This window comes from Protopterus annectens, chromosome 8.part0 (genome assembly GCF_019279795.1).
Source record: "Protopterus annectens isolate FY-2018-M chromosome 8.part0, PAN1.0, whole genome shotgun sequence".
Taxonomy (NCBI): domain Eukaryota; kingdom Metazoa; phylum Chordata; order Ceratodontiformes; family Protopteridae; genus Protopterus; species Protopterus annectens.
This window is the reverse complement of record NC_056741.1, coordinates 101835991-101908079: the sequence shown is the minus strand read 5'-3', so window position 1 is coordinate 101908079 and position 72089 is coordinate 101835991. Positions and strand designations below refer to the sequence as shown.

The window sequence follows — 72089 nt, the reverse complement described above, 5'->3', positions numbered from 1 at the left end:
TTATCTGGTTTGTTGGGATTGAGGAGGGTAGACATGCATTTCCAAAATTTTTGAGGGTTTGTTTTGTTGTTGTTTTGGATTATGGAGAAGTAATTTTGTCTATCGGAGATGATAAGTTGTTTTACTTTGTTTCTGAGTGTTTTGTATTTGTTATAGGCTAGGGGAGTCCTATGTTTCTGATATGATGACCATGCCTTATCTCTAAGGTGCATAGTTACTAGTGTGTTTTTTGTTAGCCAAGGGGCAGTTTTGTTTTTTATTCGTTTTGTTTTATGGGGGCTTGTTGCTCTAAGAGGTTTAGAAAAATTGAGTTAAAGTGGGTGACAGTTTGTTCCAGGGGTAGAGTTTTTAGGGTGTACCAGTTGATTGCTTTTAGAGAGTTGGAAAAGGTTGTGGGGTTAAAGTTTTTTTGGCAGTGAGTAGTAATAAAATTGTGAGTAAGATGTAGGGGTGAAGTTAGTTGGTGTGTGAATGTGGGCAAGTGGTCACTAAGGGAATCAGGCAGGGTGCCACTATGTGAGAAGAAATGAGGGTGGGAGACTAATATCCAGTCTAGGATACTATCACTGGTGAGGTTTTTTGAGGGCCGAGTTATGGAGATGATCAGTTGAGAAAAGTTGTAAAGATTAATGTTAAGTGGATTTGTGGGAGACTGTATTGCAGACCAATTAATATTCATGTCACCCATAAGTATAGTTTCATTGTTCATGTTATTGGAAAGCCAGGAGAGGATATCTTCTAGTGTATAAATATTGTTGCCTGGGGGGATGTAGAGGGAGGCTATGCATATGTGTTTGTGTTTATTTTCTTGAAGCAGAGCCAGGAGTAGTTCTGCATTATTGAATTGGGGAGTTGGTTTGTTGTAAGGGGTAACTGTTAAGGAGGATAGGTATAGAAGGGCTACTCCACCTCCTTTTTGTTTGTTCTATTTTTTCTGATTATAGAGTAGTTGGGTGGAATTATTTCTGAATCTTTTATATGAGGTTTTAACCAAGTTTCAGAGATGGACAAAATGTCTGGTTTGTTATATGTAAGCCAGGCATGCAGATTAGGGATTTTGTTAACTATACTTTGGGCGTTTAAGGAGGTGAGTAGTATGGATTTATCCATTGGCGGGGATGAGGATGGGCCTGGGTTGGGGTGTATGTCTCCTAATAATAGAATAGAAGTCAGATATAGCATTAGGTTGGGGAGGTACTTTGTTTGCTTAGAGACGGGGTTGAGTTTAGCTAGATTTAAGGTAGTTGTTGTAGGGTTCGGATAGTTGTGAGGAGTAATAAGTTTATAAGAGAAGAAAATATGGTGTTTTATGGGGTATAAGCATGGAGAGATTGGGAAGTGTGAATGTAAGACAGGTAGGTTAAGATGGTTAGTAGTATGAATGGATGGAGTGTGGTTATAGTTAGCTGGCAGGGTCAGGTAGTAGATATAGGATATGTTGAGGAACAGTACTAGATACAGAAGGATATGGATTTTTGAAAGCATAGGATATTGAGGGAAGGTATGCTGTGGGTGGCTAGTTCACTAGGTATGTGAGTTATACATTTTGGGAGGAGACAGAGAGGGGAGGTATGGAAGAGTATTGGTGAAAAGAGGGGAGGAGTAAGAAGTGAGTGTGGAAGGGAGGAGGTTACTAGTTGGTTGGGGCGGGGTGATGGGTGTGGCTAAAGGGTATAAATGTAGAGGTGCTGGGGGCAGGTGGGAATTGGGGGCAGGGTAGGGGAGCAGAGTGAGCCTGCAGGGCGAACAGAGCAGGTAGACCCAAGGGAAGTCTAAGGGTGAACAAGAACCAATCTGTGGAGCACTAGTAGCTGAAGGTAAGTCCAGGGTCAGAGATTAGGTGAGATGGGGTGGGCCTAGAGTTGAGAGAGGGGAGTAGAATAAAGTTTATTATAGATCAAAGAAGATACCCAAATAAATAAGTAATTAAGAGATAGTGAAAATAAAGAAGTCATGAAACAGGAATTATAAGGAGAGGATGCCACCTAGTGGACAAATACTATAGTACACTTGTGGCTCCACAAGGACAGATCCCTAGAGTGGGAGGATAAGGGGGAGTCTTTTGTAGACCTCTGCAATTGTTCTTGTGGGGAGGGGGAGGATCAGAATAGACCAGAAAAGTGGTGGATAGCAGTAGTATGATAAAAAGGGCTGGCCCTGATTTCACAGATATGCAAGTCTACAGAAACAATAAGAAAAGGCAGTAGTTACTCTGACTTGCTTGTTTTGCATACCTGTCTTATTGAAATAAAATAAGCCAATTTTACCAAGGAGTTATGTGGAAATTAGGAAGACAAGAATTTATAAGAGAAAAGGTTTAATAGAACTAGAGAAACAGCAGAGCATACAAATAGTACAGCATCTAAAGACAGATTGCAGTTGGAAGTACAGAATGGGGGGGGGGCAGCTAATGTTCTGAAACAATAAGAAAATCAGTAGGTACATTGGACTTACTTGTTTTGCATACCTTTCCTTTGTAATAAACACTTGTAACTAGGAGTATGTGGGATTTAGAAAGACCACAAGTTATAGCAGAAAGGGTTTAGTAATACTAGAAAAACAGCAGGGCTTTCAAATAGTTGAAACAGCTTGCAAAGGGAGACTGCTGTTAGAAAGTACAGTATGGGGAGGGGCAAACTAATGTCTGTGATGGAGTGCTTTACTTAAAAAAAAGAAGAAGAATAAGATGTTATAATATTTGTCAGAAATGTATTGTAGGACCTTGCATCGGATCCTTATGATGGTGCATTGATGCTGCTGCCCAGGTCATACGGCTATGAACCATGTAGTTTCCAGTCTGTCAGCATGAATACATATGCAAATGAGATGGATAACTTGAATAGCAAAAGAGAGTAAGTGTGTCTGCATATCCACTTTGTGTAGGCTCCCAGACTATGTTGATATTTCCACTGGATGTGGATGCCAACAGGGGGATGTGTCCTGTTACTTTTAGGATTGTTTAATTACTGGTGTGTGTGTTTGCATGGTGTGATGCATAGCTGAGCATGTTCACACAGAAAGATCACCCAGGTCACAGTGATGACATAGGCAGCAAGTCATTAAAACCGGATATATTCAATTATCAGTTCTGACTTTTATATAAGCTATGCTGTGAGCCGCGGTGCAAAGCTTAACCTATCGTGTGGCACAATACCTATGTGACACTGATGACATAGGCAGCCATGAATGTAAAGCAGGTATAGTCAATGAATATTTATTATTTTGTAAAAGCTATGACATGCAGGGGTAATTGCCTAGGCTTAAATGACCCACAACAACAGTAAGCCTAGTACTGAACAATGAAATTAAATGCACTAAAATAGGGCCATTAAATTATGTTAATTACATTCTAGGCAGGTGAAATGCATCATATATAGCCAATCAGACATTGTGGATCTACAGCAGAGCTGGATAAAGTATGCATACACCCTACATTCTGATTTTCCCCCAATACTCTGGATCATTGGAGTACAGACTTGGGAATTTTAACTGAGATAATGCTAGGGACTGCAGCAGGTCTGCTACATCTGTATGTGCTAGATGCTGAAGTCAGTGCTACTGGTGCTACTGACAACAGGCCTAAGCAAAGAAGGAGAATTGTGTTTAGGCCCAGGGTAACCTTGCAGGGGCTACATGAGCTGGAGATTGTGGAGCACTACATGGTGGACAGGGACACATTTCAAGAACTCTGTGAGCTCTACTGCCCTCAACTCAGACCCAGAGCCAACAGAGGGGAACCCATCCCAGTAGAAACAAAGGTATGTGTAGCCATTAGGATACTAGCTACAGGTACTTTTCAAAGACCAACTGAGGGCATGATGGGGGTGTCACAAGCATCTGCATCCAGGATACTCCACCAGTTAGTGGATGCTATGCTACCACATGGCAGTGAGCACATATCTTTTCCCCTCTCCCCTGAGGTGAGGGCCAGCAATATGCAACAGTTCTACTATGTAGCACACAACCCTGAAGTACTGGGTGCCATAGATAGCACTCATGTACACATCAAGGCACCACCTGGTGAGCAGGGTAGAATCTATGTTAATGACAAAGGGTACCACTCCGTCAACTGCCAGGTCATGTGCAATGCCTAGAGGATTATCCTGAATGTGTGTGCCGGCAGTCCTGGCAGTTATCATGACTCTCATGTCTGGCACACATCACAGATGTACCAGATGTTTGCTAGGGGGGATATCCCACACAGCCATTTACTTTGGGATGCTGGCTGTGCCCTGGAAACGTGGATGATGACAGTCATCAGAAATACACAGACACCCATGTTAGAATGCCATAATGAGGCACACAAACAAACTAGGAGCATCATAGAGTGTGTGTTTGGGCTTCTGAAGTCAGGGGTTCAGTGCCTAGATATATCTGGTGGAGACCAGCAGTGTTCTCCAGCCACATGTTTAGAGTTTCATAGGTTAATAGATGTTTAATAGGCTAACGAGCACAAGGGCCTTTTTAAGCCTAGCCATGCATCCCAAATCTCTGGCAAGTTTTGATACCCTTGATAAGTGTAAGCATGGGCCTGGAAGATGAACATTTACAGGTAACCTGTGTCCATTAGTGACATAAGTGCCAAACCAGGGATGAATTTCCGGTTTCCCATCCAATTGCCCAAGTTGCACTTGAATTGGATTAGGAAGGAACTCTGCTTCGTATGGATGGGGAGTCTGTTCCATAGACGGGGTAGTCTCTGGGATACATACCTATCTCTCCAGCAGGTCCTATTTATATTACAGGCAAGCTTTAAGTCATTAGAATGGGTAATTCTGGTGCTGTTTATTTTCTGGATATGCAGAAGGTCCACCAGAGTGGGGTCTGACAATGTCCTGTATGCCAGGCATAGATCTCCCTTCAAAAGCCTGTAGGAGACAGAATACAGTGATAGTGCCTTGAGGCGGTCTGCATAGGACATATTACTTATGCCCTGTATTCTTTTAGTGAGGAACATCTGTGGACATTCCAGTTGTTGGATATGCCTGGTTAGGTACATATCAAAGGGGGAATTCTACTCAATGATAGGTCTGAGGAATGCTGAATACAGTGGAACAATGATTTCCTTGGACTTAGATGCCATACCTTTGTTTATAAGTTGTGGAACATAAAATGATTTCCTCACCACTGACTACTGGGTCAACTCTAGGGGTTGTGTTCTCAATATGATAGTTACTAGGGATGGATGACTTCCCAAAGGATACTATTATGAATTTCTTGACATTTAGTTTTAGTCCATGGCTCTGACACCAGTTGTTTGTCTGTGTCAGCCCCTCCTGGAGAAAAGTTTTGTCAGTGTGAGATTCAATGACAGCTCCTAATTTGCAATCATGTGCAAATTTAGTCAGCCAGAGACCACTGACATTGGCCTTGATTTCTGAGAAGTAAATGCCAAAAAGGAGTGGTCCAAGGACTAATCCCTGAGGGACTCCACTTGTGACTGAACTCTTTGTAGAAGTGGACTCCCAAATTCTAACTTCCTGAGTCCTGGCTGTGAGCCATTTGGCTATCCACCAGGTGACATACAGGTTTGTACCTAACCTATTGATCATCTCCATGATAATTCATTCTAAGGCTTTATATATAAAACTAGTGAGACTTATGGGTCTGTAGTTTCCAGTGTTTGTAGATGGCCCAACTTTGTGCAGAGGGATGAATGCTGCCTTTCTCCATTCATCAGGCATGAAACCTATTTAGAGGCTACAGTTAAATGGTAATTCCAGAGGCCCTGATAGCCCATATTTCATACTATTTAGAAGGCATCCTGGGATATTGTCTGGGTCCAATGATGCAGTGTTCTTGGTCTTAGAGAAAGCATTAAGGATCTGTTCCCTAGTGATAGTAGGGGTAGTTATATTTGATGATATTTCCTGAAGGGAGGTTGAGGAGGAGAGGGGAGTAAAGTTGAAGCTGAATGTATCAGCCAGGAGGTTTACTATATCTTCTGGCTCAGTATAGATGGCTCCATTTACAATGAGCTGTGCACACAATTGTGTATGGCTTTTGAGGTTGTGGACATAGCTAAAGAATACTTTGTGGTTGTCCTTGGCCTGGGGGGCCAAATTTACCTCAAATGTGGCTTTGTTAGACTTTATTTGTCCTCTGAGTTGTTTGCTTAGTTTGATGAGAGTGCTTTTATCCCGCTGGGTGCTGCACTTCCTAATTTTTGCCATGATTTTCTTCCTCCTGTTCAACTGATTTTGTGATTCCACCAGGGTGGCTTTTTTTGAGCTAATTCTGTACTTTTCCCACTGGGTACAACTGCCTCTATGCAGCTATTAACATGCTTGTACAGGGTTTCTGTGAACAGTTCTGCAGAGGCAGAAGTGTTCTTAAGGGTTTAGGGAGGCTTAAAATTTTGCCAGGTTCTCACTTAATGGCAGGAGGTTAGCCTTAGAATAGTTACAGAAGATTTCAGGTTTAGCTTGGGTTCCAGGTTTTATTTTTACTTCAAAGGAGACCATTTTGTGGTCCGACCTTACCAGGGAAAGCATTACAGTAGGGGGTGAGCAGCAGTCTCCCATATTAGTGATGACCAGATCCAGTATGGTTGCACCGCTGGTTAGTGTATTGAATATATAGTCCAGGGAGTTTGTGTTTACAAAATCAAGGAATCTCTTTGCATGTATGTTTGGTGTCATGCAGGTTTCCCAGTTAATAGGGGGATAATTAAAGTCACCCATGAATATGGTATTGGGTTGGATGGTTAGTGTTTCTAATAAGTTTAAATACATGGTATGGGTTTCCTGGGTCATAGAGGGGGACCTATAGATTGCAAGAAAGAGGTATTGGATTTTACCTATGGTGATTTGAACATGGAGCAGCTCAAGCGCATTGTCCTGTTTGACCCGCCTTGAAGTATATTTATTTTTGATTAAAATAGAGATACCTCCACCTTTAGTCCCTGCCTGTGAAGTAGTTGGCCTAAATGCATGTAAGGCATTATAACCTTGCACTGTTGGTTTGCTCTCAGCTTTAAACTAAGTCTTAGTTATCACACAGACATCAGCATTCTCTAGGGTAAAGAGAGCCTCTAGAGAGTGCAGTTTTTTTGTTTAGACTCCTAGCATTGAGCAGTGATACCTTTAGATGTTCTTGGCTTTGATTTTTTATGGCTGAAGTACTTTCAGGTTGGCATTGCATAAAAAAAGTTCTATGGGGAAGACATTGTTTTAGTTAATATTCAAAAGCCTACAGCCTAGCCCTACTAACTATCCCCTTACCCTAACCCGTGCCCTAACCCTTAGGTCCATGACTATCGCACCACAGTGGAGGACATAGCTCGATTTGGAATGTCCTCCACTGTGTGCGTCTGACCTTAGGGTTAGGCACGTCAAGGGGTTAGCCCTACTAACTATCCCCTTACCCTAACCGTGCCCTAACCCTAAGGTCCGTGACTGCTAGCATGTTTGGTCTAACAGTTTTGCCTAAGTGCACTTTCGCATTAGCGTGGGTGTACTTTTGAAGTTTGAAGTAGTGAACTTTCGTTCTTCAAAAGTGCACCTATATATAGATAGATATAGATATAGATATAAACACATACATCTCTGTCTCTCCCTATATATCTACATAGCACACACATAAACACACACATATGTATATATATATATATATATATATATATATATATATATATATATATATATATAATACACACACACCTACATTTATATATATATGTCCATGTTATATACATAAATATATATGTTTATATGTGTGTGTATGTCTGTATTGTCCAACATACCCTTATACTGGTGACTAAAGCTGCTTTATCACACATCTATAATGTTGCTTAAAGTATCCAAAGTAAGGGCTCGACAGTACATAATGCACTTACCTACAGACCCCTGTACCTGCTGGGTGTCACTACATAGACAGCAATAGGTGAGCAGGTGGTGTAATGTATAATGTTGTCTATGCAGCATGGACAGGGCCCATTGTCCCTGCTCCCAGGCTTGCCCGTCCATGTGCAAACAGCCACATATGGCCATACTGGTAACTGTAATCACATAGCTAGGATAATAACAGTTATCACACTGCTAGTATACTAGATGCAGATAACAGTACAAAGCAAGATCACTCTGCAGGCCACAGACGCTGTTCAACAGAAGCCTAGTTTTTGCAATCCATAGGTTCATAGGTAGGTATTAGGCTATTGGCCCTAGGGCCTATACAAGCCTAGCCAAAAAGGTACCCTGGTTTTGTCACCCAAGAAAATTATGTTCCTGTGCTCCTGTCGAGCAGAGCCACAGAGGTGATCCTAGGGGTGAATTTCCTATTTCCCATCCAATCATCAAGATTTTTCTTTAAGAGTGCTAATGAGGAGCTTTGTTTGATATAGATAGGTATTTTGTTTCAGAGTATGGGAAGTCTTTGTGACAGGCATCTGTCCCTCCAGCATGTTCTGTTTATTGTGGTGACAAGGTTTAGATCCCTAGACCATGTAGCTTGGAGGGATTGGGATTTCTTTAAGTGGAGCATGTCCAACAGCTTTGGGTTTGACATAGCTTTGTATGTTAGGCAGAGATCGCTTCTGAGTAGGCGATATGCGACAGAGTAAAGCTGGAGGTTTTTGAGATGGTCTGCGTAGGGCATCTATTTGAGGAGGGTAATTCTCTTTGTGTGATATTTCTGCGGCCTTTCCAGTTGTTGTAGATGTTTTGTGAGGTACATACCAAAAGGGGCGCTGTACTCTATAATGGGTCTAATGAGTCACCAACAGAGGGGAACAATGACCTCCTTTTTCCTGGATGAGAAACCTTTTGTAATGAGGTGTGCCACGTAGAAGGATTTCCTGACTACTGTGGCGATGTGATTATCAAAAGAAAGACTACTGTCCACCTGTGTCCCAAGGTCTCTTATTACACTTTCAGTGTTAAGTAGACTACCACCTATGTGGTAGCTCATGGGTACAGAGTTTTTACCAAAAAGGATGACAATACACTTTTTGGCATTTAGCTTGAGGCCATGGCTTTGACACCAGGCATCTATCTCAGTGAGGCCCTTCTGTAGGATGTCCACATCATTAGGAGTTTCAGTTATGGCTCCTAGTTTGCAGTCATCTGCGAACTTCATTAGCCAAAGACCTTCTGTGTTAGCCTGTTCTTCAGAAAAGTAGATACCAAACAGGAGAGGACCCAGGAATGAACCCTGTGGTACTCCACTTGTCACTGGTCTGAAGTCGGATTTGGAGTCTGCTACTTTCACAGTGTGAGTTCTGTCAGTGAGCCAGTTGGCAACCCATCTTGTGACATAGGGATTTATACCTTGTTTAGTGAGTTTATCTATAATTCCAGAGTGGGGGGTGGTGTCAAAAGCCTTGTCGAGATCTAGATAGGCTGTGTGAACCACCTTGCCCTCATCTATGGCTTTGGTGACTGCTTCAAAGAAGTCAATCAGGTTTAAGAGACAAGATCTGCCTTTTGCAAACCCGAACTGGGTGGGGTCCAGAGTTTAGAGATTACCAACATCTTTGTTTATAAGTTCCATGATGATACATTTCATGGCCTTGCAGACCAGGCTCATTAGGCTAATGGGGCATTAGTTCCCGGGGTCCGTGATGGCTCCACCTTTGGGGAGTGGGATAACCATCGCTGTGCACCATTCAGTGGGAACAAAGCCTGAGGTGAGGCTATGATTGAACATGGTGCTTAGGTGGGGTGCCAGTTCATTCTGTAGTTCATGTAGAACACAACCTGGGATGTTGTCAGGTCCCATGGGTGCTGTGTTCTTGGCTTTGGACAATGTGTTTTTTACCTGTGCAGCCATGACTACAGGAATTTTGCATTTTCCGGTAAAGAAACGGGCCCTTTAGGGGGTGAAGAGAGGTAAAGTTAGCACTGAACCTATCTGCCAGGATGTTGGCAATATCAGTTGGTTCTTTATATTTAGTGCCATTGTGCTGTAACTCAGAGCAGATCTGAGTGCTGCCATTGAGATTCTTGACATAGCTATAGAATGCTTTGTGGTTGTCTTTAGAATCAGTGGTGATTTTGTTTTCATAACTAGCTTTGGAGGATTTTATGAGGGATCTCAGCTTCTTACTGAGGCTGACCAGTGAGTTCTTCCAGTCATGGGATTTTACTCTTTTTTGCAACAGTTTCTTTCTTCTGTTGTAGAGTTTGCTTATGGCAGGGGACCACCAGATTGTCTTCCTTTTCTTGGAGGATAGCATCTTGGTTCTGTTAGGCATAGCACGATCCATGCACTTGTGTAAGTGCTTATAAAGTGCATTTTTGTAGGATTCAGCAGTCGTATCTCTATTGTCCTTATGCATGGGTGTTGTGAAGTTTGTCAATTCTGTCTTAAGAAGTGTGAGGTTGGCTTTGGAGAAATATTTTACAGTGGTTTCCTAATGGGGGGTGGGGGTGGGATGTGGATGTCTAGGCTGATTAGCTTGTGGTCAGATCTGACCAACAAGGAATTTGCTTCTGGTGTGGAACACCAATCGCCCATGTTGGTAATGACCAGGTTTAGGATATTGCTCCCCCTGGTGGGGGTGTGGATAAGCTGATCCAAGACATTGGCATTAATGAATTCCAGAAAACATTGAACAAAAGAGTTGGTACATGAGTAGTTTTCCCAGTTAATGGTGGGGTAGTTGAATTCACTCATTATTAGGGTGTTGGGTTGTACCCTAATATTTTCCAGTGTATCAAGAAATGAGGAGTGGGAATCCTGGGGCAAGGTGGGGGATCTGTAGCAAGTTACAATTTGGATTGCAGTCTTGCCCAGAGTTAGTTGCACTTGGATAATCTCTGATGCATTATGCTGAGCAACTAACCTGGAGGTGTGGATATCCTTAATGAATATCGACACGCCTCCACTTTAGTGTTTCGGTCCAGGTTAGGTGGCTGAAAGTTGTGGTATTAATTATAGCCTGGTAATGCAAGGGGTGCTCTCTGAAGCCTTGGACCAGGTCTCTGTCACTGCACAGATTTCGATGTTCTCCATTTTAAGGAGTGCCTCAAGTGAATACATTTTGATGTTTAGACCTCTAGCATTGAGTAGCATTACCCTCAGATTTTGCTTGCTTGCACCTGTTACAGTGGTGAATTTGTCATTTGAACTTTGCCTAAAAAAGGCACTATAGGGGTGGCAAGAGCCTTAGCCAGAATCCAAAATCCCAAGGGCGACAGGTGAAGGCCATCTCTGTCAAAGCATTGTGGTTTGTCAATCATGTCATCCCAGGCAGACAAATACTGGATCCCCTTAGAATGACACCAGAAGCTTAGCCAATTGTTGAAGTCAATCATTTTGTCCTTGTACTGTGGTATCATTCTTGGTGATGGCAGGATGCTACTCAGGGCTTCAAGTATAATCTCATTCTTTGCATCCATGAAATCTGCACAGCATCTTGGGTACATGTGTCTTGAAAGACAACAGAATGGGAACACATGTCAGGATCACATACATGGAAGTACACTATGTAGAGATACAGCAAGAGCAGAATGGCTGGCAGTATCCACTGGTTGCTCAAACATGTCATATTCCACAGTGTGCAAACATACTAAGTGTGTGGATACAACTAGGATACTAGCAATAGTCAGCTATTCCTGTGTGTGCCATGACAGATACTGCTGTATGATCATACACCTGACACTGGAGTCTATTGTAGTCTGTCCCCTAGTTGCAACCCCTGTGATAATATGTCAAAACAACAGTGCCATACAAATAGCAGTGTGCTATTACAACCACTATAAAGGGAGAGCCCCAAGAGACCAGTGTGCCACACTGACAAAAAGGATTCCACCCTTGATGTATTGTATGTCCTCTGCAGGTGTAACACATCTGGATATCAATGACATCTCATTATCACAGTTCCAAGAAAGGCTTAATTTTGTGACTCTTATTCCCTGTAAGTATATTCACACATCTGCATCCTGTTGTAAACAAAAAGGTTACATACCTGCTGGAGTGCAAAACATCTCTGTTGATATCTACTGATATTAAGTTTTGCAAATGTGTGTGTTCTGTGTACAGAAAGTCTCATACAGAATGGCTGCCTTTTAACATGCTTCTCATTAGCAGGTGACTGCCGCTGAATCGTAATCAGTGATTCTGAAATGCTAATTGCAGGCAACACAGCTGATTTGCACTATCATCAGCCAATGACAATGCAACCACTGTACAAGATATAAGGCCTCCATGTAGATTACAAGCCCTTTCTGCTATGTTGTGCTGGACATTACTGGGGTGAGGAGACTACATAATCACATGGATTAGGTCTGTAGAAGCTACTGTTATAAAGAGATGTGTGTGGTACAGGCTGCAGCTGCTCCTGTAGGTAATAGGCCTAGGCAGAGAGTCTGTGAACACTTTGGAGGACAGCAAGCTGTAGGAGTAACTGTGGCAGCTGTGCCAGGCTTGTAGTAGAGGCAGAGCCAGAGTGAAGGTAGCCATTCTCCTCCAATTAAGCCATGTGCTTATGGTGAGTATATTAGGCAACTGTATCATTAACAGAGTACTAGGCTACATGTTTGTTGTGTCGTTGAGCAACATAGGGGATAAATATAACATTATGTCCACCATTCAGGCAACTGACAGGCCATGTGTTACAGTCTGTTACTCGTTTGGAATGTGTATGCTGGCAGTCCTTGTTACAAGCAAGGGCTGTATATGTGTATTTTAGTTGTGCAGCTGTACCTATCTGCACTGTGAGTTTGAAAGGATTGTGTAGTCCACTCTGATAGTAGTGAGCCTCATTTGCAGTACCTGAGTTAAAATCCTCTGTGAATGCATATTAATACATGACGTGACACTTTATGCACTTATAGTTTTGCTATAGGGATATGTGAAGTGTGTTCCTGTCTGCAGGCCTGTGACTTCCATCAGTGACTAGCAGGCATTTCATTTGCAATGTACTGTGTGGATAAAGAGAGCATGACTTAGGGATTACTTGGTGGCTTCATAATAATGTTACTTAAATACCACATGTCACTGGATTTGAATCCAGGAATGTGTGTGGCAAGATGTGCTGCTTGCAAGGCATTTAACAGTGAGCTATTGAGTCACTGTTACAGCAGTTCTGTTTGCAAGATATAAGTACACGCATACAGGGTGTGACATACTTTTTTTTACAGCCATCATATGTGCATGGCTTTATATGGATGTATTTCTGCACCAAGATCCCTTTTGTACATGCATTTTGCTAGTAATGCTTTAGCAGGTGTACTTGTAATGTTGCTGATAAAAGGGGATATTTACCTGCTATTCGAGACATCACTTACATCCATTCTTTTGTGTTTGGCTTTCTAGTGGTGTACTCTTGCACCAGACTCCAAGGTGTAATCCCAGTTTTTGCATTACTCTTTAAGCAAGTTTGCACAACGTAGTACAATGTGCAGCACTGCTCAAACATGCTTAATGACTGCAACCTGCAATTACTATGTTGTGCTTAAACCACCTGTTTTAATTAACAGCTGTGTGGCGTGGCAGGTTAATGCAGCACCCTACAGGTGCCATGGTCTTGGGTTCAAAGTAGGGGACAGGTGTTTATTTTGTATATGTTTATTATTTAAAACACATATATCAGTATAGCTCCATTTAGCTAAGCTTAGTGAAACTGCATGACGTGACCCATCCCACAGCGTCTCACTTAAGATATATAAAGAAAAGAAAAATGAGGTGATAGGAAAATGATGAAATGGGGTACATGCAGGGGAAAAACATAGTGGAAGGCAGGTAGGTATGTACAGGAAGGGTGTAGGAAAGAACCACAGCTATCCATTTCTTGTACAGCAACAACTGTGCACTTTGACAGAATTTGTAAATGACATTGGACTCTAACCTCCAGGGAGAGGGGCGAGGACAACATAATTGCATTGTTAAGCCAATTGGACCAAATTATGTGTGTCCAGCGGACATATGAGCAGAATGGAGAGCTATGTATGGGACGATATTTTTTTTGGGATAGGTGCCCATTTTTTTTGTTTTTTAAGATGAGTGTCGAATGTTGGGTAAAGGACATAGGTATATGTGGAGCAGGTAAATTGGCTAGGTGAGGAAGCTTTTGCAGACAGACAAGACAGTAGACAGGGGTGGTGTGTGACATAAGAGGAGGGTAAACACCTTGGTTGGGGAGGGCGTTATGGAGTCATGTGCCTCCACAAGGTTGCAACATGACTCATATCCCCACTCATGGGACTGTCAACACTGATCAGTCACTGCCCTGAGGGAGGCAGTGGTGGAAGCTGCACCACCAGGGTGCCAGCATGCTCTCCATCTGATGCAGGCATCGCCCAAACCCACATAGATGATCCTGTGCACCAATTCCAGCAGTTTGTCACAGGTGATAAGTGCCCCTCCACCACCACTCCCAGAGCGGGGCCTGGCCCTGTCCCATGGGGCAGTACTACCCAATGCCATAGGTAGTGCAGAAGCAGCAGAGGGGGCACCACTAGGCAGGGGTCCAGATGTGCTGGGACTTGATGCCACAGCCGTAGGAGGCAAGGTATGCAGATCCTGAGGATGAACTTGATGCACTCTAGTAAAGTAGTTATGACAATAAGTTAAAGTTAGTATTAACCAAACCAATATTAGTATTAACACAATGGAACATAATATGGAACAGAATGGAACATAATATTTATTAATCCAAATACATATTAAGGTATATTATGTGTAATAGAACATTAAGTAACATAACAGTAAGTATGTTAACAGCAAACCAGTATGAATTAAACCATAAGACCAGTAAAACAGTGTAACAAAATATGTTAATATTAAATCATAATAATAAATAATAATAATAAATGAAAGAAGGTAAGGGATAGGGGAAGAGAGAAAAACATACCATTAGTTATCTCGCAGGTATTATTACTACACAGAATACAACTATATACTTCCACAGGTGTGTAGTGTCAGTTGTGAATAAAGTGACAACAATTCTTCTATAGCTGATGTAGCACATACATACCTCTCAAGCTGTTAGCATGGGACAGTATGGGCCAAGCAGTAACAAATACAGGTACACAACTACACAGAACAGTTTCACACAATGTGGATTTACATAACTACCAAGGTGTTATGTAAATGGATTTGAAAATATATAGCATTCCAGGTAATCATTTATGTGGTAATCATGGAACAGACAGATTAGGCAGTTGTAATTACATTATGAAAAATCGTGACAGTTGAGAAGCATGTTTGTGTATATTAAGTAAACTAGACAGACATCATCCCTTAGCTGGCAGGCATGGGAGTAGACTCCAATAGCTGTGACTGCAGGGGACATCTGCAAATAATGTAACAATTGACTGCAGCCACTTAGAACAGGCATGCAATGACTACAGCCCTATTGCAGATATTAAGACAGCTTTATTTAGGAAACCAGAATGCTGCTTAATACTTTATTGGTATTGCTGATAATTGTCTGTGAAATCTACACACACTATCTGCTCATAAAGTGGGCTACCTAAGCCATATAACTTTTGTTCCTGTAGTAGAAGAAAATGAGAGCTTTATGTGACTGAAAATGGCCAGGAGACAGCCTTGAACTGTACTATGAGTTGATCAATACATTTTTCAGTCCATTAGTTTTGCATTCTACAGCTATTACAGTTGTACACTTGACTGCAGCAACCTTCCCATAGACATGTAATGCATACAGCTCTAGTGCAATTATGTTATGACACCACAATCCTGTTTTATACCTTTTTGCTTACTGTTATTGGTATTGTTTATTGTTTATTGCAATGCAGTTGTTATTGTTCAATTATTGCAGTACAGTTCTAGTTGCCCATTTATTGTACTACAGTTTTTATTATTTATTCTTTATTGCAGTTGTTTGTCTTTTTGGCTTTTCCCGGTAAGGGGTCGCCACAGCGGAACTCCGATCCGCTAATGATTGGCAGTAGATGTTTATGGTGCCGAGTTGCCAGCCCGACGCCCAACCTTCTGCAAAGGCACGCCCATTCACGCATGTCTTTCGGATGCCACTCGACCACGGGGAGGACATGCAGACTCCATACAGAAGGCACTCCCTGCACACTAGCTGAGAATCGAATGGGAGAACCTCTTGCTGTGAGGCAACAATGCAACTGCTGTACCACCGCGGAATTACTTATTCTTTATTGCAGTACATTTTTTTATTCTTTATTACTTACTGCACTACAGTCAGCATAATATATCCATACTTACCACACTCATGGCGCAACCTAGCCAGGTACCCTGCATGGGACTGAATATTGCAAGTCCTCTCAGCTGCAGCTGTTTGGAAAGAAGCACACCATTATGCATGCCAGTCTTGCATACATTCAGCTTGCATTTTTGGTAAAACAGTGGAAAAAATGCATATTTGTATGGCAATCCCAGCCCTAGCCTCCTGGAATTAGGTGTCCAATGTTCCCCTCTTTCTCCACTTCAGGTCATCATAGTGGTGACGACACTGCTCACCAGTGAGGGGGATACCAGTAGCGCTAGTAAGATCCCTGGCCAAGCAATCTGAGGCCTCAGTCTTACACTATGAGCCCTGGTAACTGCTCTGCAGCAGCCTAGTTTAATAATTGCATATGAGGAGCCCAACAAAAACCCTGGACAGCCACATAACCCATCTCTGTGCCTGAAAGCATGCGCCCTCTCCAAAACTGCCTGGCATATCAGCAGATAAACAGACTCCAACAAATGGTGCAGAATTCCCACATATTGGCCTCAATATAGGCTATTTTTCCTGCACTTACATGTCATTTAGCAACATTCAAAAAAGTAAAGTGGTACTTAGCATTGCTCAAAACAGTTAAGCACAGCTGAGTATTGTGAAAACTCACACAACCATGGTTTTAGCGGTTTAACAATAAGCAAACAATATTAGCCATTAACCACATTTAATCAGTGCTTAGCACTGCTCAGCTCTCCCAAATGTAAAAATATTGATTTTAATTTAAATGACATTTTACGTTGCATTCAACAAATGATATGTGTAGAAGGGACTTGAACCCAGGACTTACAAAGCGTTAGACCATCACACTATCCATTTAGCTACTTGAATAGTACATAAAGAAGTATACCTTCACATACACTACTAAGCAATCATGGCACACTGTGCAAATGGGTTTAAACTGGCATAAATAAATAATTAATGATATCCAGTTTCTATTTTTAGATGTTTGGCAGGTGTCTGCTGTCTTGGCATTGCTGAGCTCCACACCATGCCATACAAACAGACATTAAAAAAAAAAAAAACATTAACATCCTTCAGCTCCTTTAATACCTTTCATTTTTCTAAATTCTTCTGAAAATACAGCATATGGATGAGGCAATTTGGCTCCCACAATGGCAGATTGTTAGATGCAGACACATGCCTCCCAAATTTACCCATCATATTACTCTTCTTGCCTGAAGGATGGACAGTTGGGTAGTGAAGAGTTGGAGACTTTGTTAGAGCTACCACAGAAAATATCTCTGCCAAAATGATCCACCACACCCTGGGGGCTAGAAGACATGGACCATTTCCTTAGTCACTAAGATGATAATGTGCTGGTTACCTCAAGCAACCTTGATGGTATCTTTCATGGTATCAACCAAAGTAAGTACAGCCCAAAAAGTCTGCAGACTTCATAAGTCTCCTCTATGGATGTACCATCCTTCTGTTGCATTAATTGAATGAAGCAAGCAACATTTTGGGTATTCAGGTGGAAAGCTGTGGGAAGTGGCCCCTGTTCATTATTTATCTACATCATCTATTGGTTGTCTAATGGACACATAATGTTTTTCATTTTATTAAGAGCCTTCCTAGGTGTAGAGGTAGGAGAATGAGTTCTGGTGGAGTACAGAAACTAATTATTAGAAGAAATAGATGGAAAAGGATGAATAACACATGAAAAACCTTGGTCTTTTTGTAGAATAAGCTCTCTACCAGGTTGGAATTCTCCTAGCTTAGAAGCAGCAGAAATAAACATAGCAACTGATGTGAAAGGAAATCTGTGATAGAATATTCAGTGTCAAGAAATCATAAAATATACTATTCACACTTTTCTGGGTTATCATCACTGAATGTGATGGGACATACTTAAATTATCAAATCTTTATATGTAAAGTCATTCATCAGATTAAAATAGGCACATTTAATACTGTTGATTTAAGTGTGTTTTGAGGACAAAACATGATGGCAGAAAACTTAGGAAAATCTGGTTGCATGAGACTCATTCAAGGTAAACATTCTATATTTGTAAAAGAAATATCCAAATGCAATGTAAGTAATGCACCTATAATAGCATATAGAGGCAGAAAATAAATTTCTGTTATATTTTCTTTACTTTAGCAATTCTTAAATGAGTCCCTAATGAATCATACAGGAGACTATTGGATTGGACTGACAGATGCTTACAAAGAAGGACATTGGCAGTGGGTGGATGGAGAATATTGCAACTGTATTGGCGCAAACAGATTGTAAGTTACCACAACAGATAATATAACAAGCAGGCTTTTCATGCCAGAAAATGACTGATAGCAAGTACTAATGCTGTAAGGTAATGGTCATGCAGATATATAAAAAGCCTTAATTTGTCAGAAGACACGATCAGTTTATGATGTTTAAGTGTCTACATAAATTGACTGTACTTTAAAACATGAAACATATTGTATTCCACATAAACTAGCTATGACAATATTTAACTATTATATTTTCTTGATATCATTTGTGGTATTTATGAAATATAAATTTTATTTAATGTAAGTACGATGATAAGTTACCAAGATTTATTTTTCCGTTAAGGCAACAAAGATGTCGCTATACAAATGGCTCCACATGCAGAAGGAATACAAAAGAAGGCTATACACTGTGTTACCTAATGAATACAGAAGTGGGAGACTCTTCAGTTTCCCTGTTATAGGAATATTGTTATTACATATATATAACTTCCATGTCTCGGTGTTTCCTGTAATATTGTTATTACATATATATAACTTCCATGTCTCGGTGTTTCCTGTAATATTGTTATTACATATATATAACTTCCATGTCTCGGTGTTTCCTGTAATATTGTTATTACATATATATAACTTCCATGTCTCGGTGTTTCCTGTAATATTGTTATTACATATATATAACTTCCATGTCTCGGTGTTTCCTGTAATATTGTTATTACATATATATAACTTCCATGTCTCGGTGTTTCCTGTAATATTGTTATTACATATATATAACTTCCATGTCTCGGTGTTTCCTGTAATATTGTTATTACATATATATAACTTCCATGTCTCGGTGTTTCCTGTAATATTGTTATTACATATATATAACTTCCATGTCTCGGTGTTTCCTGTAATATTGTTATTACATATATATAACTTCCATGTCTCGGTGTTTCCTGTAATATTGTTATTACATATATATAACTTCCATGTCTCGGTGTTTCCTGCATTTATCATTACTATTATAATGACTGTAATTGTGAGATCGCTGGGTGGGATCCTATTCATCAGTGAAATATTCCGTTCTGATCATTCAGCTGCCTGTTTAATTAAAATACAGTAAACCAATAAGCATACGAAGATTTCTCAAAACAAAAATGGTAATGATAATTTAGTAGATTTATCTTCCGGTACAGCTAATTTATTTATTTACTTATGAGCAGTGTTCTTTTTCAGTGGATGTCCAGGGAGAAAAGCTCCATTCTAGAGACATGATGGACATCATTGGTATTGTTTTACCATTTATAGGCAGTTTCATTCATGAGCAAAAGCTCCACTATTCAGGCATCTCTGATTTCAGTTACATAATTTACTAAAAGTGTTGATTAAAAATTACATGAGATGAATATGATTTTTTTTAAAATACAGGGAGGTATATACAGTACAATGTCATTGGTATGCATAGACTGTAAAGGTTTTACATAAGAATATTTATAAAGCTAAGTTTGATAAGACTTTATAAATTAAATCTGGTACTAGGTGAAAGTGGTCTCTAAATAACAACTTTGGCAGCAGAAAAGATTTCTCAAAAATACTTCAGTTTGCATTGCACATTGTATTGTTCAGGTTATAAAAAATCCAGACTATGTCTTTTATCTAAGCAACCTGCATTGGAATATTGATTTAATGAATACTTACCTAAACATTTCTATCTTGGTTTGTAATTCACTGTGCAGTTGCCTGGTAAGATAAGTTTTATTTTAATTGATAGTTTATTTCTTACCACTGTTTTTCACTGTTTGTATGAAAGAAAGGATAGCTTCTAGACAAGAATATTTACTTTGATTCATATTTTGTTGTTTTACCTTTAATTTTCACTGTTAGTTATTAGAAACAGATATGTTTTAGATAGACAAATTTTAGCAATCTCAAGGGGCAGCTGTAAATTGACACAGATTGAAGAGGTTGCAATCTAGAGCTTATCTAAAGAATTGTGTCTTGGTTTGTGATTTATTGATCTTTACTGTTAAAAAGCGGTGAGACTGTGAGTGATAGGGAGAAGAAGCTACTGTGCATGTTTGTTTGCCATGTAAAGGAATGTCAGCTTTTGTTTGAATTTCACAGCTTGCATGGTCAGCACAACAGCGTTACTGTACTTAATTTAACATTTAGCTGTATACTGTTTGTGTGACTTTTCTCTTAGAAGTTAATTTAAGTTCTCTATGAAGTCTATGGCAACTGATTTTAATTATTCTTTTATTTTAGGATATTTTATTGATTTACAGCTGAATATTGATTCCTTTAATGAGTATGCCATTACTGATTTGCTAAAGCACAAATATCTTGTACAGTGTAATACATGTTATGTATATTTAAAGGTAGCATCTAATGACACTGGTGATCTGTATTCATCCTGTCCAAATTTGGATGATTTGCTTTCCATTATTAGTAGTAAATCTAGAGTTGCTAATGATGATTGCACGTATGCAATTGGCATTGCTTGGAGAACTGTTCTGGCATACCTTAATGACAGGACTAATGATAAATAATGGTAGGCAAAGAGCAAATAGAACACATTCAGGGAAGGATGTGTCTATTGTCTGTAAAGATCACTTAACATGTAACACTATTTTTATCATTTAAGACAACAGCCTGTGGTTTACATTAATATTTGCAGATGACAGAATTATTTCTAAAATTCTATCTGGCTACGCTGGCAGCCTTCACACCCCCCCCCCCCCGGAGAACTCAAGCTAGTTTTTCAAGTGACCCTTGAGAAAAGCTGCTTGAGAGGGTTAGGTCTATCTATGTATACCTTACCCCATTTACTGTCTTGAGAGCCCATCTGCATTGGCATTGCTAATCCCACTGCGGTGCTGCAGACACATATCATATGCTTGCAACCCTAGCCTCCATCTTAGCAACTTGGCATTTTGCTGGCTGGCTCTGTTTAACCATGTTAGGGGGTTGTGATCCTTCCATACAGATAAGGCTAAAGTTTCTGCAGTGCTCACACTATGGCTAGACATTCTTTTTCAACAGCTGCATAGCATTCCTCACTTGGTTGGAGCATACCATTGAAATAAACCAGTGGGTCCTCTTCCCCCTTGGAAGAAGTCTGGCTAAGTAGAGCCCCCACCTTGTGGGTCAATGCATCCACCTACACAACAAATTCTTTGCTGTAATCTGGACTAGCCAACACGGGGGTCCTCCCACAGCTTCTTTAAGCATCTGGAATGCCTGCTCACATGCTGGGGTCCACACTACCTTACTGGCCTGTTCTTCCTTGTCAGGTCTGTGAGGAGAGCAGCTATGGTACTACAACTGGGGATGAACTTTCTGTAGTACCCTGCTCTCCCTAAAAATGCCCTCACCTGTTTTTTTAGTAACAGGTGCAGGTCATGCCTGAATGGCTTCCACCATGGCGGGTTCTGGCTTTATCTTACCACTCCCTACTCTATGCCCTAGGTAGGAAACCTTTGCCATAGCCACCTGACATTTGCTCGGCTTAGTGGTCAACCCTGCCCTCTGTAGTCTACCCAGCACCTCTCTGGCATGCTGTAGGTGTTCTGGCCAGGAATGGCTGTAGATGGCAATATCATCTAGGTAAGCAAGGGTAAACCCTCCTGCTCCTGCTAGGATATGATCTACTACCCTCTGGAAAGTTGCTGGGGCATTCTTCATCCCAAAGGGTATCTTTGTGAACTCATACAAGCCAAAAGGAGTCAGAAAGGCTGACTTCTCCCTAGCACTGGGAGTCAAGGACACCTGCCAGTAATCCTTGGTAAGATCAATGGTTGTAAGATACTTAGCCCCACCCAGCTGCTCTACGCCTCATCTGTTCTAAGCATGAGGTAAGCATCTGACTCTGTGTGACTATTTAATGTTCTGTAGTCCACACAGAACCTGGTCCTGCCATCCTTCTTTGGCACCAGCACCACTGGGGAGGCCCAGGGACTGATGGACCTTTGAATCACCCCTAGTTCCAACATCTCCTGTATCTCCTCCCTCAGAGTCTGTTTAACTCTCTCAGGCACCCTATAAGGGGCCTGACTAATAGGCCTTTGGGGTCCTGTATCCACCTGTTGCTGCACCAGGTGGGTGCACCCTGGTTTCCCAGTGAACATGTCCCCAGATTCCTGCAACACTGCTTAGATTTATCGAACCTGGGTAGGAGATAGCTACTGGGACATTGCTACCCCTTCAACTGAGGTTTCAGCCCAAGCCTCACTGAGGAGAGCAGTCCACAGATCTCCCTCAGACTCCTCTTGCAATCCACTGCAAATGCTCAGCACAAGGGCCTCCCTATCATGGTAAGGTTTCATCATGTTAACATGGTACAATTTGTGCTCCTCCCTTTTGCCTAGCAGTTCCACCATGTAGTTAACATCACTTACCTTTCTTACCACCTTGTAGGGTCCCTCCCAAGCTGCTTGCAGTTTGGTGTCTGACAGGAATGAGAACCATTACCTGCTGCCCCACAGCATACTCTCTAACTGAAACATTCCTGTCATACCACACTTTTTTCCATTGTTGGGCTTCTGCCAGGGTCTCCTGGGCCAGGTCTATGAGATCCCTGAGCCTTGTTCTGAGGTTTAGGACATATGTCACCACCAACTCCTTGTGAGGTTCACCCTCACCTTCCCACTCATCTCAAATTAAATCTAGAGGTCCCCTCACCCTATGCCTATACAGCAACTCAAAGGGTGAAAAACCTGTGGATTCCTGGGAAACTTTTCTGTAAGCAAACAGTTGGGGCAAATATTTGTCTCACTCCCTCTTAAACTGGTCTGCAAATGCCCATAGCATGGACTTAATTGTAGAATTTAACCTTTCAATAAGACCATTAGTCTGGGGATGGTAGGGGATTGTCTTCATGTGCTTCACCCCACAGGACTTCCACAGAGAAGCCAGCAGGTCTGACATGAAATTGGCACCTCTGTCAGTCAGTATTTCTTTTGGGAAACCTATCCTGCTGAAAATCTCTAACAAAGCATTTGCTACCTTTTCTGCCTCAATGAAGGACAGAGCCACCGCCTCAAGGTATCATGTAGCATAATCCTCTACCACTAGGATATACCTTTTCCCTGTGGAACTTGGGGTACTCAGAGGCCCCACAATATCCATAGCTACCCTCTGAAATGGCTCCTCAATCACAGGCAAAGGCATCAAAGGAGATCTCACCTTGTCTCCTGCCTTGCCTACCTTTATGCACTGCTCACAGGTCCAGCAGTACCCTGTTACATCTCTGGAAATTCCAGGCCAATAGAAGCTCTGTATAATATGTCTCTTTGTATGTCTTATGCCCATATGACCTGCAAAAGGAATATCATGGGCTATGGCTAGAAGTGGCAGGTGGTAGGCTCTATGCACTACCAACTGCTGTATTCTCTCCTTCTAGCCCTCCCTCAGGGGACCACTCTCCATATAGTAACCCTCTGTCCCAGTATACAGATTCCCCATTTTCTTGAGAATCAGGTGCCTCCCTAGCTGCCTGCCTCAGGCCTTGAAATGTAGGGTCTGAGAGCTGAACCTGTCTTAACTCTGTCCTTGTAACCCTTCCCTGATCCCCTTCCAGAGGAAGTCTGGCATCCTCTGACAGTGGTGCTTCACTGTCAGCCTGGGTACTACTACTAACCTCTACCTTTGCAGTCACTCTGTCCAAGGGAACATCAGTACCCACAAGCAGCTTGGCTTACATTCAGTCTCACTGCTACAGAGTAGCCCCCTCCCTGAAGTAACCACCTCACCAGTCCTGGCTGCAAGTATGCAGTCAGTATGGGTCTCCCCAGGCTACCAGACCCATATGCTTGTCTCCAAGCCCGACTGCATGTAACTGCATGAGCACATGGTACTGCATTATCAAAAGCATTCCCTATCAGGACATTGGTTCATAGGTTCATACTAGGCTATCTGCCCTGAGGCAATTATAAGCCTAGCCCGATTCTGTATGGCTTACGCCACCCCTTGATTTGAGTATACTGTGCCCTTTTTAAGGTTTAGTTTACTGTGCCTCTGTCTAATAGTTACATGGGAGTAATCCCTGGGACAAACCTATGATCCCCCATCCACCTATTGAGATTCTTCTTGAAGAGATTCAGTGAGGTGCTCTGCCTCACATGAACTGGAATTCTATTCCAGAGTGAAGGGAGCCTCTGGGTTATGAACCTGTCCCTCCAGCAAGTTTTATTTATTTCTGTGCTGAGGTTCAAGTCCCTCGAGCATGTGGCTCTAAGGGATTTAGATTTACTGAGGTGGAGCATGTCCATTAATTCTGGATTTGACATAGCTTTGTATGTCAGGCATAGATCGCCTCAGTAGGCGGTATGCAACTGAGTAGAGATGGAGTTTTTTTAACCGAGCAGCATATGGCATCTGTTTGAGACCCTTGATCCTCTTGGTGAGATACTTTTGGGGTCTTTCTAATTGCTGCAGGTGTCGGGTAAGGTACATCCCAAAGGGGCATTGTATTCTATGATGGGCCTGATGAGGGATGAATAAAGGGGCACAATTACCTCTCTTGATCTAGATGTGAAACCCTTCGTGATGAGGTCGGCTATGTAGAAGGTCTTTCTAACCACTTTGGCAATGTGGTTTTCAAAGGAGAGATTGCTATCAACTTGGGTCCCCAGGTCCCTAATAACTTTCTCTGTACTTAATGGGTTTCTGCCTATGTGGTAATTTGTGGGCACATTGTTTTTGCCAAAGGGTATGACTATACATGTTTTGGCATTTAGCTTTAAACCTTGGCACTGGCACCAGTTATCTGTCTCTGTGAGACCTTTTTGAAGGATGTTTGTGTCAGCTGGAGAGTTGATTATGGCGCCCAGTTTGCAGTTGTCTGCGAACTTGGTGAGCCATAGTCCTCCCACTTTTGCCTGTACCTCGGAAAAGTATATACCGAACAAGAGTGGTCCTAGGACAGAACCCTGTGGGACACCACTTGTGACTGGTTTCGAGTCTGACATGGCTCCAGCAACTCTCACTCTGTGGGTTCTGTCTTTGAGCCAGTTTGTGGCCCATCTTGTGACATAGGGGGTTTATATTTAAGCTGGATAGCTTATCTATGATGCCTGAGTGGGGTATTGTGTCAAATGCCTTTGCAAGGTTCAGATAGGCTGTGTGGACTACCTTCCCTTCATCTATGGCTTTGGTGACTGTTTCGAAGAAGTCAACCAGGTTCAAAAGGCAGGATCTGCCCTTGACAAAGCCGAACTGGGTAGGATCTAGTGTCTGTAGGTCCCCAATGTCTTTGTTTATGAGCTCCATGATGATCCTCTCCATAGCCTTGCAGACTAAGCTAGTCAGGCTTATGGGGCGATAGTTTCCAGGGTCCGTAGAGGCTCCACCTTTGTGGAGTGGGACCACTGTTGCTGTACACCATTCTGTGGGCACCTATCCTGTAGTGAGGCTGAGATTGTATAGCTGTTTTATTTGAGGGATTAGTTTCTCTTGGAGTTCATGTAGGACGCAAGCTGGGACGCCATCTGGTCCCATGGAAGCAGTGTTTTTTGCTTTGCAGAGGGCAGCCTTCACCTGAGCATCAGAGATGTTTGGGAGGCAGCCCTCTGCTGGGATAGATACTTGCTCTTTTGGGGGGGAGGGTGGAGAAGTTTGCACTGAACCTGTCTGACAGGATATTGGAGATGTCTGTGGGTTCAGTGTATTTTTTGTCGTTTAGAATCAACTCAGAACAAGTCTGGGAGTTGCATCCCAGGTTTCTAACATAACTGAAAAAAGCCTTATGATTGTCTTTGGTGTCCTGTGCAATTTTTCTCTCGAAGCTGGCCTTGGAGGATTTTATGAGGGATCGTAATTTTTTGCTAGTACTGATCAGAGATGCCTTCCCTATTAAGGATTTTGCTCTATCATGTAGTATCTTCCTCCTTCTGTTGTACAGTTTATTTATGGCAGGGGTCCACCAGACTGGCATGATCCATGCATTCCTGGAGATGTCCGTAGAATGCATTTATATAGGATTCTGCAGTTTGGACCGTAGTTTCCACTGGCCCTGGGGCCTTGAAGGATTCCACTTCAGTTTTGAGAAGTGAGAAGTTCACTTTTGAGAAGTTTTTCACTGTGTTTTTCTGGGCTGGGGGTGGGATCGGGATGTGGACATCCAGTGAAATTAATTTATGGTCTGATCTTACCAATGAGGGATATACTTCTGGTGTGGAGCATAGAGTCCCCATGTTGGTAATGATCAGGTCTAGCATGTTGTCCCCTCTTGTGGGAGTGGTGACTAGTTGTTCCATAGCATTTGAGTTTATAATTTCCAGGAACCTTTGGGCTAAGGTGCTGGGGCTTGAGTAGTGCTCCCAGTCAATGTTTGGGTAGTTGAAGTCACCCAATATAATGGTGTTCAGAGAGATCTTCATGTTCTCCAATGTTTTCAGGAAAGCGGAGTGGGATTCCTGACTTTGAGAGGGTGGTCTGTAGGATGTTAAAAACTGAAAAGCAGTCTTTCCCACTGTTAGTTGCACATGGATGGTCTCCGATACTTCATGCAATGCCACTAACCTGGAGGTGTGGATATCCTTGATAAATATGGAAACTCCCCCTCCTTTTGTGGTTCGGTCCGGGTTTTGGGGCCGAAAAGCATGATATGAGGTATAGCCTGGTAGTGCTGGGGTGCTCTCTGGAGCCTTGAACCAGGATTTTGTCACTGCACAGATATTGATGTTCTCCATACTGAGGAGAGCTTCGAGTGCGTGCATCTTGAGGTTAAGACTTCTGGCGTTTAGCAGCATTACCCTTAGTTTCTTGTTCCTTGTGCTGTCTATGGGGCTGGGTTTGACTTTTGAGCCTTGCCTAAAAAAGGCACTATGGGGGTGGCAAGAGCCTTTGCCAATATCCGAAAGCCCAGTGGTGCCAGGTGCAAGCCGTCCCTAGCGAAGCAACGTGGCTTGTCGAGCATGTCATCCCAGGCTGACAGACACTGGATCCCCTTTGAATAACACCAACATTTTAGCCAATTGTTAAAATCAATCATTTTGTCTTTGTACTGTGGCATCATTCTAGGTGAGGGTAAGATGCTGCTCAAGGTCAGGGTCATACCAGCCTGGGCTACATGATCAGAGAGCTCCTCTATGTCTCTTTTCATGTAGTCCAGGGAGGTACGTCTCAGGTCATTCACACCAGCATGTACAATGACTGAGTCATATTTGTATTTGCTTTGGAGTGACCTGAGTGCTTGCGTTATGAGGCAGATCCTAGCACCCGACAGGCAGCTCACCATGACCTTGGGATATCCTCAAACACAACTATCTGCTGGTTTCTGTTTCCACCCTCCCAGTCATGGGAGACCCTAGCCAAATGTATTTGGAATGGGGTCTCTCCTAAAGCTCTGACTGGAGTAGACTGCCCAGGCAAGTAGTGCTCCTCTGTAACAATTGCAGGCTTTACAATGGTTATGTCAGAGGCTGTATCTCTCTTAGCAATTGTCTCTTTGCCATTCACTACAATAGGATATACCCTCTTGTGGTAGGTTGGTACCCTTGTTGTCCCAAGACACCTACTATTGGCATTTTGTCTTTCCCACTTACTGGCTCTCTCACCATGTGTTCCTCACCTTGCCTCTGTGGACATCTGTATGCCACATGGCCCCACTGGTTACATTCAAAACATTTAACCCTAGGTTCTGGGTGTGTACCTGGACTAGTGGTTTCCTCTGCTACAGGCAGATGCTGTTGGGACAGTCTGTGCTGCCCACCATGGGTTCATTTAGACCCATGAGCAGTACTGGGGGTCCCTCTCACATGCAGGGATGCCCTGCTTGCTAGGTAAAGGTCTCTCTTCTTTCCAAACTCAGCTGAAGTAGCACGTTGTCTAGCAGCTAATCAGATCCTCATGTCCTCAGGCAAAGTGCTATGGGCTTGTTCCCTCACCAAAAGGTCTGCCAGCCCTTCAAAAGTGGTGACCTGGCACAGAGTAACCCACGTATGAAAATAGATGCTCAGTTCAGCAACATATTCACACACACTTTCATCTGCCTTGTGTCTATGCTCACAATACTTATTCCTATACATTTCAGGTGTTAACTTAAACAATTCTAACAAACAGTTCTTAACCGTAGTATAATTAAAACAGTCAATGTCAGACATTTTAGACAACATAGTTACAGCTTTACCATGGAGTAAGGGGGTCAGGAACCATACCCAGAACCTTTGGTCAGCATCATACTGTTTACATGCACTCTCAATCATATGAATGAAACTATCACAATTATCCTCCTCTTTAAACTGTAGAAGTAATTTACTGATGTATTGTGCTTCTGGGGTCCAGTTACACCCTTCCCCATTACATCTATGACTCTGCTGAAGAGTCAGCATCTCCTTCTCATGCTGCCTCTGCCTCTCCTTTTCCTCAGCTTTCAGGTGTAGCAGTTTTCATTTTCCTCAGCCTGCAGATGTCTCAGTCTCTCAGCTGCTTCTATTTCCAAATGCCTGGCCTCCAAATCAAGTCTCTTTAGGTCCAGATGGATTTTTAAGTCTTCTGCACCAAGGTTGAACTGTCCATTTTCTGAGGGTGGTACATCTCCACTGCCAGTCTGATCATCATCCTGGTTGCTGTTTTCTGATGTAGCTGTGACAAAAGCTGCAATCATGTCTGCCTTAGTCAGGTTTCCATGTGCCAGTCCCCTAGCCTGGAACATCTCAGCTAGCTGGCTCCTTGTCAGCTTTCCATACTCCTGTGCTAACCAAGTTAACAAAATAAATGAATAAATTGTGATCTAAATGCTGAGTATTCACTGTGTGGCTGATTTAGAGTACAAAACACCTTCAGTAATCACTGTACACAAGCTACAGGAATTCACTCTACCCACACCACTACATGCCATTTAGGATTTGCCAACCAATTCATATATGGTGTAGGTATCTCACCACTGCCAAACAATCAATATGTGATGCCCGTGCACTGGCCCAGCAATCAAGTAGCCTCAGTCCTCATTACTAACACCAGTGAGAGGTGTCCATATAGGGAAAGGATAATAAATATACACACAGTAAAGTACAATTTCCCTTAAGAGTACACAGAGATCATAGTCAGTCTGGGGCTTGTTTCTCCCTTTTTCTCCAGGTCTCCAGTAAGACTCCCCACTGGCACAGCTATAGGGTACAGATCTTAGCCTAGTGGGCAAGCTAAAACCTCCCGCACCCTCTCTGTCCAACCAGTGCTTCATGATCCTGCCCAAGTAGCTGACACACACACACACACACACACACACACACACACACACACACACACACACACACACACACACACACACACACACACACACTTTGAGATAAGAGTTTATACAACCACATAGACACTCATGAGGAACGCTGGTACAGGTTCTCCAGCTATGCCCCTTTTACCCAGACTATATGGTAGAAATCACTGCCACCACACAGCTAATATTTATCAGCTACTCAAAAGCCTTTATGAAACAGTGTCCAATTATACTGTGCAATATTATTATCCAAATGGTAAGTAGAACCAAACAGTCAAAACTTATTTGGAGTGACTTGGTACAGTATTACTATATTAATGCAATGTACTGTTAGAGCTTAAATTATCTCTACCCAAAATAGCTGCAGTTGAAAGATGTAAAAATGTTTAATAAATAAAAAATAATACTTCTTACTACACAGTGCTAGTCAAGAGTTCAGAGACAACAGAAAAATGCTTAAAATAATACAGTAGAAAAGTTCTGACATCACAGAAAAACAAACTAGTCTATTCTTCCTATTTCCTAGCTATATCTAAGAGAAAACACAGTTCTAAAATCCTACTTACATATAGACACAGGCTGAGTGGTGAGTTTAATGTTCTCAAGACAAATGCTCAAATACTCTGATTCTTTCTGTACTTAAAACTGATAACACAGTACCACTGATTCATTTCAGATTACATCATTTCTTTCTGGTTCCCAAGCTAACAGACTCTCAGAGGTTAATGGCCCTTGATCATGCAGCTGGTCAGGAAGCCAGAACAATAAAAGAAATTATACATGCAAATTCTAGCCACTAACTCTGGCCTCAAAACAATAGGCAGAATGTCTTTATTTGGACAGCTTGGCTCCAAGTTTTGACATCAAAGAATTGACATAACAGCTTTGTTACAGCAGAGTGCACTGTTGTTATATGTTTGCAGTTCCACATTTAACACCATGTTTTCCCATTTAAGAGAACAAGCCTGTGGCTTATATTAATATTTACAAATGACAGAATTATCTAAAAAATTATATCTGGCTAGGCTGGCAGCCTTCACCGATCTTCACACTGACCATTGCTTGCAGCTGACTGTGGCAATCTGAGGTGTATGCTGGAGGCCAACTGTTTCACTCAGAATTACTTTGCAATCACTAATGCTACATCAGTCTCCTTTCCTTACTAGGAGGAAGTCTACCCAGTTGCATGTTGGCCACTCTAACATGCAATTTTGTGACTGTCTCTCTTGCTGAACTCTGTATTGGCCATCAAGCCATTTGCCAGAAAAAAGTCTAGAATGGCCTCTCCTTTACTGTTTCTGTTTCCTCACCACTGTGAACCCAGTCAGCTGTCATATCCTGTTCTGCTTGTCCTGATATGTGCATTTTGGTCTCCTATTATCAACACTTATTCATGTTGTCCTGGTTTATCTAGTAGGTCCTGTAATTTTTGAGTGGAATCTTTTCCTCCCTATCACAAACCTGCCTTGGGTCACAGGCTGCAATTATTAAGAGTAATTTATTCCTATGCTGATGTCTCATTGCCATGAGTCTATCTATAATTCTGATGACATCTCTCATAGCCTTCTGAAGACTCTCCCTTAGTACAATTCCCACACCATTTTTAGTTTGCTCTCAACGTGTGTAATAGACTATGAATCCCAAGTCTAGTGGCTTTGTTGCACTACCCTTCCATCTTGTCTACTGGATGTGGAGGATGCCAGCCTCCACCTTACCGTTATGTTACCCACTTCCATGCTGTGTCCTGTCAGTGAACCTATATTGAGTGTAGTAAACCTTAGTTCAGGTTTGACAGGTTGATTGGTTTTACATCAAGCTTTCATTCAACAGAGCTATCCCAGGTATCACAAGCTGAACCTGGGTGACTGGACACCAGCAGACTCAGGGATTCTCTGTCCTATACTCTCATTTCTAACCTATAATCTAGTCAAAAAAATAGATAAACATAACTTAAATGTAAAAAAATCATTCTGTGATCATACATCATATGACAGTTGGCCGAGAGCAAATTTGATGCCCACATATAGCTGCAAATATATAACACTTCTTGAATTATGGCAAAAATGAAGAAAACAATTTTTATGAACATGCTAGAAACTTGCCATCAGCCAATTAAATGAGCTAAGCATAGCCACTATTCAGCAGGCAAATATACAATACTGTTAAGGGAATGTCGTTATTCTGTTTCAATGCCTCACTGTACTCATGTTATATTTGCTGTGTACTTGGTAGAGTGTTTGCCTCATATGGGGGTTGTATGGTGTCTTAAGTTGTTCAGTATCTACTGTGCCTTTTTAAACATCCCTTACAGTCTGACAGCTTCATTTCACAGATATGTATCTTTATGACTCCTTACAGACAGCGTCAGTGTCTTCCCTTGCTTTTGCACTGCTGTGGAGCATATCACTATGAAAGGCATTGGTTAAAATCCACTGAAGTTTGCCATTCTTTCTCATCTTCCTACATCCTGTTTACTGTTTATTCTTTATTTACTTGCTTTGCCTTATATCTTTTGGATACTTCCTTTTTTTCTTTTCTGTTCCACACGATCGTTATGCTTTAATCTGGTCAAGTAATACATTAGTACACAATGCAAGTGCCTAAAAATGGTTTATAAATAAAAACAAAAACATCTTTCTGTGACTATGCATTATGTAATAGGTTACAAAGACCAATGCTGATGTCCATAAATAAACAAAGAGAAATGGAACTTCTCATCTTATGGGAAAATGACTTCCATCCAAAACACAGTACCTCCACAGCCCTCATAAGTTTCACTAACTACATCAATCTCTTCAAAAACAATGGACAGGTCTATATTAGAAGAACAAAAACACTAAACCACGGACACTCACATGAGTGAAAATGCCGGGAATCGAAAGTGGGATTGCAGGGTCATGTTACAGTGAGGAGTGGGATATTTGCCCTTTCCTCACTATAGTCAGACCTCGGAGTTAGAATATATAGTTAGTGGGGGGTGTGGTGGGCACAACCCCTCACAATAGTAACTTCGATCACCAGCATTTTCGCTCATGTGAGCATTCGTGGTTTAATGTTTTCGTGCTTCTAATATAGACCCCAATGGACAACTAGTCTCTACTATATTCCTTGATATGTCCAAAGCTTTGGATACAGTATCCCACCAAGTAATACTTAACACTCTAGCCTCCTTCAACCTCAACTCTACAGCTGTCAACTGGTTCTTTAACTACCTTACTAATCGACAACAGGCAACTACAATCTGAGGGTCATGTTGCTCAATGCTAGAAGTCTAAATCTCAAAATTCACTCACTTGAGGTACTCCTTAAAATGGAGAACATCGACATTTGTGCTGTAACAGAGACCTGGTTCAAGGCAGCAGAAAGCAGCCCTGCACTTCCAGGCTATAGCTCATTCCACAGCTTTCGGCCCCAGAACTTAGACCGAAGCTCCAAAGGCAGTGGTGTTTTCATATTTATAAAGAATGCGCACACCTCCAGACTGGTAGCCCAACATAACACATCAGAGATACTTCAGGTGCAGCTAACCATGGCTAAGACAGCGATTCAGGTCGTAGTCTTTTATAGGTCCCCAATCATGCACCAATACTCGCCATTCCATGTTCCTAAGCACCCTGGATAATATTAGGGTCCAAACTAACACTCTCTTACTAGGTGATTTCAACTACCCCTCCATTAACTGAGTAAACTACTCATGTACCAATACACTTGCCCAACGTTTCCTGGAGTTCATTAATTCCAATGCCCATGACCAGCTCATTCTTAACCCCACTAGAGGTAACAGCATCCTTGATCTGGTCATTACTAACATGGGCGACCGTTGCTCTACACCAAAAGTCAACTCCTTCCTGGTTAAATTCAATCACAAACTAATCACCTTGGTAATCCACATCTCTCCCACCTCCCCAGCAAAGGTAACCACCATGAAAGACTTCCCAAAGCTAACTTTGGGATCCTAAAAACAGAGGTGGCTAACTTCATGGCACCCATGCAAATGGAGAATAGTTGCATGATTAGTGAATCATACACCAATGCATTGTATGAACAAGTATACAAATGCATGGATCTCGCCATACTCAATAGAACCAAGACACTCTTCTCCAAAAAAAGGAAGCCAATCTGGTGGTCCCCTGCCATAAACAAACTCTACAACTGAAGGAGGAAACTGATGTGGAATAAGGTGAAGTCCCAAGACTGGAAATACTCCCTTATCTGCCTCAACAAAAAGTTGAGATCCCTCATCAAATCCTCTAAAGCTAGGTATGAAAACACAATTGAAGCAGATAGTAAAGACAACCACAAGGCCTTCTATAGTTATGTAAAGAATCTCCATGGCAAAACCCAGATTTGCTCTGAGCTACTGCACAATGGTACCTCCTATACCAAGCCAACAGATATTGCCAGTATACTTGCCGACAGAATAAGTGCCAGGTTTAACCCCCTACCCCCAAAGGACCAATCACTATACCAGTAGATTGCCAGGCACCCAGTATTACTGCTGCACACGTTAAAACAGCACTGTCCAAGACCAAGAATACAGCTTCTATGGAACCTGACAATATCCATGGTTGTGTTCTACATGAACTACAGAGTGAACTGGCACCTCACCTGTGTGCTCTGTTCATTCACAGACTCACCTCTTTGTCCCTGCCATATGGCGCACTGCTACAGTCATCCCTCTCCACAAAGGAGGAACGACTACAGACCCTAGGAACTATCATCCCATTAGCCTGATGAGTCTGATATGCAAAGCTATAGAATGCATTCTCATTGACCTAATAAACAAGGATATAGGGACTCTCCAAACTCTGGATCCCACTCAGTTTGGTTTTGTGAAGGGTAGACCAAGCATGCTCAACTTGGTTGACTTCTTTGAGTCAGTCACCAGAGTTGTGGATGAAGGCAAGGTGGTTCATACAGCCTACCTTGATCTTGCCAAGGCTTTTGATACAATTTCCCACTCAGGAATCATAGAAAAACTCACTAAGCTTGGCATCAACCCCTATATCACTAGGTGGGTGCAAACTGGCTCACAGAACCTACAGTGTGAAAGTAGCTGATTCCAAGTCAGAGTGCTGATTAGTCACGAGTGGAGTCCCACAGGGTTCAGTCCTGGGTCTTCTCCTGTTTGGTATCTACTTCTCTGAAGTCCAGGCAAACATGAAGGGACTCTGGCTGACAAAGTTCGCAGACGATTGCAAGTTGGGAGCTATTATTAACTCCCCAAGTGATGTTGACATCCTACAGAATGGCCTCACTGTGACCAATGAGTGGTGTCAGAACCATGGCCTTAAGCTCAATGCCAAAAAATGTGTCATTGTCCCCTTTGGGAAAAACCCAGTTCCCATGAATTACCACATTGATGGTAGTCTACTGAACACAGAAGGCATTATAAGAGACCTGGGAACACAGGTTGACAGCAACCTCTCTTCTGATCACCACATTGTCACTGTGGTCAGAAAGTCCTTCGGTGTGGCACATCTCATTACAAAGAGTTTTGCATCCAGGAAGAAAGAGGTCATTGTCTCCCTCTACTCTTCCCTCATTAGGTCAGTCATTGAGCACTATGCTTCATTTGGCATGTACCTCACCAAACAACTGCAACAACTGGACAGACCGCAAAAGTACCTCAAAAAGAGGATCCTAGGCCTTAAAAACTTGTCCTATATGGACAGACTCAAAAAATTCAACTATTCTCTGGCTCATATTGCCTACTTAGAGGCGATCTCTGCTTGACTTACAAACCCATGTCTGACCATGCTCTGCTAGAAATGCTACATCTAAGGAAATCCCAATCCCTCTGCACCACATGCTCCAGAGACCTCAGCCTCATTACCACAATTAACAGAACATGCTGGAGGGACAGGTTCATAACCCAGAGACTGCTCATGCTATGGAACAGACTTCCCATACATGTCAAGCAGAAACTCACTGACCCTCTTCAAAAGAAACCTTGATGAGTGAATGGGAAACAGAAAATTCACCCTGGAGATAACACCAGTGGCTCTTCTCGACAGAAGTACTGGGAACTAAGGTCAGGTGGCACTATGCCAGAGTAGTCCTATGGCTAGGCTGTAAAGGCCCCAGGGCCATTAGCCTAGTACACACCTATGAACCTATGAATCTAAATGTGATAATAAACTCTGCACACTCCTCCCAGTCTCTGTTGTGGTTCCTCAGGGTTCCATCCTTGGCCCTCACATTTTTATTATATTTACAAATAGTCTAAACACTGCCACTAAATTTGCTTCTGTTATTCAATATGCTGACAATGCTACTATTATTTGTTCTGCTCCCACACCACAAGAACTCCAAGATAAACTGCAAAAGTCATTTCTAGATATTGAAAATTATTTAAATGAACTTCAACTCATCCTAAACCCAAACAAAACAAAAGTAATGATCTTCTCTAACAGGAAATCCAAAGCAAAACCACCTCATCTCTCCATCTACTCCACTAATGGCACTAGAATAGAACCTGTCAACCAAACAAAACTACTTGGTGTTACAATAGACACAACCTGACATTCAATAAACACACATCACTCACAATAAAGAAAGTTCAAATCAAACATGGTGCTCTATATAGGGCCAAACCTTACCTTACTCAAAATGCCAGGTCAGCCACAGCCAGATCATACCTCCTATCTACTCTTCTCTACTGTTCTCAACTTTTCACTAACCTGCACAAGTCTGATTTACATCTACTTGATTCCTGCTATAACAAAATAGCAAAATGTGCTGCTAATATACCCAACAGGACCCATCATTGCCTTGCTCTTCATAAATTACACTGGCTTGAATTTCCCAATCTGTTATAGCTCAATCAGTTCACTACTGCCCACTGTATTATCTACAAACCTGAAAACTGCCCTGCACTTTACAACCTAGTGCAACTAAATACCAACCCCAGGACCCTTAGATCATCCAATAAACTTATACACAAGGTTACAAAGTCCCATAATTACTTTGGTGACTCTCTATTCTCCTTCAGAGTAGCCAAACAGTGGAACCTATTACCCCAGAATATCTTGAAAAACACAGATCATTATAGCTTCAAAAAATTCCTAAAGGAATACTTTATTCTACAATGGCTATGCTTCAGTAATATTCCTGGCTAGTTTCTCATGCCTTCAATCAAATGGTTTCAATTCTGCTATCTTCTTGTCTTACTTCTACCAAATGAAAATGCCACAATGGTTTTTAGTTATATATCTAATGAGTTTCATATTGCTGTCTGTAATAAGGCTTAAGAAATGTAATGTTTTCTGTTTTACATTCACCTTTTTGTAAATTGTGATTGTTGGCAAATGTCAAACTTTTTTGTATATTGTTTGTAAATCTTTTAAAAATTTTTGTAATCATTTTGCACTATGGTTATGGAGCTTATCTCCCCAGGTCTCCACTGAAAACAGGCTACTTGCCCAGCCAGACTGTACCCAGTTAAGAAATGTAAAATAAATAAATAAAAATGAAGAAAGATTTTATATCATGGGCTAATAAATTGCTACCACTGGTGCAAATGAGCTGATCACTATTGCATTTCACCATGCAAATATGAATTACTTTAAACCTAATACATATAACCTGTTTCCATAGCTCAGAGTAGTTATTGAGTGATGAGTACATTATCAGTACAATGGGTGCGGTATTAATCCCCTGATGGTTCTATGATGTTTAACAGTATTCAATTTTGGAGTCAACATTGTTCTTACTTTCCCTTGAAATGTGCATGCTGTGACATCTTCACAAACTCTTGTGTGGCTTTACATATTAATGCACCAGTTTGCAGATTATCAGCAACAAAGGAAGGGGTTCAAATCCATTTGTAAATGTTTCTCTTTTCTTACTAACATGGGTTCGATTCCCCTGAAATGTGTTTTGCTGTCAATTTTCCAATGAGTGCTTCTGTGACATGACTTGCTAAAGTACTTACTGGGCTGTTTAATATCTGTGACACAAGCAGGTGTTCAATCAGTTTTGGAGTACTATTCTTATGGATTACTTTCCTCTAAAATGTGCTTCCTGACATCTATCCTATGAGTGTTTCCATAGTTTGCCATTGTAATGCACTGGTCCAGAGAATACTAGTGACATTGGTACGTGCTCAAATCCATTCATATGTATTTGTCTTTATTTTTTTTTTTTGCTATCATGGATTCCATTACGTTGAAATGTATTTTTCAGAAAGCTATCCTATGAGTGCTTCCATGGCATGCCTTGATAATGTAGTGGTTTGGGGGATATCAGTGTCAAAGGTGTAGGTTCAAATGCATTCCTATGCATTTCTCTTTTCTTGCTCTCATTTGTTTTTTCCCCTGAAATGTGTTATGCTGACACCTTCCCTAAAAAGGATTTTGTGGCATGACTGGCTAATTCCCCAGGTTCAGAGTTGATGAAAGAGATAGGTATGGATTTAAACGGGTGTACTTCTCTTTTCTTGTTCTTATGTGTGCCCTGTAATAAATATTCTTATCATGAGGTTGTAAATTATATTGGAAGGGTTAGCGCGCTCCATCCTATTTTATTTATGAATTCATCTACAATTAATGAGCTGAGAAGTTAAGAGATATGGACTCTTATCCCACATCTATCTTGATGAATCATTATCTGCTCTCCAAGTGTTACTCTCTTCTTGATTCCCCATTTCATATCTGTTTTATATTCCCATTTCAACATATGATATGGTCAACAAAAATATAGACACACCCCACACGTCTACAAAAGGCTTATAATTCAAAACCATCTCTCCATTGTCATACTTTGCATGACAGTTAACAGAGAGCAATGCTGATAGTCATATATAACCGTATAGAAGTGGCACTCCATGTCCTATGATTAAAATAAAGACAAATGCTTGTCATGCACTACTCATTTTCACAAATGAACTAAGCATTGCTGCACTCAACATTCTGAAATAAAGTGCACATCCTACCTTATTATAATGCCTTCAATGGCTCAGTGCACTGGTTGGAGGTTTTGAATCTCCTGGGTGTTGTATTTTGTTTTACAATGTTCTGTATGTAAGCTGCATATTTGCCACATTTCTCTGATATGTGTGTATCTGTGACCCTTTTCTAGTCTGCCTGCTTTGGTGACTCCCCTTGCTAGTGCGCTGATATGAAGAATTTCCATAGGGTAGTCATAGGCTCCATCTTTCTATTCTTGTCATCAGTTCTCGCAGTGCTACATTTCCCTGATGTATGTATTTTACGACTGCTTTTACTCTTACTCCTTCAGTGGCTGCCCTTGCTAGGAAACTGTGTATACACTGACATGCAGGCTGAATTAATGGATCTGCTCTCTTGGGGGTGCCATATTTGTTTTATTACTGACATAGCTAGCTGTTGGGGAACCTAGTGCAGTTTAACAAAAAAGTTTTTCTTCTCCTCTGAGCACAAAAAGGGTCATTCAATTTCCAAGCAGCTCAGAGAGAAAAATAAAAGTTCTTCTCTCAGAATATTAAAAACAAACTACTTGCTACAAATGTAAAACCTACCTTGCTTCATTCAGAATGCCACACATGGAGTGTTAAAGCCATAGCACTTCAGCCCTGATGGCAGACATGTTACCAGCATTCTGAAATGAAATAGTGGTATTGCACTATCAATGATCAGATTCTACTGATCATGCCTCCAGAAAAATTTTGTCTGGTATGTCTACCCCTTTCGCGTCATCCTGATTACACTTTTGCTGACCATATAGCCCAAAGAAGAAAAGCATTCATGTGAAGTAAAGGCTTGTAAACCACGAAAGATTACGATTGCTTTTATGTAGAATAAAGATGGGCAAAGCTACAGTATGAAATTCCATACTTCTTGGAATGCTGGATATTCCCTTAAAGAAACATCACACCTTTCATTTTTTACATTCACCATGATATGCTGAAATCAAACAGTGTCACAGGTGAAGTCTTGATGCAAACCCAATTCCATTTAGGCCCAGAAGTCTGTGTATTTGTTTTATTTTGCCTACTGTATAATTTTTTTTCCAGATTCAGCTGATGTTATTGTACTATACTACCCCCTTGTACATTACATATCTGTATCTGGTATCCAATAATTTTTAGAAGCTAGATTGATTGATTTATATTACTTGGGCTTTATTGCTTAAGATCATTAGCTCTGATATCTAACATTTTCTCTAAATGGGAAAAATATGTTGTTTAGTCACAGTATAATTTTTCTATCTTCTCCAATATCACAATTTTCCAGAGAATAAGTGAGTTGGGTTTTTATTTTATTTTCCTAATGACTCTGCTGTCAAGGTGTAGAAGCCTTAGAAAGAGTATATTGTGGGAAAATGGAAGGGATGAAACCTCCTCTCGTGTTGGTGCAGGGGATACTGCCCTGACATTTGACTTAAAAAAAGTGTTTTCCATATTTTCTTGTGTACTATGTTTATATGACGATGTATGATATCATATTAAGTACATGTGTGTAGGTATTTTGTGTACTGCTTCATACCGTTGGAGCAGAGACATTTAGTCTTGAGCTGTTTAGTTTTAAGCAGGTGTAATGAAACCTTTTTTATATCCCAAATTTTCCTCACATTATAAAATTACTCTTGCTTGTCTTATGTGTTGTGTTGTGGCTACTTTGACTAATATTTTCTTGTGTGATACGTATTGCATACCAAAGATCCTAGTGATACATTAACCCAATGCCAGTTCACACAGCTTGTGAGAAAACGTCTAGTTAACTAAGTAAGACAAATCATATTTCCTGTGTAATGCTGCTGTATATATTAGGATGAACCTCTCAAAAGAGGAAACATTCCAATTAAAATGGATAAAACAGTGAATACACACTTTTGATTTTTGTCGAAATGGGTTGTTACAAGCACAAATTTGCCTTCTATTTATTGTAATGATCTCAGATGTTGTCTTTTCTTGAATAAAATGCTAGTTTTTGACTTCTCTACAGTAAGCCAAATACAATTTTATTATTTATTTATTTTATTTTACATTTGTTGACCGGGCTAGTCTAACTGGATATATGTCCATTTTCAGTAGAGGCCCGGGGAGAAAAGCTCCACTAAAACATTATTCTAAAATTGTAACCAAAACATACTACAAAGGAATAACATGTTTTAAAAATTAAATTTGATATAGTGACTAGTAAAAAAATGAAATATGCATTGCATAAGAGAATATAAAATGACATGTTTATAACAGGATTTGCATGTGTAAAGGTAATATTAGAAAGTTTAAATACAATTTAATATAAAAAGATAGACGGGGTGAATTTTTTTTTTTATCTTCTTCCAGGGATGCATGCAATTGTGCATGTGAAAATGGTGAAATGAAGAGGAGAAAAAAGAGAGAAAAAAAATTTAGACAGGATTAGTATAGGGGCAAAGCCATTGTAAAGATAGATGGATTCTTAGTTGCTTTTTAAAAAGTGGTGTGGATTCCAGGGATGTTAGTTTGGTAGGAAGCTTGTTCCAAGAATTTCCAATGCTATTATTGAAAAGACAGTTTCCAGATTTGTTGTTAGATTTAAGGGTGGCTAGTAGTGACTTATTAGCTGAGCGTAGGGTTGTTAGGTTTCTATAAGGGCTAATAAGGGTAGAGAGTATGTGTGTATTTGTAGGATGATACAGGATCTTGTGGGTAATAGTTCGTTGTTGGAGAAGAATTTGGTTTTGCAGTTCCAGCCATCCTAATTTTTTCAGATTTTGGCAATGGTGAGCATGGAATGGGGAACCAGTTGCAAATCTGGCAATGTTATTATAGGAGGTGGCCAGTTTGTTTAGGTTAGTTTTGGATAGGTTAGTGTAGATAGGTGCGGCATATAGAAGAGTGGAAATTAGGTGAGTTTGGGCGATAGTAGTCCTGACAGAAGGAGTAAGGAAGGCCTTTAGTCTATAAAGTGAACCAAGTTTTCTATTAAGTGATTTGATAGTTAAGTTTATGTGTGGGTCAAAACTAAGATTATTATCGATTGTTACACCTAAAAGCTTGGCTGTGGTATCAAGTACTATTACAGTGCCATTATTTGATGTTACTGAGAAGTAGATAGGGGGAGACTTTTGAGTAGGGTTAAAAAGTAGGAGTTTGGTTTTCTTAGGGTTTAGAAGGAGACAGTGTTTGGAGAACCAGTCTTCTGCTAACTTGAATACTTTTTGGGTGCTAGACTGTAGTTCAGCCTGAGAGGCTGCAGTACAGATTAATGTAGAGTCGTCTTTTTTGTTTTTTTCCAGCAAATTTCTAAACACTTGACGTGTGAAACACAGAGATAAAATATATCATAGCCCAGCACTAGTCTTTCACAAAGAAATGACTAGCACTTAGATCGGCATTCACAAAAACGTGCCTTTACTCCTAAATTATGAGAACTAGAGTTAGCATATAAGAACTTCATAGTTTCATTGTTCTGTTACTTTACACTACTTGCTGTCATGATGACATACACATTCTAATCAAATTTCAGATCAAACTGCACAGCTCTGCATATAACAGCTTTTTGAAAGAAGGGTAATAGCACATAGTTCTACTATAAATGGGTATTATAAACACATCTTAAAAAGATGCATTGAAACAGAACTAGAATATAACCACTTTTTAAATGGGGAGGCTTTAGCAATGTATTCTTGCTACTATTATTATTAATTCAAACTGCAATATTAATGAAACACAGAAAACAAAATTTTGCTGAGATAATATTGTATTCCTGTGCTCAGTGTAACCTCTCATCTCACTTCATTTTTTCCATAGATATTGGTATGACAAAGATCCTGATAACTGGATTGATCCAAATACCAAAACAGATGAAGACTGTGCTTTAATAAAACTTAATGGCAGATGGCATGATATCAAATGTATAGATCCCCAGAGATGGATCTGTGAGAAACAAACTTCTATTTGTTGCATAAAAAACCTTAATGACAGCACAGTAGGGAGTGGATTATCCGAAGTAAATGACACCTGGGATAGTTCAGATAATCAAACTGTTCAGATGATCAGACATAACTGAACTGCATAAAAAGCTTTTAAAATCTTGTTTTTTCTGCACTCAGGAATACACTTTTCAATGATTTAATGATTCAAGTGGACAATAAACAATATTTTTCACAGATGAGCTGGCTATAAGCTCAAAAAACATGCTCAAGAGAATATGTATAATGTTTATATATTCAGGCTATGATTTTTCCTACATGAAAACTTTGAAAAGCTGGTTCGGATAATTAACTTTTCGGATAAATGACTCTCTACTGTAACAAAGCTTTCAGCCATAAAGCTTCTGATTGGAGGTTGTGAACTTCTGGGGAGAATTATGTTAAAAATAAACAAATCGATTAAATAATACAGTTATATTTTATAAATGAATGTGATATAAGTACATTTTATAGTCATATAACTCTGTTAGCTGACCTGAACACAAAAACTGCAAGTAATGGGGTACCAATAACACAGTGAGTATGTTCTGTGCATTTTCATTAAAGTATCTGGAATAACATTGTTTTTTCCTCATCATACTAGTGGGTTTACACTGTATTTTACTAAAAATACTGACTAATCATTTCTCACCATTGCTGGTTTTGTCTTGCCATGTACAATGGTATTTGATGGATGGTATTCAAGAGTAAAACACAGAATGCACAAACACCTACATTACTGCCTTTTGTTCAGCTTGTTATGTCTCCTTTGATAACTGTCCTGTGTACACATGAATGTCTAAGCAGATGTCAGCTGTATGCAGCAGGACCACATACCTAACCATCATTAGTCAATGCTAAATGTTCCTTTGTTTGGCGTTAGTAACTTGGAATTAGAAAGTAATGATACAAGCTGATTTGTACGGTGTAGAAAATGTCAGTTTTAATGACGACTTTATTCTGATGGAGTAAAGAGTGTCACAAAGGAGGAAGAAAATCATGGATAAATGTATTCTCATATATATATATATATATATATATATATATATATATATATATATATATATATATATATATATATCTACACTGATACCTTACATTTGGAAAAATACCATTTTGTGCTGTGTTTTATACAAGCAAAGGAGTAACAGAATATTTAAAAATGATTGGGGGAAGCAGCAGTTGGGCTTCCCTACACATGCTCTAGGTGAAATCACTCAGATGGCAGTAACCTGCAAAAAAAAAAAAGAAATAAAATAAAATAAATAAAACTAAAATAACTAAATAAATAAAGATGAATGGCATCATGCAAACACTTTTTCCCATATGGAATCATTCCCCGTGCAATTTCTAATTGTGCACCAGCAATGATTCACATTTTTACAGAGATTTCTCCCTTCTTTAAGTTGATGTGATCGTGGATTTGGTTTACCTATCTATATGCATATGTACATAAGTTCAGAGGGTGGGGCAAACAAGAAAAAAGGAGTTTTCACCCTTTTGTTTCTCATTTTGTTTTCTTTTCCTTTGGAACATCAACTTTCAAAGTTTGCATTTTATACTAGAATCCAACTATTAGCACTGTAGTAGGATGAAAATAGAGGTCATGTTTTAAAGAGTGGTAGTAACAGGCATTTGTCTTTTTATGTAAAGAAAGCTGAAACATTATATGACATGCAATGACTATCCATGCTCTTAGGCATTTTCCCCTAGGGCTCCCTTAATAAGGGAAATTGCAATTTTTACTGTACTGCTTTAAAATATCTTTTACATGTCTTTATTGTTAGTCTCATCTTTCTTAACTTCAGCTTGTTTAGCAAACCTGACATTCTTCAAAGTATTTTGACAGCTTTTAGTTTGATTATAATGTTTAACACAGTTTTATATTTTCACTTAGCAATATGTTAATAAACTAATGACTTATAAACAGCGTATTAACTTTTCTGTGTACTCCTTTCCTCAGACTGCACTTTATGCGTATGCACATGCAAACCCTTCTGAATTTATGTGATTTCATATTTAATATTCAGTTACTTAAACATCTAGCTATCTTTCAAGTACCATGCATTGAAATGCACTGAAATGCATTGCTAAGAAAGTGTATAGCTTATGCTTAGGTTGCATAGAAAGTGGGCATAGCATTTTATTAGAATGAAACTCAATTAGCTTATCATTGAAATTTAAACTAGTTTACTGCTTTATCAAACACCTTACTTTAAGAACTGTTCATTAAAGTGTTGTTAATTGCTAGGTGATTCAAACAGTTATGCAACATGAATATGTATTTGTTCATAGGATCATAGGAGGTTACTAAGCTAATGGCCCTGAGGCCCTTACAAGCCTAGCCAAGAGTTTATCCTCAAAAAAGAAACCTCAGTTAACACCTGTTACCCCCTGTCAATGAGGGACACAGGTGGAACCCCTAGGACAAATTTGTGGTTTCCCATCCACTCACCAAGGTGGTGCTTGAAGAAGGTCAGTGAGGTACTGTGTTTGTCGTGTATGGGAAATTAATTTCAGAGATGAGACAGCCTCTGGGAGATAAACCTGTCTCTCCAGCAGGTTTTGTTGATGTCGCATATTAGACGTACGCCTTTTCAGTGGATAATGCATGAAGAATTAGACTTACAGATATGGAGCATCTGTAGTAGGGCAGGGTCCAAAATTGCCTTGTAGGCAAGACACAGATCACCTCTGAGCAATCTGTACAATACCGAATAGAGTGATAATGATTTGAGCCAGGTGTTGAAAGCCTTGGATTCTCTTTGTGAGGTATTTCTGTGACCTTCCCAGTTGGTTTAGGTGTTTAGAGAGGTACATACCAAATCAGGAATTATACTCAATTATAGGCCTAATGAGGGAGGAGTACAGAGAGGTAATAACCTCCTTTTTTTTCTGGATGCAATCCCTTTACTTATGAGATGAACCAAGTAAAAGGCTTTTCTGACCAATGCTGCCACATGATGGTCAAATGTGAGACTGTTGTCAACCTGAGTACCCAGATCTTTCACCACAGGATGTGTGCTTAGGGGGTTACTGCTGATATGGTAATTAGTAGAGGCAATGTTTTTGCCAAATGGTATGATGATACATTTTTTTGCATTTAACTTAAGGCCATGACTTTGACACCAGTCATTTGTTGCTGAGAGACCCTCTTGCAGTATGTTAACATCATTTGGGGAGACAATGACAGCATCCAACTTACAGTCATCTGCAAACTTGGTCAGCCACTGGCCTTTTGTCTTTGCCTGGACCTCTGAAATGTAGATGCCAAACAGTAGGAGTCCCAGGACAGATCCATGGGGAACACCACTAGTGACAAGTTTGCTGTCAGAGGTGGATGCCCATTTTGACCTTGTGGGTCCTATTGGTGAGCCAGTTGGCCACCCACCTGATGAGATCGGGATTTATGCCAAGTTCTGTTAGCTTTTTGATAATGCCTGAGTGGGGGATTGTGTCAAAAGCCTTGGCCAAGTCAAGGTAAGCTGTGTGCACTGACGTTCCCTCGTCCAGGGCCTTGGTGACAGTCCCAAAGAAGTCAACCAGGTTCAACAGGCAAGATCTGCTCTTGACAAATCTGAACTCGGTGGGGTCAAGTGCTTGGAGATTGCTTATGTCCTTGTTTATTAGATCCATAATAATACACTCCATAGCTTTACAGGTCAGACTTGTCACGCTAATGGAGTGATAGTTTCCAGAGCCAGTAGTAGCACCACCTTTGTGAAAAGGGATGACAATGGTAGTTCTCCACTCTGCTGGAAAGAAGCCTGTAATTTATTTATTTATTTATTTATTTATTTATTTATTCCAGCCTGATTACTGGGGAGGTCCACTGGGCTAGGGTGCCCATTTTCAGTGGAGGCCCTGGGAGAAAAGCTCCACAGAACAAAGTTTATTAACATAAACATTTTTCAAAGATAGTTTAAAATACAGACAGTGGGTTTCTTTAACAAGAAATAAAACAAACAATACAATTTCAATTTAGTTCATGAGATAAATGAGAATATAGCATAACAGCTAGATTTTACTATTTAGTTACAAGTACAAATTTGCAATTGAGAGTGAGGTTAGGAAGGTAAGAAGGTTAGCCAGGAGTGAAGGGGAAACAGAGTTTGAGAGGTATGGAGCTCATAAACAAAGATATAGGGGACTTGCAGACATTGGACCCGACCCAGTTTGGCTTTGTCAAGGGAAGATCATGCCTTTTGAACTTGGTCGACTTCTTCGAAACAGTCACCAAGGCCATTGATGAGGGAAAGGCAGTCCATACAGCCTACCTTGACCTTGCAAAGGCTTTCGACACAATACCCCACTCGGGTATTGTAGAAAAACTTACCAGCTTAAATGTAAACCCATATGTTACAAGATGGGTTGCAAACTGGCTTAAGGACAGAACCCACAGGGTTAGAGTTGCTGGCGCTATGTCAGACTCCAAGCCGGTCACAAGTGGTGTCCCACAGGGCTCGGTCCTTGGCCCCCTATTGTTTGGCATCTACTTCTCAGAAGTACAGGCCAACATGGGAGGACTTTGGCTGACAAAGTTTGCAGACGACTGCAAACTGGGCACCATAGTGGAAAGTGCATCGGACACGGATATCCTTCAGAAGGGACTCACGGAAACAGATAGCTGGTGCCAGAGCCATGGCCTGAAGTTAAACGCCAAAAAATGTATAGTCATACCCTTCGTGAAAAACAAGGTAACCCCAAGCTACCATATAGGTGGCAATCCACTAAGCGCAGAAGAGGTTATCAGGGACCTGGGGACCCAGGTTGACAGTGGCCTTTCTTTTGACACTCACGTTGCTAAAGTGGTTAGAAAGACCTTCTACATTGCCCACCTGATCATGAAGGGATTCACATCCAGATCTAGTGAGGTCATTGTTCCCCTGTACTCTTCAATTATCAGACCAATGATCGAGTACAATGCCCCATTCGGGATGTATCTCACCCGACATCTGCAGCAATTGGAGAGACCCCAAAAGTTCTTCACCAAAAGGATAAAGGGACTCCAAAATCTGTCATATGCTGCCAGATTGAAGAAACTCCAGCTCTATTCAGTCGCATACCATCTGCTCAGAGGTGACATGTGCCTGACATACAAGGCCATGTCCAACCCGGAATTAATGGACATGCTCCACCTCAAAAAACCCGAATCCACCAAAACCACTAGAGCAAGCGACTTAAACCTTAGCACGGATATAAATAGGATGTGCTGGAGGGATAGATTTATCACTCAGAGACTCCCTATGCTGCGGAATAAAATCCCGGTCCATGTGAGGCAGAGCACCTCGCTGGCTCTGTTCAAGAGAAATCTAGACCTGTGGATGGGAGATCGTAGGTTTACCCCGGGAATCATCTCTGTGTCACTGCTGGACAGAGGCACAACAAACTAATGGGCACAGTATTTTTTCATATAAGGGGTGGTGTAAGCCACAAAAATTTGGACTAGGCTTATAAATGCCTTAGGGCAGATAGCCTTGTATAAACCTATGAACCTATGGGTGGAAGAGTGCAATTGCATTTCCTGTTTAGGTGGAGGTAGGAATGAAGTTGAGATTTGAAGTTATTGTGGTTGTTATAGGTCTTTAGATAGGAGGGCAGAACATTCCATTTTTTTTGCTAGGATAAAGGATAAGAGAAGATGACCAGCTGGGCGCTTGGGTTTTTGAATGGTGATCAGGTTTTGGTGAGAAGATCGAAGGGGTCTGAGGGGGGAATATGGTTGTAGTATATTGGCTAGTGCAGGGCAGTTAGAGGGTTGGAACAATAATATGTGGGTTGTGGTTAATTGGTGAAAGTCTAGTAGGTTGGGGAGTTCAATCCCATTTATAGAGTGAAGGGAGATGCAATGATGAGAGGAGGATTTGCCACTGGTGGCAAATCTGGAGATTTTGTTGTAGCATACATCCAGTTTGGAGGTAAGTGTGGAAGATAAATTAGTGAGCAGAGAAGTGCCATACATAAGAGAGGGAAGGAGATAGGTAGAGGCAAGAGTTAGTCTGGAAGGAGAGAGGAAGTGGTTGTTTCTATAAAGTAGACCAAGTTTTATGCAAGTTTTTTTTATGTTTAGCTGGATATGAGTGTTAAATTTTAGTTGATTGTCAATTGTGACACAAAGACGTTCGGCAGAGGGTATGATCTTGATAGAGAAGTTGTTAAGGCTTGTAATTTGAAGAGAGTTTTTATCAAGAGGGGAGGGGAGGGTTTTGAGGGGGAGAATAGAAGGATCTTAGTTTTATTGGCATTAAGAGAGAGGTGATTTTGGAGCATCCAGTTTTCAGTGGTTGAGAAGGCATTTTGAGTCAGAGACTGGAGCTCTGCTAGGTTAATGGTGCAGCAAATCAAAGTGGAATCATCAGCATATTGTACAATTTTGGTGTTAGGAATGGCTTTATGGAAGTCATTAATAAAGATATTGAATAGCAAAGGGACAAGTATGGAACCTTGGGGTACTCCAGTGGGAGTAGGAAGGAAAGTGGAAGTGGCTTGGCCCCATTTCACAGCTTGGGACCTGTTTGAAAGATAGCTAGAGAACCATGAAAGAGTTTTTTTGGGAAAGGTTAAGATTAGAGAGATGGTTTAGAAGGTGGGTATGAGAGATGGTATCAAAAGCTTTGGATAAGTCCAGCAGAACAGAAGATACCAAATTAAAAAGCCACCAAGTTAAAACCTTAGAAAATTGAAGAACCGGACCAACGAAAATGTTCCAATAGCAGCCACTTTATTCCAATCTTCAAAATTACAGTCTTTAAGCGTGCAAGATACTCATACACTTTTCGTCGCCTCCAAATATCGCAACTTCCTCAGAAGACAAATTGCTATTCTTAATCATACATTTAAATAGCAAATCTGTAGGCAATTAAAGACTGGTCATTTAATTAACTTTTAACCCTTTCTTGTCACAAGTATAAATTACTTCTTTTCCAGTCTATTTAAATACAAGTCCTATACTTGCCGCTGTAAGCAAACACTAAACATCTATTTAATGATGACAATGAAGAGAAATGAACAATAAATAACATAGATAATAAAAATTCCATTAAAAACATTAAAATCTTAGACTTTTATGACCTCATAGTTTTAAAACTTCATGGTTTTAAAACATCAATAATTTTAAAACATTAATAATTTTAAACCATTAATAAATTTTAAACTGTCAATAATTTCAAAACATTCAACTACCAAGGGGGCAATGGCAGACTATATGTGTTGAATTATTATTTTATTAATTTATTAGTTTGTAACTAAACCAGTTGTGATGCATGTAAAACATGAATCAACATTCAAATATCTTAACCAACAAGTACCATTATACATTTTAAAAACCTGTGCATTTCAACTAAGCCACAACCAAGTTGAAATTATACCTAATTTACTATCAAATACAAAAATTCATAGTTTTGAACCATTTAGCTAACAAGAGGGGAACAACAGACTATGGATGTTAAGTTATTATGTTGATTCATGTTTTGCAGTACGCCATAGTTTGGGTATGTATGATTCAAGTAGTGATCTATTGATCAGGATGCTGATAGGCAGAGCAATAGCATCTGAAGCTAATTTTAAGAAGGAGGATGGAATGCTGTCAGGGGCATTGGAGCAAGGCTTTAGTTTATAAAGAAGTTTCTTTATTAGATTGGTGGAGATGGATTTGAGTTCAAAATTAGGGTGGGAAGGGGAGGGAGGGGAAGATTGGGCAGGGAGGGGTGGAGGGTTATTATTAGTAAAGGTCTTAGCTCAGCAATAGAGGTAGTGAAGAAGGTATTGAATAGTAAGGCAATTTCTGAGTCAGATTTGCTGGTGTCAGGACAGGGGTTGTTTTTTGTTCCTGGCCTGAGGAGGGAATTAATAGAGTTCCAGAACTGTTTGGGATTTTTTGCATGATTTTCTTGTAGTTTGACATAGTAAGACTTTTTGTCTCTAATGACTTGTTTTTTGGCTAGGTTTCTCAACTGTCTATATTTTAGTAATGCTTCTGGTTGTTTATAGCGGAGGTAGACTTTCCAGGTTTTATCCCTTTGTAGCATAATGTTTTTTGTGTCTTTGGTGAGCCATGGAGTGGTTTTTGTTTTAACTCTTTTAGTTCTTATTGGAGCTAGAGGTTTAAGGACAGTTAAGAATGTTGAATTGAAGTAGTCAACGGCTTTGTCTAAAGGTAGTATTTTTAGGGGGTTCCAGTTAGTTAGCTTAAGGGAATCAGAGAAAGCAGTAGGGTTAAAGTTAGATAGGTTACGAGTATGAATGTATTGGTAAGAGTGTGAGGAAGTGGGAGCAGCTCGAATGGTGAAGGTAGGTAGGTGGTCTCCTAAAGAGTTGGGAATGACTCCAGATTTTATGATTTTGTTAGGATGAGATACTAGGATCCAGTTAAATATGGAGCCTGGGGGGTTGGATTTGTTAGGTCTAGTAATGGAGTTGGTAAGTTGAGTGAAGGTGAATAGGTTAATTGTTGTGGTGGAATTAGGGTTGTTGATTTTTCCCCAGTCGATATTTACATCTCCCAGGATGTAGGTTTCTAGCTTAATATTGGAGGAGGTCCAGGAGATTATGTCTTTTAGGTTACTGGTGTTGTTACCAGGAGGAATATAGAGGGAGATGATACAGATGCTTTTATGGATGTTTATTTTTAGTAGGCCAATCACATGTTCAGCATTAGAGAAAGAAGGGATGGAGGTTAGGGTATGGAGTGATGGACAAGTGATTGGAGTAGATTAAAGCTACACCACCACCTCTTCTACTTGGGCAGTTGGATCACAGCGAGTGAAATCCAGGGGAAGGAATTCAGAGTCACTTATATGAGGTTTTAGCCAGGTTTCAGAGATGGCTATTATGTCTGGTAGGTTATGATTGAGCTAGGCATGGAAGAGGGTTAATTTATTTAGTAAGCTTTGGGTGTTGATGATGAGGAATTTGAGGTTTTTATTTGGGGATTTGTTGTTGGTGCTGGGGAGGTCTGTTGGAGAGAAGTTGTGTCCAGGATTGGGGTGGATGTCACCGGCTAAGTTAAGGAAAGAGGGGTGGGGAGTATGTTTATTAGGTTTGTATTTGGATAGAGGAGTCTGGTAGAGCTTAGATTTATGTTTGTAGTCATTAGTAGAGTTTGGGAAAAGTTTTATTTTTAGGAGAAGGATAGGCTGGGAGGGAACTAAAGAGGCTGATAAATTGTGATAGTGGGATGTAAGGATGTTGTGAGGAGGAAAAGGAGAAGGGTGTAAGTGAAAATCAGTATAGAAGGCTGCATGGTAAAGAGGTAGTAGAAGGAAGGGTAATGATAAGGAGATAAGGATTGTAGGTGGAGGGGACGGCATGTTAGTTGGAGTCAGAAGAGATGGAGAAGAGTGTAAAGTGATATTAGGTGGGTAGGGGGAATGGTAATGAGAGTCAGGTGGGTTGGAGGAAGGAGAGGGGAAAGGTGTGAGAGGATTGGTTGGGGGAGTGGGAGGGATTAGCAGGAGGGGGAATAAATGTAGGACCACTGGGGTGGGTGGGAACTGGGGGCAGGGTAGGGGAGCAGAGTACACCCACAGGGCGAAGGGAGCGTGAAGAGCCAAGAAGGCGAGAAGGACAAAAAAAAATCAGTGACCTGGGTCTGGAAAAGGAGAGCTACATCTCGGGAGCAGGTATTCTGGTTACTAACAGTGCTTTTCAGTTATTAACTTTGGGTTTTATGTTCGGTAGGTTACACTCTTTAAAGAATGTGCATGAGTGTGTGGAGGTAATTTCACAGATTAAATAGGAGAAGGGCAAAGATACTTTTAGGCAAAGTAATTAAGTGGAGCAGGGAAGAAAAGGTTAATTGCTTGTCTTTTTAACAGGAGTATGATGCCATCTAGTGGAGAAAGGAGGGAGGTACACTCAGGAAAAGGGGTTCCTCTAAGAAGATTAGGTATATAAAGTTAAATAGAGGCAGTGGGGGGACTATGGGAGTAGACTATAAACCAAGGTTGTGGTGGGCAGTGCAATGGCCTGCAGTAGGCTACTTTCAAGCACACCGAGGTAGGGTGCTGCTTAAGTTCAAATAGTCATAATAATAGCATATTTAAAACTGATTACGTACACTGAGTTTCTTTAGAAATGGGGAGACAAGGTCCCAGTATTTTTAGAGTAGTTCAAGTAGAATTGTCCACAGATGTCTTCTCTTGTAAAGGTGGGATTTTCTGTTAAATAGTAAAAAGGGGGAAACACCCGAGGGAGCAACTGTAAAAGGAGAGAAGAAAAACAATGTTAAAATGGGGTAGGGTGATAAAATAGGACTAGGGAAAGTGCAGGAAGAGGTGAGTTCAGAGTAGAGGGGAGTAGTCTTACAGAGTGGAGTAAGAGGAGGAGAAAAAAGGGAGAAGGGAGAAGAGTGCAGGCTGAGGGAGTGAGAAATAGGAAGCAGAGAAAAAATGGAGGCAGAGACAGTTGAGCAGTAGAAAGGTCCAGAGATTTTAACAAACTTTTCACTTCAAATCACATATAAACTACAGTTAGGTGACAAGAAAAACAGGTGCTATGCAAATTCACATTAAAAATAGTGACCATTGAAGTCATCTAAATAGCAATCAATAAGCAATATTCTTAGGTAGGAGGTTATACAATGGATAATTATAGGTGAATTCAGTTGGTACAGAATTATAGGTGAATTCAGTTGGTACAAAGCTGTGTCTACATGTAGAAAGACACTGTTATGCATTTATCAGTCAAAAAACAGTGGTCGCTAATATAATACAGCTATAGGCAGTATCAGCAGCTAGATAAGCTAATGCTGAAAAGCCGTGTCTGTAGGTAGAAGACACTGTTAAACATTAATAGTTAAAAAAGAAAATAATAATGGACGCTAAGTGTATACTGTTAAAGCCGTATCAGTAGTGATAGCCGTGTCTCCACATAAAAGACAGCAGTTAAGCATTTAACAGTCAAAACAATGGTTGCTAATATTATACTACTGAATGCTATATTAGTGGCTAGATTAGGACAACTCTGGATATAGATTAAACACATTCAGCCCCTAAAGTGCTCCAGAACTAGATTTAGCCACCCAATTTAATTCCTTCTTTATTGACTCTATTTCCAAACTGACCTCCTCATTCTCTATCTCCTCCCCATCATCTAATACCCCTTCACTCACCCCCACAATCTCTACATCCACACCTTACTCCCAATCCACCAATTCCACTACCCCTCTTCTACACAAATTCTATCCTCATCTATACCACCCCAAAATTCAATGCCCCCCAACTGCACTCTCTTCACTTTAAATCCCATTCCTACTGCTACTATTAAGAAACTCCTTCAGAAATTGAAACCATGTACCAATGCTCCTGATAATATCCCTTCATACTTTCTTAGCATTGCTGCTGAAAGTCTTGCCTACCCCATTAGCATCCTAATTAACCGCTCCCTACAAGAAGGCACAGTTCCCCAAATTTGGAAACAAGCCTTTATTATACCATTACACAAAGGAGGTAACAATAACAACATTACTAATTTCCGTCCCATAGCCATCCTGTCCCCCATTTCAAAAATCCTTGAAAAATGTGTGCAACTCCAACTCCTTCCTCATCTCCTAGACAACAATCTTATAACCCCCACACAGCACAGCTTCAGACCCAATCATAGCACCATGACTGCCCTTCTCTCCTTCCTTGAAATGGTAAATAAAGCCCGCGACTCTGGACAAATTGTTTCCACCTTACTCCTTGATCTTTCCAAAGCCTTCGATACTATCTCTCACAGCCTGCTCTTAACTAAACTCTCCAAACTCTACCTATCCTCCTCTTCTCTGAACTGGTTCTCTAGCTATCTATCTAACAGAAATCAAGCTGTAAAATGGAAAAAAGCAACTTCCTCCTTCCTAAGTACCCCTACCGGAGTTCCACAAGGCTCCATACTGGGCCCTCTACTCTTCAATATCTTTATTAACGACTTCCACAAATCTATCCCTTTCTCTAGCATCATCCAATATGCAGATGATTCTACTATCATCTGCTCTGCCTCTTCTATCTCCACACTACAAAAACTTACTCAAGACGCCTTCTCTTCCACAGAGCAATGGATGCTAAGCAATCATCTAGCTCTCAATGCCACCAAGACCAAATTAATGTTATTTTCTCCTTCCAAACTCACTCCCCCCAACATGAACTCATTCTTAGTTACTAGTCAAAATAACTCAACTCTTGAAATAGTGTCAGAGACCAAACTACTCGGGGTCCACATTGACAACTAACTAAAATTTAATTCCCACCTACAAAAAAACATCAAAAAAACACATCAAAAACTTGGCATGCTGTATAGACAAAATACCTACCTCACACCCACCACTAAAATCACTCTAGCTACTTCCTTCCTTATCCCCTCTCTCCTCTATGGTGCGCCACTACTTACTAATCTTCAGTGCTTGTTAAAAAAACAGCTCACCTCTTGCTATAACAAAATTGCTAAATTCGCCACCGCTCATAAGTCTTCCACCCACCACTGGCTCTCCCTCCATAAACTAAAATGGTTAGAACTTCCCAACTATCTTACTTACACTCAACTAACTCTAGCCCACAAGCTTATTCTAAACCCCTCCAACTGTCCCTCCCTTTCCTCTGCCTTTAAAATTCACCTTCCAAATAGAGTTCTAAGGTCTAATAATCAAAATCTACTAGAAGTCCACAAGCCTACTCATCCCCCAGGCAAAAACCTTCTTTCCTTCAGCCTTGCTCGCCTCTGGAACTCTCTACCACCAAACATCCGCATCTCCTCTAACCACTCTACCTTCAAGAAGTCACTTTTCTTACACCTAGCATCTCAATGGGAATGCTCTTGCACCCACCCCACATAACCAACTCTACCTAACGCCCTGTAATATCATTATCTACTTTATTCATCTACTATGTTTGTTTATTAATCTGCATATATGTTTTGCTAGAGTTAGTTAGTTTTGCTTTTGTTCCTTTAATAGCATGTACTAAGATTGTTACTGTCAAATGTTAATGTACATTTATGTTTTGCTTATGTTCTTTCGATAGCATGTACCTAGATGTTACTGTCAAATGTTAATGTACATTTATTTTCTGTTTGGAGCTTTTCTCCCCAGGACTCCATTGAAAACGGGTTCTTCAAGGCCAAATGGACTATCCTGGTAAACCAACTGCAATAAATAAATAAATAAATAAATAAATAAATAAGTAATGGTGCAACACATTAAACTAAGAAATAATGCCAACAACAAACTATTTTAGCTCTCTGAGACACAAACGTTATGTGCAGTTACTGGCGCTGCTTAAAGGGCACTTTTAGCAGATAATACGGACATATAGCAGGCGCTAAGTAAAATTGATAGAAAACTCAAAGTAAATGCTGTTCTACCAGAGCAATGAGTAATTCAGACATATTGGAGCATAAAAATACAGACAAAATACAGTCGCTTATTTTAAAAAGAAACAGAAAGCACGGACATAATGCAGAAATATGGACATAATGCAGTTGCTAAATCTAAAAAGAGCAGAAAGCACAAGAATACATGCTGCTCTACCTGAGCAATGTGTAAGAACAGACTCAAGACCAGGTGAGATGGAGTAAATATGAGATATTACACAGCAATGTTAAATGCAGCAATAAAATGAGAGAGTTACAGTATTTCTAGCAACATAAACATATTTAACAGTAAAACATGTGAATCAGTTGTACAAATTAATTTCTCATTTGAACTACACCTACCGGGAAGCAAGAGCAGTAGCCCATAAGCAGATCCAATGCACAGAGGAAGGAGGACGTGTGTGGCCCAGATTTAAAAATGGCGCCACAGGTATCACCTCAGTGAAGTACTGTTCTGGGCAGGAATGAGCCTTTGGGGGAGGGGATAAGTAGGGGGAGGTTTAGGAAGGGAGAGGAGAGAGGGGGAGGGATGTAGAGCCAAGAAGGACCAAAAAAAAAAAAAAAAAAACAATTGGTGACCTGGGTCTGGAAAAGGAGAGCTACAGCTAGGGAGCAGGTATTAGGCTGTGGTTGAATAGGGTTCTCAATGGCAAAGCTAGTTCTTGCTGGAAATGGTGCAGAATACAGCCTGGGATACTATCAGGTTCCATGGAAGTTGTGTCCTTTGTCTTGGATATGGCCTTTAACACTTGATCTATGGAGATGTGAGATGCGGGACAAGTATCAGGGATGTCAAATGGGCCTTTAGGTGGGACTGGAGGGTGAAGTTTGTGCTGTACCTAACTGCAAGCATGTTTATTTTATTTATTTATTTATTTTATTTTACATTTGTTGACCAGGCTAGTCTAACTGGATATATGTCCATTTTCAGTAGAGGCCCAGGGAGAAAAGCTCCAAGCACAAGCAGTGACAAAGAATACAATATATAGTATTAGTCAAGTAAACAGTAAACAAAAAGTAAACTCAACAGAGGCACAGCAAAATAATGGGTATAGTTCCCCATACTAAAGGGGTGGCTTAAGCCACAGAACTATGGGCTAGGCTTGTAAATGCCCTCGGGCAGATAGCCTAGTATGAACCTATGAACCTATGAACCTATGAAGTTACAGTACATTGGCTATGCTGGTAAGAACAAAATAGTAATGTCATTTAGTAGGTTGAAGTTAATATCCAATAACAGAGAGATAAACAAAAAAAAAAAATAAATAAATATATATATATATATATATATATATATATATATATATATATTTTTTTTTTTTTTTTCTTAATATGGATTACAAAGTAAGCATCAAAGAATAGTATGAAAGAGAAGTGTAGAGAGAGCAGGAAGGGGAATAAAATGTCAGTCAGGGTTAGAGCATGGACAAAGCCAGTGAGTTTTAAGATGTTCTTTAAGATGTTTTTTAAATAGGAAAGTTGAAGCAAGGGTGGATAGTTCAGTAGGAAGCTGGTTCCAGTTTTTACATACTGTGTTGGAGAAAAGTGAGTCCCCAGCTTTGTTTTTTGACTTAGCAATGGCAACAAGGAGCTTATTAGCTGAGCGTAGTGTTTCAAGATTTTTGTATGGTGTAATCAGATTAGTGAGGATAGGGGTATTGTTAGGGTGATAAAGGATCTTTTGGGTGATAACTAGTTTTTGACAAAGTAGTTGGTTTTGCAGTTCTAGCCATTTCAGTTGTTTGAGGTTGAGACAGTGATGAGTTCTAAATGGGGTACCAGTGGCAAATCTGGCTATATTATTATAACTGATGGAAAGTTTGGTAAGGTTGTTCTTAGATAGATTGTTATATATTGCAGAAGTATAGAACAGGGTAGAGATAAGGTGGGTCTGGGCAATAGTAATTCTGGCTGATGGGGTTAGGAAGGGTTTGATTCTGTAAAGGGTGCCTAGTTTTTTGTTAACAGACTTTATTGTAGAATTAATGTGGTCATCATAGCTAATGTTGTTATCAATTGTTACTCCTAGTAGACGGGTTGTAGTGTCTGAGGTTATGTTAGTTCCATTGTTTGAGGTTATTGTGAAGTACAGTTGAGGTGATTTTAGAGTTGGAGCAAAGAGCAATAATTTAGTTTTTTTGGGGTTCAGGAGGAGGCAGTTTTGCATGAACCAATTTTCAACACTGTTGAATACAGTTTGAGTGAGGGATTGGAGAAAGGCTATGGTCTTGGCTGAACAAATTAAAGTAGAGTCATCTGCATATTGTATGCAGGTGGCTTGAGGAATTTGAGTATGTAGATCGTTAATAAATAATGAAAAGAGTAGGGGTCCTAAGATGGAGCCTTGGGGTACTCCAATATTCACTGGGAGGGATGTAGAAAGGTTATTATCCCAAAGTATGTCTGTTTTCTAGGTAGGACGTAAACCATTGTAATGCTTGTGGGTCAAGTGATTGGGCTTTTAGTATGTTTATACGTATGTTGTGGTTTACCATATCGAAGGCTTTTGAAAGGTCAATAAATAGTGCAGAGGAAAAAGTGTTATTGTTACGATTTTTGTTTATGGAGTCAGAAAAGGACAGCAGAGCAGTGGTTGTGCTATGGAATGGCCTGAAGCCATGTTGGCAGTTGGCAAGTAGGTTATTTTGGAGAAGGTGGTCAAGTAGTTTTCTGTGAATGCATTTTTCCATTATCTTAGCTGTAGAAGAGAATAAGGCAATAGGCCAAAAGTTGGAGAGCTCAGTAGATGACCCACCTTTATGTAATGGGATGATGTGGGATACTTTCCATATGGCAGGAATTTTGCTTTCTAAAATAGTTCCATTTATAAGGATGGAGATGGGATAGGCTATGGCTTTTGCTGCAGTTTGCAGGTATTCAGCTGGCAGACAGCAGATGGGGTGCAAGGTTTTAGTTTTTGAAGGAGGTTACAGATTAGGGATGTAGGTACAGGTTGTATTTGAAAGGTGGGAGAAGGAGTCTTAGTGGAATTTAATGGGGAAGTGGTCATTGGTGGCAGAGTATTGGCTAGGGTTTGAATGGCTTCAGTAAAGTAGATATTAAAGGCATCGGGAATCTGGTTGGAGTTATTATGGTTGAATCCTGCTGGGGCAGGAGTTGAAGAGTGTCCTGGCTGAAGAAGTTTGTTTATACTTGACCAGAATTTTTGTGGATTTTGTGGATGGGCTTGTTGGAGATGAAGGTAATACTCTTTTTTGTCTCTAAGAATTTCTTTCTTGGTGGCATTTCTTAACTGTTTAAAGTAAAGGTGATCCGATGGACATTTGGAGGTTCTCCATTTAGCCCAGATTTTATTTCTAAGGAGGATGTTTTGCCTAGTCTGTTTTTTGAGCCAGGAGGCAGTTTTGGTTCTAATTCGTGAGGAGCGATAGGGGGTATGGTAATCCAAGATTTGAAGAAATTTAGTATTAAAATAGGTCACTGCTTCATCAAGTTGAAGATGAGACATTGGTGACCAGTCACATGCTTACAGTTCATTTAGGAAGCTCTCTGGATTAAAACATTTTTTGGAGCGAGAGGTTTTATAGTTGTTAGTAGTTGGGATATGGACTCTTTGTTTAATAATGTAGGTTAGCATGTGGTCACATATATCATCAGAAAGGGTTCCTGGTTTATAGGTATCAAGGTGGCTGTTGATAAGGATCCAGTCTAGGGTGGTTTCCTTACTACTTGGCTTATGGATTCTAGTAGGAGTGGTTATAATTTGTGAGAATCCATAAAGATTTATGTGGTTAGTTGGATTAGGGAAACTGCAGGTAGCCCAGTCTATATTAAAGTCACCTAATACTATGGTCTCCTGAGGTAGATGGATAGAGAGGTAACTAAGTATGTTTTCAAGAGTACTGGTATTATTTCCAGGGGGGAGATATGTGCAAATTAGATAGATAGATTTGGAGTTGTTGATTTGAAGTTTGGTATTAAGGGTTTCTTAGGTTCATAGGTTCATAGGTTCATACTAGGCTATCTGCCCGAGGGCATTTATAAGCCTAGCCATAGTTTTGTGGCTTACGCCACCCCTTAGTTTGGAGAAACTATGCCCATTATTTAGCTGTGCCTCTGTCGAGCAGTGACACTGAGGTAACCCCTGGGGTGTATCTGCGATCTCCCATCCATTGGTCAAGATTCCTCTTGAACAAGGCCAGCGAGGTGCTCTGCCTCACATAAACCGGGATTTTGTTCCACAGCATAGGAGTCTTTGGGTGATGAATCTATCCTCCAGCACGTCCTATTAATAACCGTGTCGAGGTTTAAGTCACCCACCCTTGTGGCTCTGAGGATCTAGATTTTTGAGATGAAGCATATTCATCAATTCTGGGTTTGACATGGCCTTGTATGTCAGGCATAGGTCACCTCTGAGTAAGCTCGCAACTGAATATAACTGGAGTTCTTTCAGTCGTGCAGCATAAGACAGATTTTGAGACCCTTTATCCGTTTGGTAAGGAACTTTGTGGCCTCCAGCTGCTGCAAGTGTCGGGTCAGATACATTCCGAATGGGGCATTGTACTCGATCATTGGTCTGATGAGTGATGAGTATAGGGAGACTATGACTTCCCTTGATCTAGATGTGAATCCCTTCATGATAAGGTGGGCAATGTAGAAGGTCTTCCTAACTACTTTAGCAATATGAGTGTCGAATGAAAGGCTACCGCCAACCTGGGTTCCCAGGTCCCTAATAACTTCTTCTGTGTTCAGGGGATTGCCACCTATATGGTAGCTAGGGGTAACCTTATTTTTCCCGAAGGGTATGACTATGCATTTCTTGGCATTTAACTTGAGGCCATGGCTCTGGCACCAGTTATCCGTTTCTGTGAGACCCTTCTGAAGGATATCTGTGTCGGATGTGTTCTCAACGGCGCCCAGTTTGCAGTCATCTGCGAACTTTGTCAGCCATAACCCTCCTGTGTTTGCTTGTACTTCAGAAAAGTAGATGCCAAACAAGAGTGGGCCCAGGACTGAGCTATGTGGGACACCACTTGTGACAGGCTTAGAGTCTGACATGGCGCCAGCAACTCTGACCCTGTGGGTTCTGTCACTCAGCCAGTTTGCAACCCATCTTGTAATGTATGGGTTTACATTTAAGTTGATGAGTTTTTCAATGATACCCGAGTGGGGTATTGTATCGAAAGCCTTCGCCAGGTCTAGGTAGGCTGTATGGACTGTCTTTCCCTCGTCAATGGCCTTGGTGACTGTTTCAAAAGTCAACCAAGTTTAAAAGGCATGATCTGCCTTTGACAAAGCCAAACTGGGTTGGATCCAAAGTCTGCAAATTCCCTATGTCTTTATTTATGAGATCCATTATGATCCTTTCCATGGCTTTGCAGATCAGGCTTGTCAAGCTAATGGGACGGTAATTTCCAGGGTCGGTGGAGGCACCGCCTTTGTGGAGTGGGACCACAGTCGCTGCGCCACTCCTGGAGTGCGATCCGGAGGTGAGACTAAGATTAAACAGCTGTCCTAACTGTGGGTTTAATTCCTCATTGAGTTCATGGAGCACACAGCCGGGGACACCATCAGGTCCCATGGATGCTGTGTTCTTTTCCTTGGAGAGAGCAGTTCTCACCTGAGCATTGGAGATGTTTGGGGGGCTACAATCATTTGGTATAGACATCTCTCTTTGAGGGGGGGAGGGGGGGAGAAGTTTGCACTGAACCTGTCAGCCAGTATGTTGGCAATGTCTGTAGGATCAGTAATCTTCACATCATTTTGAACTAATTCTGAGCATATCTGGGAGTTTCCTCCTAGGTTTCTGACATAGCTAAAGAATGCTTTATGGTTGTAGTCCTTAGCTATTTTTTTCTCAAAATTAGCTTTGGATGATTTTATGAGAGCTCTTAGCTTTTTACTTATAGTGATCAGCGATGTCTTACCTTTTAAGGATTTTGCTCTATCTTGTACTAGCTTTCTCCTTTTATTGTAGAGTTTGTTTATGGCTGGGGTCCACCAGACTGGACGCTTGCCTTTGGTACAAAGAGTCTTTGTTTTGCTTGGGATTGCCTGATCCATGCAGCCCTGCAGGTGCTGGTAGAAGGCATTTGTAAGTGATTCAGCGGTTTGAGTAATGTTAACTGCCGGCTCAGGGGCCTTAAAGGAGACCACACTAGTCTTTAGAAGTGTGAAGTCGGCTTTGAGAAGTTCTTTACTGTGGTCTTTTCATTTCGGTGGGGGGATGAGGACGTCCAGCGAGATTAGTTTGTGATCAGATCTCACCAGTGAGGGAATACTTCTGGCGTTGAACATTGTGCTCCCATGTTCGTGATGATGAGATCAAGTATGTTCTCCTCTTGTGGGATGGTGACTAGTTGTTCCATGGCATTTGAGTTTATGAATTCCAGGAACTTTTGGGCTAGAGTGTTTGGGCTTGAGTAGTGTTCCCAGTCTATATTAGGGTAGTTGAAGTCACCTAGTATGATGGTGTTCGGAGATACATTTATCCCCTCAAGTGTTTTCAGGAAGGCCATGTGAGGTTCCTGAGTTTGCGAGGGTGGCCTGTAACATGCTACAATTTGCATAGCAGTCTTGCCTATGGTTAATTGCACCTGGATGGTTTCCGATGCATCATGCAATGCCACCAATCTTGAGGTGTGGGTGTCCTTGATGAATATGGATACCCCTCCTCCTTTCTTGGTATTGTCCGGGTTTTGTGGCCGGAACGCATGATATGAGGTAAAACCTGATAGTGCTGGGGTGCTCTCAGGAGCCTTGAACCAGGTTTCTGTCACAGCACAGACATCGATGTTCTCCATACTGAGAAGAGCCTCGAGTGCGTGCATCTTGAGGTTGAGACTTCTGGCATTGAGCAGCATTACCCTTAGTTTTTTTCTTTGTTTTGTTCTAGGGTGGTAGGTTTAGAATTTGAGCCTTGCCTAAAAAGGCACTATGGGGGTGGCAAGAGCCTTTGCCAAAATCCGAATCCCAGGGTGACAAGTGCAAGCCGTCCCTTGAGCAGCGTGGCTTGTCCAGCATGTCATCCCAGGCAGACAGACATTGGATCCCCTTTGAATGACACCAGAGTTTAAGCCAATTGTTAAAACTGATCATCTTATCTCTGTATTGTGGCATCATTCTTGGTGAAGGTAGGATACTGCTCAAGGTCAGGGTCATACCTGCCTGGGCTACATAATCAGAGAGCTCCTCTATGTCTCTTTTCATGTAGTCCAGGGAGGTACGTCTCAGGTCGTTTACACCAGCGTGAACAATGATTGAGTCATACTTGTACCTGCTGTTGAGAGACCTGAGTGCATGCGTTATGTGGCGGATTCTAGCACCCGACAGGCAGCTTACTGTGACCTTCTCCTTACTCAGTCTGGTGAGCGGGACGTCAGTGTGTCTGACTATGGAGTCACCAATGACTAGTGTGTCTGGCATAGTGTTTGGCCTTAAGGGCTGAATTGGTGTCTGGTGGTAGGAGTATATTGAAGGGTGATACTTGGAGTTTAGATTTGTACAAAATGGCTATACCTCCACCCTTTTTGATTTTACGGTCACATCTTAGGATATTATAACCAGAAGGGGTAATCTCCTTGTCCAGAGTTGAGGGCTTTAGCCATATCTCTGTAAAATAGAGAATATCAAATGAGTGCACATCTAAGAGTGCATGTAGGTGGGTTATTTTATTGTTTATGCATCGAATGTTAAGGTGAGCTATCAGGAGGGAGTTAGGTGATTTAATTAAGGTAGTGATAACAGGCAATGTTTGGTTATGTAGGTTATTGGCATTATCAGTAATAGGGCCAGGGTTTGGATGAATATCACCATCGAATAGGGGGTGTAGATGAAGATATTGTACAAATTTAAGGAATTTGTCATAATTATTTGAGTTTTTTTTTCATAAGGGAGTAAGTAAGATGGGTAGCTCTATGATATTTTGTTAATATATAGATAGATGTGGAGGTTACATTACTGTGGTTGATGCAGTAGAAGAGAGAAGATGGTAGGGTTTGATGGTAGTGGTGGTGTTGTTCAGGAAGAGAAGAATGTTCGAAAAGGTTAGGGTGTATGGTATAGTAAGAGAAGCAAAAGTTGTAGTCAAGAGTAGGATGCTTGTGAGTATAGACTTGTGTGTTGGGGTCATAAGGATGTGTAGAAAAGTGGTGAGAGTAAGTTGTTGGAGGGAGTGTAGTAAGTAAAAGGAGAGAGTGCTCTAAGAGGTTGAGTAGGGAGGAAGTGTCTAATTAAGTAAATAAAATTGGTTGTAAGAGAGAGTGCTATAAATACAAATAAGTACAGAATGAGAATTTGGGAGCTGAGGGAGTAGGCCAAGAAAGTTTGGAAGAGAGAGTGCTATAGAAAATAATCAGTACAGGATGAGGTGTAGGGATGAGAGGGAGAAGGCCAAGGAAGGTAATTAGTTAAATTAAGGAGTTGTAAATTAGGGGGTGTGGTTGGTAAGTTAAGGAGGAAAGAGATAGGCTTATAATGGGAAGGGGAGTGGTTATAGACGTATATGGTTAGGACTGGGGTGGTAGGGAATTAGGGGTAGGGAAGGGAGTGGAATGAATCTGCAGGGCGAAAGGAGCGGGGCAGACCCAGAGGAAGGTAATAGCAGGGAGAAAATCAGTATAGAAGAAGGTAAGACCAAGGGAAGGTAATAAAAAAGTAGTGAGTGAAGGAAAGGAAAAATTAAGAGGCAGAGGGAGAGTAAGGGCTTGTATAGGGCTAGAGATGAAGAAGAAGAGGGCTAGATACTAGGGCTATAAGACTATAGTAAGTGGAAGGAAGATCAGTAAGAGTGAATTAGGATTAAATAGTTTATAATGAGAGTAAAGTAGAGAAGTGAGTGAAATTAGAAGTGGGTGAAGACATCCATCTAGTGGTCAAAACATGTAATTACACAGAGTGGAGACTACAGTAGATGGGTGGAAGAAGAAGAAAGAAAAAGTAATTTAGAAGGGAAAGGCTTGAGGGAGTTAGAAATCCTGGAAAGGCTGGGATGACTAGGGAAAGAGTGAACGGAGTGTAAGAAAGGCAAGCAGATGGGGGTGTATGGCTGCTGGCTGATATGGCAGTTTAAATTGGACACCTAGCAAGTATCACAGCACTAACATGTGCATTTAGGAGAAGATATAATATTATTATTTGACATACAATCTTAGTTTAGCTCAGCTTTCAATCCAGGAGGGTACTTTGGTTAGCCAGGTGAAGAGCTACACAAGCAGGGCTAGGTAGGTGAATAAAGTTGGTCTTTGGAGTCCAGTAGGGCAGAGCCAGAGGTAGAGAAATTAGGTAATAGAAGTATGAACAAAATCTTAGTTTAGCTTTGCTTTCAATCTAGGGGGGTACTTTGTTTACCCAGGTGAGGAGCTACACAAGCAAGGTTAGGTAGGTGAATAAAGTTGATCTTTGAAGTCCAGTAGGGCACAGTCGGAGGTATAGAAATTATGTAATAGAAGTATGCACAAATTTAAAAACTAATGTAGAAGCCAGGGAAATGCTCAGCAGCCACGCGCAGAGTAGGAGATTTAAAGATGTTGCGTATGTCAACAGGATCAGTGTAAGTGATACTGTTAGGTAGTAATTCGGAACAAACCTGGGCTTTGCCATGGTGGTTTCTGATGTAACTGAAGAAGCCTCTGTGGTTTCCCTTTGTTTCAGAGGCTAGTTTTGATTCATAAATGGCTTTGGTGGTTTTCACTAGTGATCTAATTTGCTTGTTGAGGCTAAGGAGGGAGTTTTTCCAATTTGGAATTTGTTCCTTTTTACCCTTGGACATCAGTTTATTCCTTTTGTTGTAAAGCCTGTTGATAGAGGATGTCCACCAGACAGACATGTTTGTGTTTCATTGAGGAGCAGGTTTAGTTCTGTTGGGTATGGCTGAGTCCATGCAGTTGTACAGGTGCTTGTATGTACTACATTGGCATACTATTCAGCATAGTGTACAGGTGCTTGTATGTTCTACATTGGCATAATGTTCAGCATAGGTGCCTGCATCCTCTGAGGGGGCTGGTGGTGTGAAGCTACTGATACCCTCCCTTAAGAGGCTGTAGTCAGCTTTTGAGACATTTTTTAGCCTGGTTATGGCTGAGGGAGGTTGGGTGAGATAAAAACTTTGAATTTGACAGACTAATGATCTGATCTCACCAGGGAAGAACATACTATGGGAGTGATGCAGCAGTCACCCATGTTGGTAAGAGCCAAGTCCAGAATGTTATCTTCCCTTGTGGGGGATGGGATGAGCTGGTCTAGTGCATTGGTAAAGATACTTGTTTTCAGTGATTTTGTAGGCATTATTCACCAACAGTCTATCATCATTGTCTATCTTAAGTGTTCATGCTGCAGAAAAGCCATATTAGATGTCTCCACCTTGTCACAATATAGAACTAGCATGCAAAATTTACAATTGTGCACAGGAAACCAAGATGTGACATTCTATTGTCCACAAAAAAAAGTAGCACACATTAACTCATATACATTAAAATTACATACTTTCTAATTAGATTACAGTCAAATGAAATAAGAACAACTATTTCAGTATAAAAAATAAACCAAGCAGAAACTTTGCAATGTAGACTGTGTGAAGTTCACTCCTTGAAATATGTTATGCACCCAGTTTACTAATAAAATATGAACTTTTTTACTATTTATTGGGAACAATTTCCACTGTATTTATATCCTAGAAATTACACCTATCGTTTTCAGCCTACTTAATAGGTTCCTGGTTTCATAGGTAGGTACTAGGCTATCTGCCCAAAGACATTTATAAGCCTAGCTGGAATGTGTTGGCTTTCCCCGACCCCTTAGATTAGTTCCCTGTGCATCCGTCCAGCAGAGCCATTGAAGTGATCCCTGGGGTAAACTTTCGGTTTCCCATCCACTCATCAAGGTTTCTCTTGAAGAGGGTTAGCGAGGAGCTCTGCCTAATGTAGATTGAAATATTGTTCCAGAGCATGGGAAGTCTCTGGGACAGGACTCTATCTCTCCAGCACGTCCTATTTATTGTTGTGTTGAGGTTTAGATCCCCGGAGCATGTGGCTCGAGGGGATATGTTTTTTTTTAGGTGGATCAATTCTGGGTTGGACATGGCCTTGTATGTCAGGCAGAGATCACCTCTGAGTAGGCGGTATGCAACTGAGTACAGGTGAAGTTTCTTCAGTCAAGCTGCATAGGGCATCTGCTTGAGGCCAGTGATCCTCTTGGTAAGGTACTTCTGTGGTCTATCTAGTTGTTGCAGGTGTCTTGTAAGGTACATCCCAAATGAGGCATTGTACTCTATGATGGGTCTGATGAGTGATGCATAGAGGTGCCCAATGACCTCTTTCAATCTGGATGCAAACCCTTTTGTGATTAGGTGGGCCACATAGAAGGACTTTCTAACCAGGAGGAGAAGGGAAATACTTGCATCACACCACCAGTCTCACATAAACCCATTAAAGCAGCACTGGAATAAACACACACATAAATACATGAAAACATACTCATAGGCTCTAAATAAAAATCTGCAAAATCAACAGAGACCTCCAAAGCAAACATCCAAGAAACCTCCACCCCCCTCAACACAAACCATACTTCACAAAACCAGTGTGCCATGCAATCACAGCCCTTAAGGCAAAATGACATACCCAACATACTAGTAATAGGTGACTCTGTAGTCAGGTACACTGACATCCCACTCACTAGGCTGAATGAGAAGGTTACTGTTAGCTGCCTGTTGGGTGCCAGGTTCCACCACATAACACAAGCACTCAGGTGAATACAGAACAAGTACAAATATGACTCTGTCATTGTCCATGTTGGTGTGAATGACCTGAGCCATACCTCTCTGGACTACATGAAAAGAGACATGGAAGAGCTCTCTGATCATGTAGCCCAGGTTGGTATGGCCCTGACCCTGAGTAGCATCCTGCACTCACCAAGAATGATACTATGGTGTAAAGAAAAACATTTTCAATTTCAACAATTGGCTAAGTTTCTGGTGTCATTCAAAGGGGATCCAGTGTCTGTCCTCCTCGGATGACATGCTCGACAAGCCATGCTGCTTCACTGGAGAAGGCTTGCACCTGTCACCCTTAGGCTTTTGAATACTGGCCAAGGCTCTTGACACACCTATAGTGCCTTTTTTAGGTAAGGCTCAAAAGACAAACCCATCACCGTAAATAGCACAAGTAACAATAAACTGAGGGTAATGCTACTCAATGCCAGGAGTCTGAACCTCAAAATGCATGCACTTGAGGCACTCATCAGTATGGAGAAAACTGATATATGTGCAGTAACAGAAACCTGGTTTAAGGCTCCAGAGAGCACCACAGCACTACCAGGCTACAACTCATACCATACATTTTGCCACAGAACTCAAACCGAAATACAAAAGGTGGGGGCGTATCCATATTCATCAAGGATACCCACACCTCCAGGTTACTGGCACAGCACGATGCTTCAGAGCTCATCCACGTGCAGCTAACAATGGGCAAAACTGCAATTCAAATTGTAGCTTGCTACAGATCACCCACCATGTCCCATGACCCCCATTCCGTGTTTCTGGAAACATTGGGAAACATAAAGGTCCTACCAAACACCCTAATATTGGGTGATTTCAATTACCCAACCATTAACTGGGAGAACTACTCAAGTACTAACTCCCTTGCCCAAAATTTCCTAGAATTTACAAACTCAAAGGCCCCAGTTCAACTGCTCAACACTCCCACCAGAGCTGACAAAATACTGGACCTGGTCATCACCAACATGGGTGACTGGTGTTCCACACCGGAGGTCAACCCCTCGCTGGTTAGATCTGACCATAAGCAAATCACTTTGGATATACACATTCCACTCCCCCTGGACAAGAAAACCACCGTAAAAAAATTTTCAAAAGCAAACTTCACGTTACTTAAGACCGAGGTGGAAAGTTTCAAAGCCCCCATGCTGAAGAATAACTCTGTCAAAGCTGCAAAATCCTTTACTAATGCATTCTACGGGCACCTACAAGAATGCATGGATCATGCCATCCCAAGCAAAACCAAGACTCACTCCTCCAAGAAAAGGAAACCAGTCTGGTGGACTCCTGCCATAAACAAGCTATACAATAGAAGAAGGAAACTAGTACAGAAAAGAGTAAAATCCCAAGAAGAGAAGACATCCCTGACCAATATTCACAAGAAACTATGATCCCTCATAAAATCATCCAAGGCGAGCTTTGAAAGAAAAATTGCCAAGGACTCCAAAGATAACCACAAGGCATTCTTTAGCTATGTCAAGAATCTAAGTGGCAATGCTCAGATCTGCTCAGAGTTAGTGCAGAATGGCACAAAATACACTGAACTGACCGAAATCACCAACATCCTGGCAGACAGGTTCAGCACAGACTTCACCCCCCTCTCACCACCAAGAGGGCCCATAACCATACCAGAAGAATGTAGAGTCCCTAAAATCACAGACACTCAGGTTAAAACAGCCCTCTCCAAAGCCAAAAACACAGAATCAATGGGACCAGATGGTGTCCCAGGTTGCATCCTATATGATCTCAAAGATCAACTAACCCCTCACCTAAACACACTGTTCAAACTCAGCCTCTCCACAGGCTACATACCCATAGAGTGGTGCACAGCAGCGGTTATTCTGATCCACAAAGGAGGAGCCACAACAGACCCCGGGAGCTACAGTCTGTGAACTTGGTTAGCCATAGTCCTCCTGTGCTTGCCTGTACCTCTGCAAAGTATATACTGAACAGGAGGGGTCCTAAGACTGAGTCCTGTGGAATGCCACTTGTAACCAACTTAGAGTCAGTCCTAGCTCCCACAACTCTTACCATGTGGGTTCTGTCCATGAGCCAATTGGCAACCCATCTCGTGATGTAGGGGTTTATGTTCAGGCTGGTGAGTTTGTCTATAATACCAGAATGTGGAATGGTGTCAAAGGCCTTTGCTAGGTCTAGGTAGCCTGTGTGTACCACCTTTCCCTCATCTATAGCCTTGGTAACTGTCTCAAGGAAGTCCACCAGGTTTAGGAGGCATGATCTGCCCTTAACAAAGCCAAACTGGGTAGGGTCCAGTATTTGGAGGTTCCCAATGTCTTTGTTAATGAGATCTATGATGATGCACTCCATAGCTTTGCAGGCCAAGCTAGTCAGGCTTATAGGGCGATAGTTCCTGGGGTCCATTGTGGCTCCACCTTTGTGTTCAGTTATATATTTATACACATGTTCATTAACATTATGATATATTTTCTACACTCAAACCAGATGAAATATTTATTTGGTACGAAAGCAGGGGCGGCTCATGCTATTGGACTGCAGGACTGCAGCACCCCTCCCAGCTGTACAAAAGTAAAATAAACAGAAATAAAACAAAAAAGAAAAGAAAATAACAAAATAAAATTAATAGCATTCCCGATGTGCACTCACAGCATTTCCCACTATCCAGACTGCTGGTGAACCAGTCTGGAGCATGCTCACAGAATCCAGGCTGTCTCACCAGCAGTCCGGATAGGGAAGACAACATTGAATTTGCAAATTCCCCCAGAAGTCTATGCAGTTACAACTGTATAGACTGCAACCTCCACAGGCTGGTGCTCTCACAGGAAGGAGCATCACAGTACAGAAGGACTTGCTTGTACAGCTTGTTGTCACAGGCTTTCTATATGGATGGACGTCAGAGGGTTTTAGCTGCTGCAAGGGACTTATGTAGGAGCTCAAATGGATGATGTCTGTTACAGGTAAGGAGTGTGTACGTGCGAAATGCCCCAGTTGCTACATGGTGGAGGGTAGAGAATCAGGCTTGAACTCTGTACCTTGGGGCCAAGTGGCAAGAGCCTAAATTCCCTACCCACCACAATTTGTAAAAAAAATTGCAGATTTTTGCCTCATATTTGTTCTGTTTCCCATAAAGTCTATGGTTTCTGTATTTTTCTTTCTTTTTTTAAACAATTTTATTGATTTTAAAGAAGTAAATATAAACAATTACATGTTCTTTTAACATAAGGATATTTACAATTCAAAAAGTGTTCACATAAGCATTCACATAACAATGTTTAACAAATAAAGTGAAATAACTAAAACTATATACAAAGACATTCATTGAATATCATTAAGTTGCCTAGTATTTGATTATTCTATATATATAACACATAGAAAGGTTGAAATTTGATTTATATGATATCATTGTCAATCTCTTTTCAACAAATTCTGTAGATTAACCCATATATGATAGTTATATGTTTTTCTAGATGTTCCAGATATCATCGTTGCAATCTGCAATTGACAAACTTCCATTAGAATTTTCTTAAAATCATTATAGGAAGAAGGGAATTCAGATATCCAGTTTCTTGTTATAGTTTTCCTGGTTACTGCCAGTATTGCCCAAAGTAAGGAATGTTTAACTGTTTTTACACAACCAGATATGGGTGTATTGAGTACTAATGATTTGGTCAAAATAAAATTGTCTGTGAATATTGCTTGTAGGAGTTCTTTAATGTTTTCCCAAAATACACTTAAAGCAGGGCAGTCAAAACATATGGTTCCAGTCAATGTTTGTGTTAGACTTACATCTGTTGCAAATATTTAGTTTACCATTAATTTTGTTCATTAGTTGAGGTGTGTAGAAAGATTTATATAAAAATCTCCAGGAATATATTTTCTATTTAAGTGAAAGTGTTGTTTTCCCTGCAGATTCTAATATATTTGTTTTATCTAGATCCCTTGGAAGTGTGTTATTAACTGTATAAAAATGGTTCCAGAAATTAGCAGGACAACAATGTGTTTCTTCTCTGATAAGTCTGTATATAAATGCCATGTTGTCTGAATAAGTTTGTTTATGTTGAATAACTGAATTAAAGAAATCTAGCAGTATACTAGTGACCTGTTTATTAGCAGATGTGATCTGGTTTATCTTATTTTGTAAGAATAGTCTGAGGGATTGTATGTTAAGCCATACAGAGTTGTCTAACTGATATTCACTTATTATCTGATCTACATCTTTCACCCTGTCATCTGTAATAAGTTGAAACCAATACAAAATACCTTTTTGTTTAAGCAAGGTAATTTTTATCTATATCCGAGGAATGTAAGCATTCATGAGTAAAGGCTATTGGGAACATTGTAAAAAAAAAGTTCCTTGTACTTAGTGTGTTTAAATATAAAGTTTCTAAAATTTATTAGTATGTTGTGTAAGTAGCTAAATGAATGTTTGGGTATGCTCTGTAACATGACGTAATCTTTAAGTATCCATAATATTGGGTTATTTATAAATTCTAATTTGTATGGCTGTGGTTTCATTATTAATAGCATAGCCGAGGATTCCCGGAATATTTTCCATTTGGTCTGATATGGTGTATCTAAAAGTTGTGCTATGGA

The 72089-nt window shown here is 40.8% G+C and overlaps 1 protein-coding gene across 1 annotated transcript; it reads left to right on the top strand.

The window, feature by feature from the left end:
- Positions 1-18263: 18263 nt before the first annotated feature.
- LOC122807974 (asialoglycoprotein receptor 2-like) lies at positions 18264-43452 on the top strand. The gene is made up of 2 exons (XM_044079001.1): positions 18264-18387; positions 42285-43452. The coding sequence occupies exons 1-2, from the start codon at positions 18281-18283 to the stop codon at positions 42541-42543; spliced, it is 366 nt and encodes a 121-aa protein (XP_043934936.1). The 5' UTR covers positions 18264-18280; the 3' UTR covers positions 42544-43452.
- Positions 43453-72089: the final 28637 nt, after the last annotated feature.

What these genes read in the sequence shown, in the direction of transcription:
- LOC122807974 (XM_044079001.1), top strand. Translation starts at nt 18,281, where the DNA reads ATGAATCATACAGGAGACTATTGGATTGGACTGACAGATGCTTACAAA. An exon ending in TGTATTGGCGCAAACAGATT is followed by an intron (nt 18,388 to 42,284) that starts GTAAGTTACCAC and finishes TTTTTTCCATAG; the next exon opens with ATATTGGTATGACAAAGATC.